General features: G+C 57.1%; 1 protein-coding gene across 1 annotated transcript; it reads left to right on the top strand.

Annotated features, from left to right (window-relative positions):
- The first annotated feature begins 19734 nt into the window (after positions 1-19734).
- On the top strand, positions 19735-35711 carry MAP2K3 (mitogen-activated protein kinase kinase 3). Its single transcript, XM_004599624.2, has 12 exons — positions 19735-20007; positions 29354-29420; positions 29709-29757; positions 30041-30154; positions 30275-30394; positions 30879-30995; positions 31379-31430; positions 31871-31998; positions 32323-32400; positions 34236-34375; positions 35051-35096; positions 35378-35711. Exons 1-12 carry the CDS (start codon positions 19959-19961, stop codon positions 35459-35461), a joined length of 1044 nt encoding a protein of 347 aa, XP_004599681.1. The 5' UTR covers positions 19735-19958; the 3' UTR covers positions 35462-35711.
- Positions 35712-69219: the final 33508 nt, after the last annotated feature.

The following is a 69219-nucleotide window of genomic DNA, read 5'->3' as shown; positions in this document are numbered from 1 at the left end:
GAAGAAGCTTCTGGCTCCTGGCTTCACATTGGCTCAGCTCTGGCCATTGTGTCCACTTGGGAAGTGAACCAGTGGATGGAAGATCTTCCTCTCTGTCTCTTGATTTTCTCTGTAACTCTGCCATTCCAATGAAAATTTAAAAAGTTGTGAAACAAAACAAAATTTGTTTAAAAAAGAAAATTTTGGAGAAGCAGAGGGTGTAAGCCGGGTGTGTGAGGAGGAGGACAGCGTGGGCAGTGAAAATAGCCCCTCAGAGAGGCAGTGTGCCTGGGGTGGAGTCTGGCAGAGGGGAACTTGTTCCAGAGGCCGTGTGATGCCCGCCTTTTGACTCAGAGGGCTTTGGGGGGAGGGGAGGACACCTGCTCCTAGTGTTTTGCTATTAGCTTTCTTTTTAGTTTTTGCGAAAATTCCCACAAGTCTATTAGTAGAAGAGGAACACGAAGCCCCACGTAGCTGTCTCCTGGCTGAGGATTTTAACATTTTCGTTTTAAGACACTGAAGGTAGCAGTGTGCCAGGGCAGGTTGTGGGCCTCAGGGGTCCTGGATAGGCCACATCCTTGGGGCACCACTGAGCTTGGCCAGGGACTTGAGGCCCCACCATGCAGGGAGACCCCACTGATGGTCTTTGGCCAACCAGGTACCTGGGCAGGCCGTAGCTGCTGTGGGCACTGTATTGATCTGGGAAAAACAGAGCAGAGACATGGTAGATTCTGGACAGTCACAGCCACACTAGTCCAGGATGCTAGGGAGGGACCCGCACTGCTGGCCTTGGGCATCCCCACAAAACCTGAGCTTTGGTGTCCCATGCCTCTCAGATGCAACAGGGTCTCATGTCTGAGGAGCCAGAGCCCAGGGTGTGTCCTGACATCAGAACACACAGTGCGTGTTGTGCTACCTCCTGGGCCGGGGAGACGCTCACGCCCAGGTGTCCAGGAAGGGTGAGTCAGCCTGCTCCTGTCCAGGCCGTTGCATACCGTTTCAAAAGGCAGAAACAGGCCAGCGACCTGGAGTGGCGATGGCGAGCAGGGGACACAGCCATTGGCACCCAGTTGGAATTTTGTCAGTTCATGAGATGGGCCCATTAGATGAGCTGGGGAGAGATTTCTGAACCTGGGATCGGGAAGACCTGTGCCCTTAATCATCAGGAAGCAGCTGCAGAAGAAGCAATGAAACTACATCCTCCAGCAGCGCTTAAGGGTCAGGAATCTCTGAGGGAGGAACAAAATGGGGCAGGCAGGTTGCAAGCATAGAGTCCCAAACTGGAAGCCATACCTCACCCATCCCCCCGGCCCCAGCCCCATCCCCATCCCCCATCCTCCCCCATCCCCCATCCTCCCCCATCCCCCATCCTCCCCCATCTCCCATCCTCCCTCATTCTCCCCCATCCCTATGCCTGCCTGTCAGTAGACCTACCTGCCTCCCCCTCCCAGGATACATCCCCTCTCACCCAGGGCACAGGGTGGGAAGAAGCCGGGAAACAGGGAGGGGCGCCCTCCCTCCTCCTCTGGACACAAAACGAAAGTAGCAACATCTCTCTCCATTCTTCAGCCCCGTCTACTCCCTGCAGAGAATATGTCCCACGTGGACCTATTATTTCCTCACCTCTTAAATAAATTTGACACCCTCCACACACACACACTCACACAAAAGGGAAGGAAAGTAGTGTTTACATAGAATAAAAATTCCTCATTTTGGGACAAGGTTGTGGACTAAGCTGTTGCTTATTTTGTTTTTTTATTGGAAAGTCAGATTTTTTTAAAGATTTGTTTTTATTGGAAAGGCAGATGTACAGAGAGGAGGAGAGACAGAGAGGAAGATCTTCTGTCCGATGATTCACTCCCCGAGTGACTGCAACGGCTGGCACTGCACCGATCCGAAGCCAGGAGCCAGGAGCTTCTTCCAGGTCTCCCATGCAGGTTCAGGGTCCCAAGGCTTTGGGCCGTCCTTGACTGCTTTCTCAGGCCACAAGCAGGGAGCTGGATGGGAAGTGGAGATGCTGGGACTCAAATTGGTCCTCATATAGGATGTTGGTGTCCCAGGTGGCAGCTTAACCCACTACAGAGCTGGGCCCTACTCTGTGGTGGCACCCAATCCCATCTTAGAGCCACTGAGGGCTGGTAGGTGGCAGGGTGAGAGTCAGTCCCCCTTCCTGCCCTACCCAAAAGTGGGAGGTCTCTATGGCTCTCAGAGGTCCTCTGTGAATGCTGTGAGCTTCTGTGTGGATCCTGGAGGGGGACGGTGGCACCACCTGCAGGATGGAACCCAAAAAGCATCCCCACCAAGTGGGGATCTGGTTCTCGGGCCAGTGGCTCAGGGTTTGGCCTGGACCTGGTCACCCCACTGCCAGGGAGGTGTACCTGCCACTGTTCAGGAGTTCACCCTAGTTCTGCATCCTCGGGCCTCAGGTTCACCATCTGTGAAAGGGACGTCTGATGTACACATCTCCCTGGATGCTGGGGTGGAGGCCCCAGCAGCGGTGGCTGTGTCCGGCCTCCAGCCAGTCTCAAATGATCGCTGGGTTGTGTCTCCTGGGCTGGACTGGGCCATGGTAGAAGGAGGGTGAAGTTGGAAGCCTGGCTGGCCATCAGCTGAAAACTCACCCCCTGGACCCCACTCCCAGGTCACCCTCCAAAGTGATGCCAGAATTCTGCTCATTCTTGCTCATGACAAGTGTCCACAAAATCAGGACAGAGACGAAGCCAGCACGGCAATGCTTGCAACATCACCAGGGCTCCTGCTCAGGCCTGTGTCCCATGACACTTCCTCCTCCGATAGCTATTCTTATACTCACCCATCTATCCGTCCATTCGCTCATTCATTCATTCTCAATCCTAATCTCACTCACCCATTTCTTCATTTCCTCATTTGCTCACTCATTCATTTCCTCATTTATTTATTACATGCCTCCACCCCGGATGGCACCAGCCCCAGCAAGGAGCTGAAGACTGTCTAGGGAAGGGCCCGGCGGCGTGGCCTAGCGGCTAAAGTCCTCGCCTTGAACGCACCGGGATCCCATATGGGCGCCAGTTCTAATCCCGGCAATTCCACTTCCCTTCCAGCTCCCTGCTTGTGGCCTGGGAAAGCAGTTGAGGACGGCCCAGTGCTTTGGGACCCTGCACCCGCGTGGGAGACCCGCATGAGGAGCTTCCTGGTTCCCGGCTTCGGATCGCTGCAGCACTGGCCGTTGCGGCTCACTTGGGGAGTGAATCATCGGACGGAAGATCTTCCTCTCTGTCTCTCCTCCTCTGTGTATATCTGACTGTAATAAAATAAATTCTCAATAAAAAAAAAAAAAAAAGAAAAAGGTTGTCTAGGGAAGGGAGTTTGGGGATGTGTGGGAGGGAGGGCCGCTGAGGAAGTGTGCCATGACTTCTGGGGGACTCCAAGGGCCAGGTCACTGCACTTGCAGGGGAGGAATGACTTTGGAGGGGGTGAGGGTTTCCACGGACCAGATCACTACACTTGCAGGTGGACGAGGGAACTGGGATGAGAGGTGAAACCAACGAGCATGTCTGGGTTGGACCAAGGCACCTGCCCATGTGACAGAGACTGGGCTGTGCTAGTAGCTTCACCCATCGCATTCTGGCACACGTGAAAGCTAGCTTCCTGGCAGGGCTAGTTGCAGTACCCATCAGCGAGTGCCAGGGCAAGGGGCGGGCTATGCGAGGCCAGGCTGTGGCACCAACTGGCATGCCAAAGAACCCCATCTGGGGCAAGTTCTGTAGGGAACTTGTGGCCTCATCCTTGTGGGACCATAATACCTGCCAGTTTGTGTGAGAGCTGGGATGGGGGAACGGCGGTGACAGGCTAGGCCAGGTACAACTGGCCTGGTACAGCTGCAGACCTCGGCCACACTCATGGGACAGGTGTTAGGAGTAGGCTGTATCAGGCCAAGCTGCAGTATTCACTGGTGCCGCAGAGAACTGGCTCCAGCATTGGGTAGGCGTGGCTGCAGCACCTGTCAGCAGATGCAAAGGTTGGGACAAGGGATGGACTTTGTAGGACAGGGTGCTAGCACTCTTTAGCATGTGTGAGATCTGGGCCTAGGAGCAGGCCCGGTGAAGGAACTTGGGGAAATCATCTACTCCAGAATGTTCTGCTTTCCATCCTCTGATGAAGCAGTCAATGTCTCTTACTAGCCAAAAAAGAACCATCTGCCATGACCCCTGAGTGCATATAGACCTGATGTCCAGCACCAAGGCGTCGGCAGCTCCAAGAATGGATCAGAAGTTCCATATGTTCCTTGTGGCTGGGGTCTGGGTCTGGTGGTCTAGTTGGGGAATCCACTAAGATATCTTGCCTAGGGTGACCTCAGACTTGACTGTGTGTGCACCAGCTAGTGTGGGGTTTAGTTTAGTCTGTTATCAACAGCAGCCTATATACATACTGGTAGATGAACCAACTTGGTCAGTTTTGTCCCCAGTCCCATATCTCACACAAACCAACATGTGCTGTGGCCCAACTACCAGAGCCCTTTCAAAAACCAGGGTGCTGAGAGCCCTTGGCAGTCCCTTACCCCTGGGTGACCATGGACTCCCAGGCACCACCGTCTCAGGGTATGGCCTAGGGTGATTGTGGCCAGCACATGACACCCATGCCCATAGTGGCTCTTCCCCAGTAGGGCAATGCAGACCCCTGTGGTCAGCAGGTCTCTGCCTGTGACTGGGGGCTTGGAGCTTCTGATCACTCAATAGGAACCTGGAGAAATTGCTGCAGCTAGGCTCTGGGGGCACAAAATGGGAGCAAATGCATTCCAAACAAACAATTTAATTAAGCATCAAGAGGTGAAGTCCTGAGGGCTCTTTCGGAGGGTATACAAGGGGGCACAGCCCAGTGGCTCCAGGCTCAGTGCCCAGTCTGATGCCAAGGGAGATGCAGGGAGGGTTACTCAGGGTGAGGGACAGGAGAGGTCGAGGGGAGTCTCCTGCAGCGAGGAGGCCACCCCATGTAGGCAGGGCAGGCTTTCAGCCAGTCTGCGGGGGACACTGTGGGGGATCACTGCTTCTTCAAGGCTCCCACAGACATGAAGCTGCCCTGTACAGCGGCCAGCAAGGAGGCCTCAGCTAGATAGGGCAGACAGGGATGGTCTTCCATCCTAGCATGGGCTCAGGGAGGTAGTAGCCCACCAGTGTCACCATGCTCCAGGAGAGTCCTGTGGAAGACTTGGCAGGAAGCCATCTTCAGCCCTGGGCCAAGGGGCCCCGGATGGCCTGCATGGACCCTGGGTCAAGGGGCTTGAAGGAATGCAGGGAAGGGGCCCGTGGGCCCTCCTAGCTGCCCAGCTCTGGGGCCGGGCCATCTGTGCCATGCACAGGCACCAGGAGATTGGGCAGACTCCACCACCGGAGCAGCCTTCCCCTGTGCCATACACTCCATGGGGCCCTGGCGGGGCTGGACCCACATGGACTCCCACAAGCCTGCACTGGAGGATCTTGCTTGAGGGATTCAAAGCCATCTTTCTCAGTAGTTTTCCTCTTCTGCCCAGTCAGTGTAGATGCCTGGGATCCCATTTGGGCACTAGTTCTAATCCCTGCAGCCGTGCCTCCCATCCAGCTCCCTGCTTGCAACCTGGGAAAGCAGTCGAGGACGGCCCAAAGCCTAGGAACCCTGCACCCAATGGGAGACCCGGAAGAGGCTCTGGGCTCCTGGCTTCAGATTGGCTCAGCTCTGGCCATTGCAGCTGCTTGGGGAGTGAATCATTGGATGGAAGATCTTCCTCTCTGTCTCCTCTCTGTATATCTGCTTTTCCGAGAGAGAAAGAGAGAGAGTATCCAGGGGACAAAGGCTTTTCCCACAGTCTGTATTGTCTAGGAAACCCTAGAGTAGAGAAAACGGAGAAAACCAGGGCACCAGCAAGAGTCTGCTAAGTTTTCCAGCAGTTCATTCATCCATATCTCTGTGCTGAGTGAGAGCTTATGGTGCCTGTCCTTGATCCTGGGACAAAGAATGGGAACCCAACCTGAGGATACACAGATGTGTGAGAGTTGATTGGTGACAGCAGGAATAATGTGTAGGTGCCACCTTCTGGGGGAGACCTTGGGAATGTGCGTGGGGGCAGCAAAACCCCTGAAGAGGAGTGAGAGTTGTCGCTGTCCTGCGGCGATGGACTTGGTGCATGGAGCTGGTAATAACACATGCGGACGCTGATAGTCTAAAGCCAAAGTGCATTAGTGGGATAAGGGAGATAAGGGAGGAGATAGTCAGCTTATCAACAAAACCCATCAACTGTTCCTATACTCTTGTTTGGAACTCCTTTTGTCTAGTATATTTGACCAAGTGTTCTCATACACTTGCTGTCTACTCCACTGTTTTTATACAAATGATATCCAATCAGTTATACAAAAGGTAGCCATTTGGTTGTTCTCATGGGAAGGATATTCAATCAGTCACACAAAAGGCATCCATTCAGTTGTTCTCATGCAAATATTATCCACTCAACTGTAATCCTGTGCTCACTGACCTCCTAGGGTCACAATGTCCTCCTCCAGAGAGTGATGAGAGGGGCCCATAGGTGGAGAAAGCAAGGGAGGTATCCGGGGTGGAACTGGTATCCAGGGACTCAAGTATAAGGACTCCACAGAACACGAGGAAGCGGAAAGGTGGGTATAGCAGGTGCCAAAGAGAAAGAGGCAGGTGGGAGGGTAGGGTTAGATGGAGGAGGGAGTGTGGAGTCCGATGGGGGAGGTTGAAACTCGCATCTCCTGGGTCAGTTTTCTATTCCTTTGGCACTATTTGAAAGGCAGAGAGACAGAGTGAGAAAGAGAGAGATGTTTCATCTTCTGTTTCACTCCCCCAAATGGCTGCAACAACTGGAGCTAGGTTTGTTCAAAGCCAGGAGCCTAGAGCTTACTTCGGGTCTCCCCCCACAGGTACAGGGGTCCAGGCACGTGGGCCTCCCCTGCTGCTTTCCCAAGAGCATTAGCAGGGATGTGGATTGGAAGGGGAGCAGCTGGGACTTGAACCAGCGCTTATATGGGGCACTGATATTGTAGGTGGAAAGTTAACCTGTTATGGCACAATGCCGGTCCCCAGATACCCAGCCGGAGTCTGTTCTCTCTGCTGGAGACAAGTGTGATGGATATTGTCTTAGCACCGTGTGGTGAAACGGTGGAAGGGAGCCGGTCAAGGACCTGCCATTCAGAATTAGAGATCTACCCAGGCTTCCCGACCATGAATACTTATGAACCTTAGAGCAGGGAGAAAGGACTTGACCCAAAGCTTGGCACTCACGGAGTCTGCATCAGAAATGCAGCCTGAGGGAAGCAAGGCGGCTCTTCAGAGTAGATTGAGGCAGGCAAAGAAACAGCTAAGAGGGTAGGGTACAGGAAAAGAGAAGCTCTGAGGCATGGCGGCCTGGGCCGAAGGAGGGAGAGACCCATGGGCAGTTGAAGGGCTGCTTGGAAAGTCGCAGAGGCCCAGGGTGTGGTTGTGAAGCACCTTGCGGCCAGTGCCATCCGAGGGCTACGAAGTTGCCCTGTGAAGGGGCTAAGCAACGTGCATTTGTAAACTAGCTCAAATTTACCACCCTTCCTGCGGATACAGTAAAAACAAAACAAAAGAACCTGAAATATTTGTCCCATACTCCCACCTCTCCACCCCGATCTGAGGGCTCTCAACTATATAAACCATATTAAACAAAAAATAATTTTTAAAAGATTTGTTTATTTTTACTGGAAAGGCAGATATATATACAGAGAGGAGGAGACAGAAATATCTTCCGTTCGATGATTCACTCCCCAAGTGACTGCAATGGCCGATCCGAAGCCAGGAGCCAGGAACCGCCTCCAGGTCTTCCACATGGGTGCAGGGTCCCAAGGTTTTGTGCCGTCCTCAACTGCTTTCCCAGACCGCAAGCAGTGAGCTGGATGGGAGGCAGGGCTGCCGGGATTAGAACTGGCGTCTATATGGGATCCAGGAGCATTCAAAGCAAGGGCTTTGGCCTCTAGGCCATGGCGCCGGGCCCAAAATAGTTTTTTTTTTTTTTTTTTTTTTTTTTTAAGCACAACATTGTGCTTAAGGATATGTTTAGATGTGATCTGATTGGGCAATGTATACGTAACATCTACAGGTGCTAAGCAAAACGCTGCCTCCCACCGTCTGCTCCCACCCTCCGACTCTCATCCCAGCCATGGCGACATTCTTGCTCGGTTCTTGCTATTTCTTCTAGGGTTTCCCACGCACAGACACGAGAAGTATTCTTTCCCCACATACTCTGCCACCTGCAAGCTAGCATGTGACGTCCCAGGGTGCCTCAGGTTGCCCCAGGGCTCTGTCTCCCTTTGCACAGCGAGGTAGGCCCACCCTTTGGCAGGGCCACAGGGCAACTGGTTCTTGGCACCTCCTCTGCCCTCCCCACGTCCTCCTTGTGGGAGCACCAGCCTGGTGCTCCCCACCCCTTCTGCGTTGTGATTCTGAAAAGTGTATCTGTCTTCGCTGAGCTCTCGGAGTACAGCCTGCAGGAGGTGAGTCCCGAGCCTCTACCTGCACGTGGTCAGTGCTGTCACGTGTCCCTTTGCCTCTGTCCTCCCTGAGGTTGCAGAGTCTCAAGCTGTGCCTGGCCCCAGAGCCATCTCGGTCGGTCGGTCGTGACAGCGCTTGCTGTCCAGGCTGGCAGCAGCTCAGCAGAATGGCTCACGGCCACTCTACTCCTTGAAAACTCCTATTCAAACTCCTCCAAACGTCAGGCTCCCCGGAGCATCTCCCTTGTGCAGGTGCAATTTCCTATGCCCTATCACCTGGCAGAGATGATCCTGGACCATTCTCATCCATTTCACAGAATGGGAAATGGAGACCAGCTTGTAGAAGGCGGGGCAAGAGGCTGAAGAGTGACAGCAGCCACAGCCAATCCCTCAGTGAGCTTCCTGTGGGAGTGGGGCATCTGTGTTTGGCTTCCTGGGGCTCCCGGGGCTTCTCCTCAAACAACTGCCTTCCCCCTTTTATTTACTTTTTGAATGTTTACTTTTTTATCTTCATTGAGAAAGATCTTCCACCTGCTGATTCACTTCCCATATGACTGCAACAACCAGAACTATGCTTGTCTGAAGCCAGGAGCTTCTTCCAGGTCTACCACGTTAGTTCAGGGGCCCAAGGACATGGGCTATCCTGTGCTGCTTTCCCAGGTGCATCAGCAGGGAGCTGGATGGGAAGCGGAGCAGCTGGGACTTGAACTGCTGCCTGTATGGGTTAGTGGCATCACAGACAGCGGCTTTAAGGCACCAGCCCCAAGGTCTTGTCATGGAAGCTGGCATTAATGTTTGCATCTGGTGTGTGTGTGTGTGTGTTTTGAGCAGAATGGTTGCATTCCTGGCAGGTGCATGTTGACAGTGGAAGAAACTGTCCAACTGTTTCTGAACTGGGGCACCTGCTTGTGCTCACTCACACAGCTCTTACCTCACTGGTCCTGGAGGCCTCAGCTCTTGCCACCTGGCAGGTGCACATGGAATCTTGCTACGGGTTTACTGTCTGCCCCTGGTGACTCAAGCTGTGGAGCCTTTCCCGTGAGCTGCATGGCCTCGGGAGAGGCGTCTGCTCAGCTGCCTTACACGCTTTTTATTGGGTTATTTATTTTCTTATTGTGCTGTTTCAGAAATTCCTCTTACAGTGTAGGGACAGATCCTTCAGCTGCTGTGTGCTTGCCAGGACTCCTCTCTCAGGCTTGTTGCTGCTGTTTTGAAAGAGTTATTTATTTTTATTTGAAAGGCAGATTTACAGAGAGAGACAGAGAGAGATATCTTTCATCCACTGGTTCACTACCCAAACAGCTACAATGGCCAGGGCCAGGCCATGAGTCAGGAGCCTTCATCCAGGTCTTTCATGTAGGGGCAGGGACCCAAGCACTTGGGCCATCTTTTACTGCTTTCCTGGTGCATTAGCAGGGAGCCAGATAAGAAGTGGAGCAGCCCTGTCTCGAACCGGCACCTGTATGGGATCTCTGCACTGCAGGTAGCAGCTTTACTCGCTACACCACATCAGCCCACAGGATAGTTTCCAGTATCAAGTGATACCACTGGCACTCCCTACGTGGCTGCCCTTGTCTCTTTCGGGGTCACTGGCACACTATCTCATTAGAGTGTCCTAGAGCCAGGGTCAGTCTCACAGCCCAGGGCCACAGAGCCGTACTTCCCCCGGAGCTACCTCATTGCCACAAGCCAGCACCCAGAGGGGCTGGGGCTGCCCTCCTGAGCCAGGCTACATGCTGGCTGGGTTGCCTGTTGTTTACAATGCCCCTTTATCACAAGCTGCCAGCTGGTCTGGTCTACCTAAGGGCAGGGGAGCTCAGGGGAGACTCATGGGGTGGCTGAGCCCCACCCCATTCCACCCTGCCCCAGGATCAGAGCTGTGGCTTGTGGTACCGGTGCACAGCCTCAGCGGGCCTAGTGTCAAGGTTCTGACCCTTCCAGAGCCAATGAGGTTCCAAGATGCCCCACGGCCTCTCCCTGGATCCAAAGCTGTACCCTGTCAGTTACTCTATTCACTGTCACACCCAGAGGCTGCCAGGGCCTGTTGAGCCCAAGGGTGAGCTCACATGGGGAAGTGTTGTTGGGGTTGTTGTTGTCCCATTTTATGGTTAAGGAAACTGAGGCCTCAGGACAACCGCATGACTCACACATTGAATTTCTGGCAGAGCAGGATTCTGATGCCATCATGCTGTCTTGGCTCAGCCTCGGGGACTAATTCCCAGGCGCTATCCCTTCTCTTCTCATCCACAGTTCTGGAGACAGTTGGGAGTGGTGTGTATATGTGTGTGTGAGTGTGTGAGGGAGAGATCTCTACCCTGGTTTCCCTCTATTTCCCCCTTGGAGCTCCTCCTGGTTCTGCCTCTCTGTATCCCACTCCCAGAAACCCCCTGATCCTCTGCTCCACCCTCCAGCAAGCACCCGTCCCCAAAGAAACAGCTGTGGCCCTGGCATGTGGTTCAGCAAGCTGTGTGTCTCCAGCTATACTGCCGCTCCTGTACTGGCTGCCCCAGACAGTCACCCCTGTAAAACTGTCAAGGACCTGGGCTAATCTGAGGCCTGGACATGGGCCCCTGGTTAGGATAGCCCCGGGGCAGTTGGTCCATGGAGCTGCATGGGGCTGTGAGCCAAGCACTTTTGGGACAGGAGAAAGGAAGAAAATCTTGTCCCTCGAAGACTGCCAGGAGTTGCTGGGCTGGCTCAGCCCCAGAGGCCTCCAAGCATCTGCGGGGCCTGGGAAGAAGTTCTTCACTCCATGTCTTATGGCACAAAAGTTTTCCTCTCTTCCCAGACAGGCCCGTGCCCTGAGAAACTGACAGCTATGAGGGTGGAGCCATGGCCTTGTCTTCTTTTCCTCCGCGTCCTCCTTCTTTTTAAAGATGTGTCTGTTTTTATTTGAAAGAGTTACAGAAAGAAAGAGGAGAGAGAAAAGGTCTTCCATCCTCTGGTTCACTGTCCCAGTGGCCGCAATGGCTAGAAGTGGCCTGATCTGAAACTAGTTGCCAATGCTTCATCCTGGGCTCCCACGTGAGTGCAGGGGCAGAAACATCCTTGGCTGCTTTCCCAGGCCATCAGCAAGGAGCTGGATAGGAAGTGGAGTGGCCAGGACTTGAACCAGCGCCCATATGAGATGTGGTTATCACAGGCGCCGCACCGCAGCACCAGCCCCTCTCCCTGACTTTTCAAAGTGAAGGCAATCATATCTTCCATTTTACAGAGGAGTAAACAGCCTCAAGTGGCTACATCCACTCCCTGGGGTCACACACTTGTACTCGCAGGAACTGGAACTCAGTCTCAGAGGTCTAGAGGGAGATCGGCCAAGGAACCCTAGGAAACCCGTCACCTTGCATTGGGCTAGGAGCCCGAAGATGCAACTGGGCCTGGTCCTTGGGCGGTGCGGGAATCCTGATGAGCAGGGTGAGGCCAGCAGGGAGGGCTGCTTGCGGGAGGGAGTGCTGGCACATGGCCTGCGAGGATGAGGTGGCCACCCAAGCTCTCAGCTCACTGCCAAGTCTACAATCTCATCTCCCACACACACAGGGTTGGTTCTGTCGGGTTTTATCGTGGCGGTTGGCGCCTCCCACCCTCCAGCTTCTCTATCAGTGGCCTCCTCCCCGAGCCTGCACCACCCTCTTACCATGGCCTTGGAATCTTTCTCTGTCCTGCTGAACATCCTTCCAACACCCACCTACTGGGGAAAAAACAGCTGCTGCCCATGCTGGCAAGCTGGGAAGTACTGGATCCATGCATGGCCACTCTTGGCAGTCAATTCTAGAAGGGTCTAGTTTCCAAGTGTGGCTGCAAGTTCTCTGCCAGGCTTACACTGAGAGTTAGAGGGTACAGTTCCTCCTGGTCTTGACCCTAGCCACCTGTTTCGGAGTTCCTAACCAGCTCAGGCAGAGCTGGGATTCTGTGACTTCCAGGTCCCTCCATGTCATTCCTTTCTTGTCATGTGAGGTGCTATAGAACACAGGACAAGGCACTGGCTTGGAAATCTGGTCACATTGGAGATACCATTAGCACACACCTGTGCCCTCAAATCACCAAGTCACACTCAGCTGTTTTGTATAAAAGCTTTATTTGTCTGAAGGCAGAGTTGCAGAGAGAGAGAGAGAGATCGATCTTCATCTGCTCCCCAAATAGCCACAATGGTCAGACTGAAGCCAGGAGCTTCATCTGGGTCTCCCACAAGGATGCAGGGTCCCAAGCACTTGAACCATCATCCACTGTTCTCCCAGACCATAAACAGAGAGCTGGATGGGAAATGGAGCAGGTGGGATTTGAACTGGCATTCACATGGGATGCCAGCGCTGTAGACAGCAGTTTAAACTTACTATGCCACAGCACCAGTCTGCACACCCACACCTAGCTCTTGATGCCAGTCTTGATCAGATCACTAGGTGGCGCTGAGCTCCTTCTGGCTCCAACAGAGGAGGCTCTGGGTAATTCAGGAAGGCTTTCTGTAAGGGGCAGGATTCCAACTATCTCTAACAGGCAGAACTGAAACAAAGTATCATTTGGTAAATGGGAAAAGATTACCTTGTTGTTATTGCCATGAATGGATTGCATCCTGGCTAAGCACTTATCTTACCCTGAAAGTAACACACATTGTGTGCAGGAATATTCTACAGAGAAGGCATGGCTGGTGCCTGGACAGCCCAGGGCCAGCCCAGAGACTTCCCTCCCACTGTTTTTCTACTGGGCCCCCTCTCTCAGGACACTTGCAGGTTGAAGCAGCCCTCAGATCCTGGCGTGCCAGGAGCTGCTCTGCCTTGGAGCATTCTGAGAGCCCCCATTCTGGAGTTCTGGGGCACAGAAGAGTAATACGGATCCTCAAAATGGAGCCGACCCTGTGGCATAGCCAGTAAAAAAAAATCACTTACAGCGCTGGCATTCCATATGGGTGCAGGTCTGAGTCCCGGCTGCTGCACTTATGATCCAGCTCCCTGATGATGTACCTGGAAAAGCAGCGGAGGACAGCCCCAAGGCCCATTCACCCTTGGGAGAGACCTGGAGGAAGCTCCAGGCTCCTGGCTTCAGACTGGCTCAGCTCCTGCCACTGTGGCCACTTCGGGGAGTGAACCAGCGGGTGGAAGATCACTTTCTGTGTCTCTCCTTTTCTCTGTGCAACTCTGCCTTTTAAATGACTAACAAATCATTATTCTCAGGACAGTAGAGGAGGCACACCAGGGATGTCTGCCCTCCCTTCCCTTCCATGCTCTCCCCACAGCCAGCCTCCTCCGCGGATACAGTCCTCTGTCCACCCAGTCAGGCCTGTGGACCCGCTTCCCGGGGGTGGGCAGCAGTTACACACCTCAGACCTGCTCCTCCCTGGGAAGGATGGGGTGGGTGAGCTTTGGAACTCAGCCGCAGTTTAGCAGGTGGCAGGCGGGAGCATCCTGGCTGAGCCTCCAGGGCTCTGAGCACAGCGCTGGACCCTTGAACTGACAAATCTGAGAACACAGCCAGCCCGGTTTTCTCTCCGGGGTCCAGGACACGTCTAGCGCGTGACTCGATCTAGTCCCACATGGGAATCCACCGGCCGGCTCAGACGCCCGGCAAGTAAGCCCCCTTCTCCCGCGGTGGACATGGTTCCCACGCTTTCCTCCCTGCAACCGGGCAGGACAGGTGCCTTGGGGCAGGGGAGGACAGATGACCGCAGCAGCCAGTCAGTCGCTGTCTGGGCCAGATGCGAACCCTGTTGGGGTGTGGCCTGCTGTTGGGGTGTCATCTGTTGGTGACAGGTGGGGTGTCTGTGCGGCGGTGTGACTGGAGCACCCACTCACACTTATTTAGGCAGGAGGTATGGCTGCCTGGAGGATGTGTCTGCATGACCCGAGCAGCCGATCAGATGCTTGCCTGGGCCGGGGGGTGGTGGAGGAGTGGGGGGGTGGGGGGGTTGCCTGTCAGGAAGTGGCCTGCGTGAGGTTTGGCTGGTCAGCGGATGTGGAGGCCTTGAGCGGTGCCCTGCGGCCCCGCAGCTAGCAGGAAAGCCTGCGTGTCTCAGATACCTCTGCAAAAATGCATTTCTAGCCCTCCACTACGTTTCGGCTGCACTCCTCCCCACTTCGCCTCCTTCCAACACCTGCCCCCACCCCACCTCCACCTGTTCCCCTGCGGAAGACCTTCCCCTGCCCACCCCCCTCCATCTTCTCCAAGTTTCCATGACTTTTTTCTTACTTTACTTTTCTGAAGGCAGTGCCACACACGGCGCTCCAAGATGGAACACCATAGAGCACGTCAACACGTTACCTGTTGCACACACCTGCTCGCACAGGTGAGCACACAGCAGCATTCCTGTGTGACCTCTTCCCTACTGGGAGCCTGCCTTGCTGATTCCTTCCTTACTTATGTGTTTCTACCTGCTGTTTCTTCTCTTTCCTTCTTTCCAAATGGTGGAAAACAGGACCGAGCCGTTTATGCATACAATCCTTGGAGCTGCAGTATCTGATACTAACAATGGTGAGGTTTATATGGTCTCCGCTGAGCTGTGGGGTGCATCGCTGCTGCCTTTTCTATGTCATGTGCATCATTTTTTCCAGGAGTTCGTGCTTGCCTTGCCTTCTGCTCCCATCTGCCTGTGTGTGCCCCTTTGTTTTGGAGGCCTCTGGCTCTGAGGAGCTGGAAGGCGTGATGGTCCATTGTACCAGCTCGGGGCTCTGTTTGCTTCCACCTTATCTGCCTTTGCACCTACCCTGGTGCTCCTGAGAGGCCGTCACCTCGGGGGGCCCTGCAGAATTATGTCTCAGCAGTCTCCTTGTTCTGCTGGTCTGGTTCTGAGCTGGTTCTGCTGAGCTGGTTCTGAGCTGGTTCTGCTGAGCTGGTTCTGTTGGGCTGGCTCTACTGGGCTGGTTCTGCTGAGCTGGTTCTGCTGGGCTGGTTCTACTGGGCTGGTTCTGAGCTGGTTCTGCCGGGCTGGTTCTGAGCTGGTTCTGCTGAGCTGGTTCTGCTGAGCTGGTTCTGAGCTGGTTCTGCTGGGCTGGTTCTGAGCTGGTTCTCCTGGGCTGGTTCTGCTGGGCTGGTTCTGCTGGGCTGGTTCTGAGCTGGTTCTGCTGGGCTGGTTCTGCTGGGTTGGTTCTGAGATGGTTCTGCTGGGCTGGTTCTAAGCTGGTTCTGTTGGGCTGGTTCTGAGCTGGTTCTGCTGGGTTAGTTCTAAGCTGGTTCTGCTGAGCTGGTTCTGCTGGGCTGGTTCTGAGCTGGTTCTGCTGGGCTGGTTCTGAGCTGGTTCTGCTGAGCTGGCTCTCTTAATTTCTCAGCTTTGAAATTTTCTAAGATTCCTTGTCCCTATCACTGACTGATACTTTGTACTTTCCACATTTGTTTTTATTTTACTATCATGTTTAAAAGAAAGATTTATCTGTTTGAAAGGCAGAGTGATACAGAGAGAGGGAGACATAGAGAGAGAGAAAGCTTCTATCCTTGATTCACTCTCCAAATGGTGGCAAAGGTCAGGGCTGAGCCAGCCCAAAGCTAGCAGCCAGCAGCTTCATCCAGGTCTCCCATGTGAGTGTCGGGTCCCAAGGACTTGGACCATTCTCTGCTGCTTTCCCAGGTCATCAGCAGGGAGCTGGATGGGAAGTGGAGCAACCAGGACTAGAACTGGTGCCCAAATGGGATGCCAACACTGTAGGCAGGAGGGTTAGCCTGTTGAGCTACTGCACTGGCCCGTTTTTCCGCTTTCTTAGGTTCTCCCAGGGGGTTCATCTGTCTGCCTTGCTTTTTGCCTCCCATCATGCCAGGCAGCCAGGTATGGGCTCTGGTTTGAAGGTGTGGTTTGAGCAGAGGTTTTTGGGAAGGAGAAGGAGCTGGGGGAGCTCCATGGTACCCCTGTCATGACGGGGGTTGGGTCATGTCCTGGGCTGGCTGACAGAGTACCACTGGTGACAACAGACAGGGGACCTTGAAGGTTGCATGGCTAGTTCAAGACCATGCAGAGACCTGGCTTTCCCATGGGAAAGCAGTGCCTTGCAGGCAGATGTGCACATCTGTGTCTGTTCTCTCCCCCAGGGCCACCACGTGACCGCTGGCAGGTGGCTCACCACTCTTCACGGGTTCATGTGATCAGAACACTCCCGCAGGCTTATATCCCGGGGAAGGAGGCAAGCTGCTAGTCGTGTAGGGCAAGCTCTGTGCCCAGCAAGCTGGGGTGACAGGACAAGCTGTGCAAAGGCACAAAACACAACAAAACCGGCTTCGTTCCTTCTGGGCAGTGGGACCCAGTGGGAGCTGCTTGAAACCTTGGGCCTCAGTGAGAGAGGAAGCTCTAGGATTACTGCATTCATCAGGGTATCACACCACCAGGGCAATAACTCACCTGTTTCTCGCAGCAGGAAGCACCAAGACTGAGGCTTTTGGGGTGCCTGGAGCTTCTGTGAACCTCTGTGAACCTCACAGCCAGGGGGAGCGGGACAGGCGCCCCTTCCTCCCCCCGCCCCCAAAGCCTCAGAAGCAGAGAGCTGATACTGTTTTGCAGGTGGCAGCAGCAGGTGTTCCAGGACTGTGCCCTCAGCTCACAGGGTGCTAATGGACGGCCTCCCTGCCACTTCTGGCAACGAGCTTGTGTGCGTGCGCTCCAGCACCTGTCTGAACCTCGGCTGCCTTCAACTGTTCCATGGACATGGTGGCTGTGAGATGCACCAGGCTGGGTACTGTGAGCTTCCCCCGCACCCAAGGGGAACCTGTTCTAAGCGCGGTGGCCACGGGGGCGACCTGCATCACAGCGTGTCCACCAGAGGGAGCTGCAGGTTGTGAGTGCTCTCAGAACGGTCCGCGTGTCCTGGGAGGGCCAGGCCAGGCAGGGCAGCAGGGAAGCCGCTCTCCATATTGTGACAGCAACTCGGCCTCCAAGCATCCTGAGGGTGAACTCTGCTTCCCCAGCCTGGCCCGCTACTGGGTGAGGAGGGACGAGTTGTAGCTCAAGGCAGAACCACCATGCGAGGGGCTGGGGACACCACACGGTGTCACAGTGTCGGGAATGGCGTCAGGGAGAGCCCCTCGCACCCCAACCCCTGCTCCTGTCCTGGTTTCAGAACTGGATCTTGAAGGAGGGGTGGGGAAGGTGCGACAGGTGGGGAAGACAAGGGCGTGGGATCAGCCTTTGCAGAAAGACTGGGAATGACTGGACGCGGAGGGGGCTCTGCTGTCCTCAGCGGCTGGGGGACAGGGGCCTGCAGGTTCCCAGCATGCACGTGGAGGCCCTGGTGGTGGTGGTGCTTGGGGGGGGGGCAGGCAGGCAGCACCCAGAGGAAGCGGGTGGTGGGCCCTGCTGTGCAGGTGACATCCCCAGAGAACACCTGTTGCTAGCGACAGGGTGAAGCCCACAGGTGCACAGCAGCTGCAGGAATGCACAGGTACACCTCCTGATGTGATGTGTGTGGCATGTGGACAGCACGTGGGGAATTGAGATGGTCCCCGAGGTGCAGTTACGGGTCACTCAGCTGGCAGGTGCTGCCCTGGCCATGCTGGTCTCCTGGGAGTCTTACCACAGACTTCCCTCACCCCCTACACTGCTTGACACCTGCCGCCCCGTATGCTGGGTTGCCTCTGTCCACCTCCCCACCAGGTCACCTTCATGGATAGGGGCTGGATTTGGGATGGTTCCCTTTAGATGACAGCCTTCTGGGGCCTGCCAGGGCTGACTCAGGTCTTAGGCGTGTTTGCCTTGTATGCCTCTCTTAGCACAGGAGCACGTGCGGCCCCAGTGCAGGCATGCTTGGAAGTACTTGGTGACTCTCCCAGGAATGAAGGCACCAACGTACCCTGGGTTCCTCCTCCGCCCTCCGTCCAGGCCTCTGTCACCCCACAGCGCTCTGGCCTCGCCCTGCCCACCCGAACCTCAGTTTCCCCTGCTTGGGACTCTCCTCTGTCGTGGACTCGGTGATTTCTTTCCAGGGACCTTCTCCCCTTGTCTCTCTGCCTGGCAAGCCCATGACCTGTGTAGTGTCCAAGTCGCCTCCTGCAAGAAGCCTTCCTGGACTCCACCCCAGTGTTGGGGGACCTGCACCTTCCTGGGGACTCCTGCATCTATTTACAGCGCCCCACGTGGAGTCTGTGTGATTCCCGGACTGTTGGTCAGGCCCTCTGACTCATCAGCCAACACCTCCAACTCCTGGCAGGTGAGGGCCTGGTTGACTCACCTGGGACCTGGGAGGCACCTCCGCCTCCTTCCCCCACCATCCGTGCCATTGGGCCTGGTTCTCTTTGGGCCTGGATGTGCCGCCTGCTCTGGGCGGTGTGCTGGGAAGAGAACAGGGAATAGGCCGAGCAGTGGGGAGCTAAGGACAGGCGGGTGCTACAGGGAGCACCAGGCACCCTAGGCTGCATGGTGTAGGAGGAGGGTGGTAGGCAGGCAGGACAGGGCCCTCAGGGAGCAGAGCGCTGGGGGTGGGTGTATAGGGGGAGGAGAGGAAGTTGGGGCAGAAAACTCGCTGAGGGAGGTTATTGCATTCAGATCAGCCTGGGTTCTGGGGCGCTCCAGAGCAGGTGCAAACTTCTCGCCTGCCCTGCGAGAGTTGGGGAGCAAGAGGTGGGAAGGATGCCACCGGTCCTCCCCTGGTCGCGCACCTGTGTGGACGGGGCCCTTGTAGACTGCCCGCCCCGCCCCCCGTCCCATGCCACGCAGGAGGCGGTGGCATCTGAGGCCCTTAGGTGAGGTACTCGACAGAGCCACCCTATGACCAACCCTGTGACCCCTCCCGGGAATGAATGCAGCCGGAGTCACCTGACCGCTGGTGCTGGATGGGTCAGAGGGGCTGGCCTCGGCAAGCCCGCGGGGCTCCACGTGGGAGGAATCGGGCCACTGCCCATCGCGCGCGGGGGAGCAACCTGAGGCCCGCAAGCAAGCCCAGGACCCGGAAGGGGCCCCTTCCTCGTCCCGTGCACGCCCAGGGCAGCAGCGTGGGCGCTGCGGTAGCGCATCCCCGGGGCCCCGGCGCTCCCGGCCTCGGGATCCCGGGTTTTTCCGATGACGCACCCGGGACCCGCCTTCCTCGGGGCAGGCGGGCTGGGGGCGCGGAGCCGCGCTGGACGCCCGGGAGGCGGGCACCCCAACCCTCTGCGAGGTGGGCGGGGCTCGCGCCTTGACAGGCAGCGGAGAGGGCGGAGCCTCATGGGGATTGGGTTTCCCTGGAGTGGGGAGTGGACAGGGCCGGATCTGCGGGCCCCAAGACCGGCGGGGCGGGGCCGGCGTTTGATGGGCAGGTGGAAGCTGGCGATGATAGGCAGGGGCCGGGCCCTGGAGACGGACTGGCCAATCTGGGCGCAGGGACCTGGGGCCCCCTGCGCGCGGCATTGCCCAGCCTGGGCCCTGGCACCGCCCGGCGCAGTCGGGTTCTCCTTGGGCGCCTGGATCCTCGCCTCTGCTCCTCCGCCGCGCCCCGGACGGGCTGGTCGTCCGCAGCCATGGAGGCTCTCGGGCCGGTGGAAGCCCGCAGTCCGCTCGATTAGCGCCCCCGGCCCCCGTCGCCGTCGCCCCCGTCGCCGCCCGGGACGCGCGCCTGCAGCATGGAGTCGCCCGCCTCCAGCCAGCCCGCAGGCATACCCCAGGCCAAAGGTAGGCGCGCCGCCGGGCCGGGGGCCGGGGTGAGGGGCGCCAACGCCGGCCCCTGCTGGGTTTCACTCTGATCGCAGCAGCCCCCAGGCTGGTCCCCAAACTGCTCCGCGTCCGGCTCAGTTAGCTCAGCCCGCTCCAGATCCCGAGCCTCGCGAAATGATCTCGTTTAAGTCTGAGGGGGGCTTCTGGCAGGGCTACCCGCTCATTCCCCAATTCAGCCCTCACTCCTTCCGCCACCTTGGGGACCCAGCCCTGACCCCCACTTGGGTCCTGGCGCTGCGGTTCCGGGCTCCTCCATGCGTGGATCCCAGTGCTGCTGCCGGGGACCCCACTGCGTTCCCAGGGCTGGTGCACCGGATACGTCCCCATCCTCCCCCCCAGGACCCTCGCACCTTTGCAACTTAACCCTGAGCCTGGAGGTCCTCCCTCGCCAGGACCTTGTCCTGCACTCCTTTGGCCCCGGGACCTCCCTCTCTAGCTCAACCCCAGTCTGCCAAACTCTTCCTTGTCTGGCGTTTGCAAGCTTCCCTCCGCTGCCTGGGACCCCTGCCCTGGTCCCATGAGGGTCTTGTCCTGGCAGCTGGCCTTCCTGGAAATTTCGGTGAGGTGGCTGCGGTCGCATCTGTCATGCAGAGGGCGGGTGCAGAGCCTTGCAGGGTAAAAGGGGATTTTTTTCTTTTTTTTCAGGAAGACGAAAGGATGTTTTTTGGGCCTGTCCAGTCTCAGTGGGCTGGGTGGTGGGAGGAGTTTTCTAAGCCGCCCCTGGCTGTAATGAATGGGCTCTTGATCTCTGGTGAACCTGCTGCCTGTCGCTTTGCCCTGGCTAGCCTCCACCCCCGCCTCTCCCCTTCCTCCTTCCTGACATGGGTCTGGGCCTCAGTTTGCTTATCTGTAAAATGGAGGTGAGCACTCATGCCTCCGGAGGCACAGGCACGGGAGTGTGACTGGAGCCAGTGAATAAGCAGGGGTGGGTGAGCTGCTGCACGCAGTAGGGTGCCTGTTTTCAAGTGTTACTGTTGCCCTTCTGGTTCCTTCTTCCTGCTAGAGGCCATGTGGTCTCAGGGCCTGGCCTCTGAGACTGTAGAGGGAGATCCCCTTTGGGGAGCAGGAGGCTGGCTCCCCTCCGATCCTGCAGGGGCCCAGACAGGCGAGTCTGAGGGGTCCCAAGGGAGGGTGCGGCTGCAGCTACAGCAGTAACAGCAGCAGCGGAGGTGGCGGCTGGGCTGTGGGCTGAAGCCGGGTGGGCAGGGTAATTACGTCTTACGTAAGTGGGAGGCCGGATCCCTGACCATTGCCCAACCCCTGTGAGTAACTCAGCAGGCACTCGCTGCCGGGGAGGTGGCTGTGTGGAGGGAGGGCTTTGCTGTGCTTCGACCTCCCTCGTGGAGCTTGGGAACCAGGAAATCGAGAGAGAGAGAGAGAGAGAGAGAGAGAGAGAGAGAGAGAGAGAGAGAGAGAGAGAGGCTCGGGAAGGGGTGGGAAGCAGTGTTTGGAGGCCATGGTCCAGGCAGACCATGTCTGGTCAGAGAGAAAGCTGAAATTGCAGGGAAGAGAGAAAAGCCTGGCTTGGGGACGCAGGGAATAGATTGGGAGGGCGTCAGGTGGCTTGGATGGAGAAACAGGGACCTCTTAGGACCTGGGAGCTTTCTGGGGGATTTGGGGTCCTGGGACACAGGGCTGAGGGCATCTGCATGCCTCTCGCTCTAGATCCCAAGCCTTCAAAGTCACAGGTGCAAGTCCTTGCCAGGGGCTGCACAGCTGTGACAGCTGCAGTTGATGCTGTACCTGGCGCTGCTTTGTGCCAATGCTGGTCTCCCCCATGGGCACAGAGTCCCTGGTTGACTTGGTGCATGCCCCCTGTCCCTATCCCCAGTGCCATGCATGGCTCCTAAGTCTGGGGGGTGGACCGAGAGAGGTGGGAGCAGTGCCTGTTACCAGTGCAATGCCTTGTGCAGTGGGCGTGTGTTGCATTCTTGCTACAGTCTGGTCCACACATAGATGCAAAACTGAGGTGATGTAGAGGCAGCAGCTACATGGATTCCACAGGTGAGGAAAGGCCTCTCTCTGTGCCCACCCTACTCCTAAGCTCTGGGACTCCCCTCTTCCCTCTCCCAGCTTGGAGCATCTCTCCATTTGCTCTTGGACAGAGCCCAGAGAGAGGTTGGTGGATGACCTGAGAGCTCCCTGCCAGGCGTGAGGTATCCTCCCTGCAGGGCCTGCTACCCTCTCCTGGCCCTCTTGTCCACGTGCTGTCTCTGGCTGGGGTCAGAGATCAAGGCCAGCTACTGCTGGGACCAGGGAGCAGGGCCACATGTGGCCAGCGTGGCCACATTTGTCCTTGGAGGGCACCACGTGTCCCTGTCCCTGTTCACATTCTAGCTGTGCTGCTTGGGAAACCTATCAGACAGGCACCCCGAGGCTGCAGGGAACAAGCATCAACTCTGGGGCCATCCCCCCAACCCCCTGAATCCCGGCTGTCGGAAAGACTGGAAGGTGGCACCTTGGGGACTTCCCCCACCCCTGCCGTGACGCACAGGAAACTCTCTATCAGCCAGCATGTGGCTCTCGGCCCGAGAGGAGCAAAGTTCTCAGGCGGCCTGTGTGGCGAGAGGGCTGGGGCAGTGGAGACTTCCGGTGAGTCAGCGGGCACTGGGCGCTGACTCACCCACCGGGCATGCCAGCCAGCTGCTTGCAGCTTAAAGGGGCATTGCCCACCATCCTGGTGGCTGGGAGGGGGCTGCCTGCTTGGGCCTAGCATGCTATGCCTGACACTGAACTGGGACACCCAAGGGGACCCTGTCCTGGACCATGGGCTGGGCTAAGACCCCTCTGTACTCCCTCTTCCCTGCCCTGGACGTGCCCTCCTGGTCCTTGGCCTCTCACCCAGGCACTTCCTCCATGAGGCAAGGGGCCCTGCTTCCTCTTGCTCATGGAGCAGAAGCAGGTGGCGGCTGCTGGCGGCTGCTGGCGGCTGTTTTCCGCCCTTGGCCCAGGGGACTGGTCCAGCTCAGCCAAGCAGCTGGGGGCTCAGGCAGTGTGAAGAGCAGATGGCTCCTCATGCAGGGTCAGCCACTTTGGCCCCGGGAGGTGCATCGATGGGGCAGGGGCATGAAGGGGTGTGTGGGTTGTTGGCAAAGGGTTCAGCTGCCTGGGGTCAGGTTCAAGTTCAGCCCCCTTTGCACCTGCATCCTGCCCTGCACCCTGAATAATTTCAGGACCCAGCATTCAGGGAGCACAGGCCTCAGTCTTTCCACCTGAGAATGGGCATGGGACACAGCCAGCCTGGTGTCCGTGGAGGTAGAACCCCGGGCCATGCTCAGGAGGACCTGGGCTCGCATCCTCGCCTGGACAAAGCCAGGTGCCTACAGTGACATAGTGACCCACTAGCTGGCCCTTTGCAAAGTGGCATGCTGGAGACACGAGGTGGTGCCCGTCCAGTGTAGCTCCAGCTGCGATGTTTATTGTGGGTGTGGCTGGTAGGTCGTGAGCACATGAGACCAGGCTTCTGGAAATGGATGGACGGGCGGATGGAGCAACACAGGGACTCTCCGGCCGTAGCTCGAATTTGCTAGGCACTGGGACCTCCTGCCCTGCCGGTCCCCATGCTGGAGGCTGGGGTTGCCTCCAGCACTTTCTGGAACTCACAGATCTGCCTCTGGCCTGACTTTGGCATTCAGAGGCAGACTAAGGGGAATTTCTGGGGGGATGTGAGCCAGGACACAGCCTGCTGGACCAGCCCCTTGGTGTGGGGCACCCAGGGAAGGGACATGCCCTGGATTCCTGCTGGGAATGTTGGTGGTGGTCCCTGGACTTAGCTGGGCAAGCAGCTTGAGTGCAGGCCTGGTGGGGTGCACAATCTTGGGTCTCTGCAGGGCGGGGGAGGGGGTAACCCCAAGGAGGAATGTAGTGGGTAATAACTGCAGGGTGCCCCTGATAGAGGGTGCTGGTCCTAAAGCTAGGTGGGCAGAGAGGCAGGTGTCTCTCCCATAGGTCATGCCCTGGTGTTGCCCAGTTAAGTCTGGCTGCCTTGCCTGGCCACTTTTACAGGTGCCTGCTTGCAAAATTTCCTGGCACCAGGGCCAGCCAGGCCTGGGCACCTCTCTGGGGAGGGTCATCTGGCTTGTCCCTGTCCTGAAGGGAACAGATGCTGCCAGCCTGGAAGGTTTATGCTGGGTGGGGAGGGTTTGTGAGCCAGCCTGGATTGACAGGCGTGCTTCCGGGACGGAGGTGGAAGAAGGTGGGCAGGGGTGGGGAAGCGTGGCTGGCATCCAGCAGGGCATGCTGGGTCAATCAGTGCTGCTGAGGCCTGCCCAGGACAGGTGGGTGAGGGACTGACTGGTGGACGCCTGCTTTCCCTGAATGTCCTCTGTGCCTTGGCTTGGTCTTTTGTCCCATTTTGGTGACCTCCTTGGTCCCCGTGTCTCCCCAGCCATGTCGTCTGCTGCAGGTGCTGGTCAATGCTGAACTTGAACTGACCCTGCTGACCCCCAAGGTTCTGGGAAGGACCCCAAAGGGTTCCTGAAGCCCCATGCCACGTGGTTTTATCACACACTTTATGTGCACGCTGTCATCAGCCTTTCTGGGCACCCAGTAGCTGGGCAGGGTGCGGTCATTCACCCTAATTTAGGAGTGAGTAAGCCATGGCCTGGAGTTGGGGAGTGGCTGACCAAGGTCACAGAGGTCGAGCCTGGAACATGACCTCATCTTGACCCCCTGACCCTTGCTTGTCCTTTCCTAGAAGTCACTGCACCAGTGTGGATGACATCAGGATGGAAGGGACCGAGGCTGTGGGCAATGCAGGGGCTCCACGGGCTGGCTGGCACCCCTCACTGTCAGCTGGGTCCACCCAGGTGCTGCCCTGGTGCGTTCCCTGAGCAGCTTTGCGGGGCTTTTCCCATGGTGTCTTATGCCAGGCAGGAAGAAGACCTCTTCATTTTAATGATCTGTTTATTTATTTGAAAGAATGATAGACAAAGAGTCATCTTCCAGCTGCTGATTCACTGCCCAGACGGTCGCAACAGCCAGAGCTGAGTTGATGCAAAGCCAGGAACCAGAGGCTCCATCCAGGTCTCCCATGTGGATACACGGGGCCGTGCTCTGCTGCTTTCCCAGGCACCTCATCAGGAGTTAGATGGGAAGTGGAGCAGCCAGGACTCGAACCTGTGCCCATACAGTATGCTTGGCCCCTCTGCACGTGCTGTCCCCATGTCTTCACCACTCTGGGTCCTGGATCTTCTGCCTACATTGACCTCAGCATGAAGTCCCTGCTCTCTAAGGAGGCCGTGTCCCTCTGCTCCCTTCCCGGGCTTCAGTGTGCTGGTGAGGCTCTTGAGCTGTTTGCATTCCCCCCCCCCTTTTTTTTTAAAAAAGGATTCATTTCTTTGAAAGGCAGAGTTTAAAAGTGAGCGAGCAAGTGAGTGAGAGAGATCTTCCATCTGCTGCTTCATTCCCAAAATGGCCACAATGGCCAGAGCTGGGCCAGTCCATAGCCAGAAGCTTCTCCTGGGTCTCCCACATGGGTGTAGGGGCCTAAGGACTTGGGTCATCTTCCGCTGCCTTCCCAGGTCACTACAGGGAGCTGGATCAGAAGCAGAGGTGCCAGGACTCGCACCTGCACCCACATGGGATGCCAGTGCTGCAAGCAGAGGCTTCACCTACTATACCATGGCACCAGCTCCAGAAATGGAGTTCTTAAGGGAGCAGGTACCTGTGATGGGCAGGGCAGCCCTCTGTGCCAGGCCGGCTGTGTCTGTCGGGATGCCCACTGCCCACAGAGCCTCACCACTGCTGCCGAGTGGCGGCATGTGTCCTGAGCTGCCTCCGCTGCAGCGTCCTCACACGATGAGATCCTCGGAACTTCCAGATGACCCATGCACGTGGTGTTCCATGCCAAGCATGCTGCTGAGTCGCTCTCGGCACTGGCAGCCCTGGCAGGTCAGGTCCTCTAATCTCCACTTCATCATGGAGGCCCTGCTGCCCAGGGCTGCAAGTGGACACAGGTATGGGGTCCTGGGGCCAGGCCCTGCCTTTCTGAGCAGACAGGTATGTGCCAAGCAGCTCCTATGGCAAGCTCCTTAGCTTTGCAGTTGAGGAGCATTTTGACAGCAGGGGTGGGGCCACCGGGACGGGCATCTCTGGGCAGTGGGAGGCATGGTATGTGCAAAGTCCCTGAGATAGGAAAGCTAACGGCCCATTTAGGGAATTGTGTCAGAATCTGGGGTCCCTTCCTTTTTTTTTTTTTTTTAATAAATAAAGATTTATTTTATATATTTGAAAGGCAGAGTTACAGAGAGGGAGAAATGGAAGAAACCTTCCATCTTTTGGTTCATTCTCCAAATGGCTGCAATGGCTGAATTGGGCCAAACCAAATCTGGGAGCCGGGAGCTTCTTCCAGGTGTCCCACGTGGGTGCAGGGTCCCAACGACTAGGGCTTTCCTTTACTGCTTTCCCAGGTGCATTAGCGGGGAGCTGGAGCAGAACTGGAGCAGCTGGGACTCGAACAGCAACTCTATAGGATGCTGGTGCTGCAGGTGGAGGCTTAACCAGGGTCCTGTCTTTACCCCTGGGGTGGCCTCAGGTCGGAGGCTGAGCTAGTGTCTGCCCTGGTTTTCCCAGCCCTTATCTGACCAAGCAGGACCCAAGGACACACACACCTGGCACTGACTTGTCTGGCCCGGGGCCTTGCCTGCCGGACTGGCAGCTCGTGAGGCCTTGCCTGTTTGTTGTGGTGACTGTCTCCACACCTGGGCCGACAGGGACGGCGACTGGCAGCCCGTAGGCTGTTGCCGGGCCGTCCCCATGACAGCTGGTGTGGCTGGCCCACGGGCTCAGGTCTCTCCTGACGCAAGCAATGTGCCCTGTCGGGCAGGTGGTGAGGTGACCAGGCCAGGACTTCCCCAGGCCTCAGCCATCCATCCGAGCCACGGGCAGGGACAAGCCACAGGCTGGGGGTGGCCACATCTTGTAAATGTCGCCGGCTCTCAGGGCTTGGGATGGGTGGGAGGATACAGAGAAAGGTGCAGCTCCAAGCCACCTTCCCAGAGAGAGAGAGAGAGAGCGAGAGAGAGAGAGAGAGAATGAGCTACCCTGTCCACTGCTGGCGTTGAGCCTCAGAAACTGTACCTGGGTCTCTGATGAGGGCATCAGGCACTCCAGGTCTTGTGCCTTTGGCTGCTGCTTCCCAGGGTGTGCACTGGCAGGAAGCTAGGACCTGGAGCTGACATGGAGGGCAGACTGCCTAACCGCTGGCCTAAGCGCCCCGCCCCTGGTTTCAATTTTTAGCACAAAGCATGCCCTGTCTGTAGCCTAAGGGCTCCGTACAGGTTACCAGTGGCCTTAGGTCAATAATGAAAGCTGTGTCTACTCCTCACTGTTCAGGATGAAACTGTCCACCAGGGAGATGAGCCTTGGGGATGGGTGAGGGGGCGGCGCCCAGCCTCACAGACAGGAGCTCACGTGGTGTTACCTGATGCCACAGTAGCCCCAGTCCCTGGAGCATTCCCACTGTATTTGGCCACGCAGACGTAGAACCTGGGGTGGCACCTGGTGTGGGGGTCTTAGGGCCCAGAACCCTTGCCTGGTTCCCTAGAGCAGTAAGGTAGAGGCAGGGCTGATGTGGCCTCAGGATCCCACCCCATGCCTGACACACTGCGACTTTTATTTTCTCATCCCAAAGGAAGTGTGGGATCCAGGGAAGCCCAGGCAGGCCTCCAGACTGGGTCACCCACCTCAGGCCCCAAGGCTTTACCTTACCACAAGGCAAGCTCTTAAGCTGGGGAACCTGCACTGGGGCTGGCTGAACCCCCTGACTTTCTGTGTGGCCTGGTGCCTTCCATCCGCCCACAGGAAGCTGGGCCACGAGTGCTTTGTTCCTAGGGCTGTAGGACACCTGGAATGACAGTGAGGGCTCCCTGCTGACCTCTGCTGACCTCTGCTGACCCCTGCTGGCTGCATGGTACCTCCACTCTCGGAGTACCATGACCAGTCTCTGAGTTGGGCTTAGAGATGTCTGCGCATGGCTCTCTGGCCAAGCTGCTGGCCTCTGGTGCGTGGATGGAGACACCATTGACCTTGACCCCTGGGGGCCCTGGCGTGGCTTCCAAGGGGTTCAGCTGCCCCTATCTGCTCACTTCACCCACCTGCTCCAGCATGGTCACAGAGGACCCCAGCCCTCCCTGGACAGGGTGCTAGGCTGTGAGGCTGCACTGTGCTATGGCTGAGGCCGGATCCCAGCCTGGCTCAGGGCCTGGGGTCTGCTTGGCAGGTGATGGCATGGCCTAGGGGGTTCCCAGGCCCCATGGAAGGCCAGCGGCAGGCAGTACAGGTGGCAGGGTCATGCCAGGACAGCAGGAGGGGATTGCTGAGTGGCAGGCCCTGGCTGCATCCCTGTTTGGCCAGGCACTGGGAGCTGGGTGCCCTGGGAGAGTCCCTTATCTCCTCTGCAGAATGCTTGTCTGGACTCGGGGCCTGCACTTGGCCCTGCTTGAGCCCTGGAGTAGGGCAGCTGAGCTGGGCAGTGGGCCTGGGTGGCAGAGCTGGTTCCCACCTCTGGAGGGCATCAAGTTGGGAGTCCTGGCCATGCTCCCAACTCTCAGTGTCCTTCTTGGGACCTGGGCTTCTCCCTGCTGTATGTGAGATGGGGCCTGGTCTGAGCTGGGAGCCCTGGGCCGGCTCAGGCTGCAGGGCCTTGCTCCCACCTTCCCCACTGGGCCCCTTCTTAGCCCACACTCCCTGCAAGTGAGAAAGGCAGGGTAGGGGTGGGGAGTTGATGTGCTTTGCAGATGGGGAAGCCATAGCCCAGGGGCCACTGAGGTCATGCCAAGGCCCTCAGACCTAGACCTGTCCCTGGCATGTCCCCAGCCACTCAGCAGCATCAGGCACACCATGGTTATGCAGTGGGGTACCCTCAGTCAGAGGCTGTAGTGAGGGTTGAGCAGGTCACCCTTAATGCCAGGGCTGGGTGGCCTGGATAGGCCGCAAGCCTTCTCCTTTTGCGTCTCTCTGTGGCAGGTGCATCAGCCTAGTGCATAGTGGGCTATGTTGGGTTGCAGCCCTGCAGGGCAGGGCGGGGGCTTCGACCCTTCATGTGTGAGTTGTGTCTCCAAGCCAGGCCCCAGGTGTGGCGGCTCCTGCCTCTCGCTCCTTCCATGCCTTGTCAAGAGGGCGGGTGCCCATCTGTAGGCCCCTGTGTGTCTGAGAACTGGGGCCCCTTGAGGGGGTGAGGCTGAGGTGTCTAAGTCAGCTCTGTGCCCAGCCTTGTCCTGTGTGGCAGTGACGGGACTGCCAGCTTAGGACGTAGTGAGGGCCCCAGGGTTGACCAGATGGCTTCCTTTTGTCTGTTTTTTAGCAAAACCCAAGAGGAAGAAAGACTTACGGATCTCCTGTGTGTCCAAGCCACCTGCACCCAACCCCACGTGAGTCGGCCTCTGCTTCCTCCCTAGCTCAGCCTGGACATGCTTATGGCCGGGAATGTGGGTGCGGGTGGGATAGGAAGACTCCCGAGTGGGTCAGGCAGAAGGGGGGATGCTGAGGGGATGGCTCACAGTATCCTGGCACCTTGGCTCTGTGCCCCCATGCTCAGCTTTTGCAGTCTTGGCCCAAGGGGCAGTCAGTGGACCCATGGGAGCTAGAGAGCTCCCCTCACTTGTATCCTGGGGAGGGGGTGTGGCCCCTCCAAGGCTCAGCGCCTGCTTTTCCTGCAGACCCCCTCGGAACCTGGACTCTCGGACTTTCATCACCATTGGAGATCGGGTAAGAGCTGGCGGCTGCGGGCCTGGCCAGGGCCTCCCTGTCCTTCTGACTTGTCAGGGGCCACTGGGAGGTGGTGGGTGACCCCACCCTTCTCTCTGACGCCTGTCCGTAGGAGGAGAGTGCTGTGGGCATGACTTGGGCCAGCGCTGCCTCAGCCTGTGTCATGCGCACTTGTACTTCGTAGTGCCTGACCAGGGACTGACAACACCTCCTACCAGGGTCTGCTTCTTTCTCCCCGGGTTCAGTGCCCACCAATGCCTCCCTGTCTCTTCTGTCCCTCCAGAACTTTGAGGTGGAGGCCGATGACCTGGTGACCATCTCGGAGCTGGGCCGCGGTGCCTATGGGGTGGTGGAGAAGGTGCGGCATGCCCAGAGCGGCACCATCATGGCTGTGAAGGTACTACGGTGGCAGCGGTGGCTGGGAGGGCTGCTGCCTGACAGACTGGTGCCTCAGATGAGGAATGCCCGCCCCTGCTGGGACGGCCCCTCCACTGCACCCCTTTCCCCTGCCCCCCAGCGGATCCGGGCCACTGTGAACTCCCAGGAGCAGAAGCGGCTGCTCATGGACTTGGACATCAACATGCGCACTGTGGACTGTTTCTACACTGTCACGTTCTACGGGGCGCTCTTCAGAGAGGTGAGCAGCAGCCTGGCCGCCAGCCCCTCCTGGCGCCGGGGTTGGATGTGGGGGAAGGAGGGGCCAGGGAGGCAAGGAAGAGTCCTCCCTGCCCACCGGAGGCCGCACAGCCCAGGCTTCCTGCTCCCTAGCTGGCACCACCTCGCCCTTTGCCCTCTGTTTCTCCTGGAGGTGAAGCCATGTGGCTGGCGCTGCACCAGCAGGTGCCGGGTGGGCGGGAATGAGCCACACAGCTTGCATGCAGGACATTCTAGGTCTGCAGATGTGGAGAGAAGGAGCTGAGGGCAGAGCCCAGAGTGAAGCAGGTGTAGCCGAGAAGACAAGCTGCCTCTGCTGACATGGGGGGCTGGGAGGAGCCTGCTGCTCTGGGAACCTGAGTTTGGGGTTCAAAGCCGTCCCTGTCCGGGGTCTGGGCAAGCGTGTGGAGACAGGGGGGTCAGGGGCCTTGGGTGGGCGCCGCGTCTAAGCCCAGAGCTGCCCACAGGGAGATGTGTGGATCTGCATGGAGCTCATGGACACATCGCTGGACAAGTTCTACCGCAAGGTGCTGGAGAAGAACATGACGATTCCAGAAGATATCCTGGGGGAGATTGCTGTGTCTGTAAGTGGCTGTGGGTCCTGGGAGCAGAGCCAGGGGCCCCAGCAATGCCCAGCAGGGCACCCAGCTCTCCTGCACATAGCTGGCTTGCTGGGGAGATGCCAGTACCAGGCTTCACACCAAAGACGCTTAAGGTGCTTCACAGGGATACAGACTAAGGCGGGGGAGAGGGTCAGCACTCTAGGCGTCCGGATCTCGAAGGTCCCAGGGTAGACGATGAACATGAGGCCTGAGCATCCCAGCAGCCAAGGGGAGAAAGGAAATGGGAGAAGTTTGCGGGGGATAGGTGTTGGTGACAGGGCTGGAGGGGCCCTGGGAGTAGATGAGAGGGAGGTGAGAGGGGCCTGGCTGTGCCATCCTCACCCTCTGCCCCCTCTTCACTCCAGGTGGTACGGGCCCTGGAGCACCTACACAGCAAGCTGTCAGTAATCCACAGAGGTCAGTACTGGAGGAGGGGCGGGGCCTCAGGGGTGGGGAGGGACCTCAAGGGTGGGGCAGGGCCTCCGGGATAGGGCGGGGCGGGGCCTCTGGGATGAAGGCACAGGCTGCTTCTGGCCCTTGCCTCGCCACTGCCCCTTGGGCAGAGTCTCAGTCCCCAGCAGGACTAGCTGACCATTGTCTGCGTGGACAGTGTGCAGAAGTGACAGGGGCCCTATCTGGCCCCCATTCATGTCTTCACACCCTCCTGCCAACGTGACTGGGGCTGGGGGCGTGTGGTGCTCCCCCTGCCCGGTCCCGGGGAGCCCCTGCATCAGGCTCCCCTTTGTTGTGTGCTGCCTCTGGCTTCACGGGGGGGGGGGGGGCCCTGCGGAGGCCGTGGAGTGGGGGACACAGGGGAGGAAGGCTGGGGCTGAGTACAGTGCATCTGCTCTCTGCAGACGTGAAGCCGTCCAACGTTCTTATCAACAAGGAGGGCCACGTGAAGATGTGTGACTTCGGCATCAGTGGCTATCTGGTGGACTCGGTGGCCAAGACGATGGATGCCGGCTGCAAGCCCTACATGGCTGTGAGTGCCCTCGGGGGGACCAGGCCCTGGGCTGAGCCACCTGCTGCCCCTCTGCCCTGCCCTGGCCCATTCTTCTGTCCATCGGGGCAGAGTCTTCCCCACTGCGGGGTGGCCTGGACTTGCCCAGAGCAGCCCTACTCTGCGCTGGGAGCATCACCTGGGCGCTTCTGGTCTGGGCAGATCCAGCCTCTCAGGCTCTCCCCGGGTAGGCCTGGCTGCTGTGTGTGTTGTGGGGGGCCTCAGTTTCCTCCTTTGTGCCATGGACAAGTGGGAAGGGATGAGCAGGGGTCAGGGGGCACTCAAGCCTGGCTGGTCTTCCCACAGCCTGAGAGGATCAACCCTGAGTTGAACCAGAAGGGCTACAATGTCAAATCAGACGTCTGGAGTCTTGGCATCACCATGGTATGCAGGCGAGTGTGTGTGTGGGGGGGTGGGTCTGGGGTCCCAGGATGTCCTCCTGGGCTGAGGATGGGGGCACCACGCTGAACTGAGGCCCAGGTATCGGGGTGAGCTCTGCCCCTCACCTGTCAGTGTTTGGAACAGGAAGAGCTTGTATTCCAGTTTCCATCATGGAGAGGGACTGGGTGGAAGAGGGGGGTTCAAGAGGCAGCCCCCCTGCCCTGTGGTCAGACAGATGGTGGGAGGGAGACCCAGGGGTCCTGAGGGTGACCCCACAGGCTCCAGACTTGGTCCCGCGACACTGCCTCCAACCACCTGCTTCCTGGCGGGCTAGAAGCTGGGCTGCACCCAGCAGCCCGCTACATGCTGGCAGGGTGGTGGCTGGCCTGGACTGCGCTCTCCGGTGTGGCACAGCTTCTACCCAGGGACTCAGAAAAGCATACGAAACGGGGCAGCCCCGAGTGGTGGCGAGGGGAAAGCTGTGGTTGTCTCCACCTAAGACATCGCCTCTTCCACCGCAGTCCTTGTTGTCAATTCCTCCTCTGTCCAAATAAACCCATTTTCTTTATGATTAGTAGAGATTTACTTCCTTGCCAGGCAGAGTTACAGAAAGGCGGAGTGGTAAATCTTCCATCCACTGGCTCAAGCTGCAGCAGCCAGGGCTCAGTCAGCCCAAAGCCAGGAGCCAGGAGCCTCTTCCAGGTCTCCCACATGGTGCCAGGGTCCAAGGACTTGGGCCATCGTCTGCTTTGCCCAGGTGAATCAGCAGAGAGCTGGATTGGAAATGCAGCAGCAGCCAGGGTTCAGGCTGGCACTCTTATGGGTAGCCCTAACAAACAGATATTGGGGGCTGTGTTACTTCTGTTTTTCTGAATGGCTATAAACCCTACAGTCTCATTACCAAAGGCCCCCTGCCTCCAGTGCCCAGTCATCTGACCTGCCAGGGGAGCACGTGGGGGGCTTGATGGGACAGGGTTATGGTGGGCTAGGTCTCCCAGGGGCCTCAGCCTAGGCCCTCCATCCAGCCCACTGTCCCACCCCGCTGCAGGTGTCGCCGCACACCAGCCAGAGATGGGATGACTGGATCAAGTGTTTGGACTAATTTCTGACTTATTAATTATAAGTCTGGCAATCAAGGAGAGCCAGGAAGTCTAGGAGTGCTCCTGTAGGCCACGCCCGTGCCCATCCTATAGGTCTGCTTGTGTCTGGGCTCCGCCCCATGGGTGTGTCCATATCAGTAGCCTGTGGTGGCCCTGCCTCCATAGGCGTGACTGGGCCGCGGAGCCTCATGTACCTCGGCCTGGGTCCCTGGCTGTTTTTTTGCACCTGCTGGCTGGAGCCCCACATTCCACCCATGGAATAGGGCACCGTTCCACACAAGAGCTTGGGCTGGCCCGCCCCATCTGGTTCTCATCCCAGAGACCTAAGCTGAAATCCAGGGTTCCCTGTAAGGCAACCCAGGCACTTCCACAAAACTCCTACCAGCTGGGGCTGGTACCCAAGGACCAGATCAGCCAATTAGTGGCCTGCAGGTTCAGGAGGAGGAGCCAAGGAGGGAGGACTCCCTGTCCCGTGGGGAACAGGCATGTGCGAGATCTACCTGCTCTCCTGTAGCTTGTGCCCCTACGGAAGGCCGCCAGGGACCTGCCAGCCATCGCCTTACGTGCACCTGACCCAAAGCTGCGGTCCCTCCAGGACTCTGGTACGGGTGCCCTGGCTCGCGGTGTCAGGGCTGCCCTTCAGCCTGGCTCCCGGGGCTGGGCCAGAATGGGCAGGGTCCATGGTTTCCGGTGCGGAGTGTGGGTACACACTGCTGACCTGCCGTCCCGTGCCTGCAGATCGAGATGGCCATTCTACGCTTCCCCTATGAGTCCTGGGGGACCCCGTTCCAGCAGCTGAAGCAAGTGGTAGAGGAGCCTTCTCCCCAGCTGCCGGCTGACCGCTTCTCCCCCGAGTTTGTGGACTTCACGGCACAGTGGTAAGTCTGGGGGAACTCCTCAGCACCCCCTTTCTCTGGCCCCCCTCAGCACACAAGCACCCACACTGCATGGCATCACGACACATGAGTGGGAGCAGTGTGAAGGAAGTCTGACGGTCCCAACGAGGGGGTGTGTGTGTGGAAGGGGGATGGATCTGATCAGAGGCCTTCCATAAACAGATGGAGAGGAAGGTAAAAAAAAGGCAGAGGAAAAAAAAAAAAAAAACGCTCCAAACCCACACAGAGCATCTGAACACACAAGTCTGCTCAGGCTGTTTATATAAATATGTATATCGGAGTGGATGGTGCCTGTGCCTGTGTGATGCAGGCAAAGCCACACTCAGAGGGCCATGCATAGTCCAAGTAAGGACCATGGACAATCCATAGGCCCGGCTCTATAGCCAGTGGCCGGCCTCACCCCTCTGGGGTGCCTTCCTGGTCAGGACACACGGCACCTGACCAACCTGTGGCCCAGACCCTACACAGGGCAGATCTCTCATTTGATGCCCAGGGATTTTAGTCCACCCAGGAAACTTCCCCTCGCCCCCTAACCCCCTGCTGCCTGGCCCAACGCAGGCCTAGCCCAGTTTGGCTGGCCTGTAGGGCCCAACCCGAACCAGCTTAGCTGGCCTGAAGGCCCTGGCCTGCTCCCAGCTGCTCTCTTCTCTCTCCTAGCCTGAGGAAGAACCCTGCAGAGCGCATGAGCTACCTGGAGCTGATGGTGAGTACATGAGGACGGTGCCTGCCCTGGGGAGGTGGGCAGTGGCGCGTCTCTGGGGATTGCACCCCTATGTACAGATGGGCAGCTCTGCTGGCTGATCCTGGTGGTCCCAGATCCCCTCCAGCACGCCAGTGCTAGTGGAGGGAGACTGAGGGGTCAGTGGCTGGCTGGCAGCTGGGAGGACGTGAGTGCAGAGGAGCAGTCAGGGAGGGCTCCCTGGGGGCGGCTGTCCTTGAAGAGCAGGAACCCGGGCAGTGACTGTGCCCCCTGTCACTCCCCAGGAGCACCCCTTCTTCACCTTGCACAAAACTAAGAAGACGGAAATCGCTGCCTTTGTGAAGGAGATCCTGGGAGAGGACTCATAGGGGCTGGGCCAGGATCCTGCTGGGATGCTGGGTGCCCGCAGCCCCCTGTGCCGGGGCAGTGCCCACCCACAGCCGAAAGCTGCTGCCATCCAGCCCTCGGGAGAAATCCGGGGGCTGCTCCTACCTGGCTGTGCAAGGCCAACCGTTGGGCACTCACGCCAAAGAACCAAGGCCTCTGGCCGCTGCCACCAAGCCCGTCTTGGCCCCATCAGCGCCTCCAGTCCAGACCCTGGATGTGGAGGTGTCAGAGAGAGAGCCAGTCCTGTGCGGGCCCCGCTCTGGATGCTGCCCAAGCTGTATATATTTTTTTAATCTCAACTGAATGGACTTGGCACACTTTAGGTCTGGGGTGACTGTGCCTTGGGCCTGGCCTGGATGTGAGGCACACACAGGGACAAGGGGGTGAGCCCTGCATAAGCCTGCCCCCCAACTCCTCAAGGCCTTGCTGTCACAACCCTGGCATCCATGACCTCTGCCCTGCCTGCAGCGTCTAGGGCTGTCGCTTCACTTTTTCGGGAGTTTATTTTTTAATTTATCCTCTGTTGATTTTTTTTTTTCTTTTTGCTTAGTGGGTTTGGCTGGTTTTCCTTGCATGGATTGGAACTGATGGCTTCTTTTGCCCTGGGGTGGCAGCAGGTGCGTTCCTGCCCGCCCCACCCCCTGACCTGGGCTCAGGCTGTGTGTGTGTGTGTGTGTGTGTGTGTGTGTGTGTGTGTGTGTGTGGCTAGGAGGTGGAGCTCTGGTCAGTTTCTTCTCAGAGAAGTGCCAGGGGAGATGTACTGGGCTAGGGGCTGACGGGGAGGCCTGCTTGATCAAGGGCTATGAATTTGCTTTGGTGGTGTTTGAGGAGAAAAAAAAAAAAAGGAAAATATATTTTTATGAAGAAAGGATTGAACTTCTGAGTTGTTTTCCTGGAGGGTAGTGGGGTAACAGGTCGTGTGACAGGAGTGAGGTCCCTGGGGTCTCCTGGCTCCCAGAACAGAGGGAGCAGGGGGCTCCAAGGTCCTGGCCTGGACTACCTCTGGCATGCATGCCTCCTGGAGGGCTCGGGCAAGGCAGGTGTCCTATCTCCACCCGTGCTGGACTCTGGATGCTGGGCACAGTAACGGGGACTGGGGCTGGGTCCCTGCTGGGCGTGTGACGTGAGAGGGTGGACAGCCAGTGTGGCCGGCCCGAACACATCATGGAGAAAGCAGGGAAGCTGTGTCCTGGGGACCCACAGTCTCCCCTCAGAGGGAAGGGAGCTGGAGGGGTCCCCTTGCCCAGACCCACCCAGGGCTGGCCGGTGGCTCCCTGCTGACCACCAAGGGCCAGGCTCGTTCCGAAGGGCTTGGGGACCAGAAGTCAGGGCCCACCAGCCTCGGGAGCCACGTAAAAAACACGGGTGACCACCCCGCGTCCGCCTTTTCCGGTCTCCCACCTTCAGTCCTCCCCTGCCCCTCCCATGTCCAGGAACTCGTCCCCACCCCTGCCCCATGGAGGACTGCCCTCCTCTCTGGCTCCGCCCGTCACCTCGGCAGCGCCAATGAGCGCGGCGAGTGCGGAAGAGTGACAGCGGCGGGGGAGGGCTCCCGGCCCCGCCCCGTGCGCGTGCGCCTGCCGGCCTCGCGAGCCGCAGCGCGCGGCCCCGCTGGGCTCCTCCCGCGGCCGCCAGGGGGCGACAGAGCCCGGGGCCAGCCCAGCCACCGCCCCCTCCCCGGAGCCGCGCCCTGGGCAGAGGCCGAGAGGCTGGAGCCCCCTCTGCCGCTGCCCACCCACTGCCCGCCCTGCTGGCACGGGCCGGCAGGTGCCCCCGACTCCGGGGTGTGCAGCAAGTCGCCTCCCGGCCAGTCCAGGCTTGGGTGTGGCTGCAGACACGGGGCAGAGGCTGCAGGCCTGAGCGATGCCAGCTTGCCTTCCCCTTTCCTCAGAGACCTTGCAGCTGCCTCCCTCTGCTTGCATACCTGCCCACACAGGGAGCTCACTGCCACACACACAGAGGAACTTCCCTGTTTGAATTCCCGAGGCGTGCAAAGCACGGGCTCCCTTCTACCATGTGTGAACCCTGGCCCCCTCAGAACGCTGCCAGGTTGCTGTGGGTCCCCTGGGAGGCCAGGTACAGGGGACTGTAGAGAAGCCAGTGCCCTGACCATCATGCCAGCTCCCTGGGAGGACAGAGTGGCTCTGCCTGGCTCCTATCCCCAATGCCTGGGGTTCTCAGATATTCTGCACCCCACCCTGCACCTGCCCAGCCTGGCTTGGCCACAGCCTCACAGAAGCCCGGGGGCTGCTCTGTCTCTGTTGTGGGCCCTACTCAGGGGGCTTGGGCTGGCAGGAGGCCCGTGGCCATTCCTGGCAACCTGGGAGAGTTCCTCCCTTTGCCGGCTCCCAAGCCCTCCACTGCTCCCTGTTGCCCCTGATAGCCAGAGCAACGGAGGCCCAGCATGTGCCTTGAGAAGCCCTACTGTGTGCCAGGTGGCCTGGGGGAACCAGGACTGAGGCTGGAGCAGGGCCGAGATAGATCCGGGGCCAGGCCGGCCCTTTTTGGCTGGCGAGCTGAGTAGGTGGGGGATGGGGGTGGGGTGGTGGAGATACGCAGAGTTTATCACCTGTCCCTGATCCCCAAATTAAATGAGCAGTAATTAAGTGGGCCATTTAAAATAATGAAGCTTCATTACCAAGAAGTGGTTTGGTCTGATTGGTTCTTTCAATTATTCACATTGGGATTTCAAAGCTCCCAGGCAGGAGGGGCCTTGGTGGGTGCAGGGGTAGAGAAGGGACCAGGAGGGCAGCTGGCAGAACAGCTGGACGCCTTGGGGTGGACACCAGTCGCAGGGGGCTTGAGCTGGTGGAGGGAGAACACAGGGGTCACCTCTCTGCCTCAGAGCCTCTCCGGGGTCCCCGGGCCCTGGGCTCATGCAGCTCTGAACTTTGATGGGACCATGGTGCTCTGTGACTGAGTTTCCCTGGCTGCACCCTGGAGTCTCCGCTGCTGGGCAAGGGGTCTGGCACACAGCCGGTGCTCAGTTCCTGAGCTCTATGCCCTCTGGGCTTGTGCCCAGCACCTGGCTCTCCCCCAGGGGTCCTCCAAGGCCACACGTCCAGGAGGCACTGGATGGGGGGAGGGCAGGACCCCTCCTGCAGGAGTTCCCATCAGACACGGAGTGGTGAGCGGCAGACACTCGGCATGTGCTGTGTGTGGCTGTGACAGCGTGACAGGGTGCGGGAATGGAAATGTTTATATATAAGTGTGTGTGCCTGTGTGAATATATCTGTTGTGTATATGTACAAGTGGGTGTGTATTTATTTATGTGCGAGTGTGTGTGTGTGTGTGTGAGTGTATATCTGTGTATGGGAGTGTGAGATTTATCAGTCTCAGGGTCTGTAGAGTGCCCGGGAGGCACCTCAACAGGCCTGGGCTCGGCAGGACAGGGCAGAGGGTGTGGGTGCCAGGCAGGGTGCTGCCAGCTCCCCGACTCACTGCAGCCAACTTCCACTGAGCCCTGCCCACCGGCTCCGCCTTCCAGAGGCTGTTCTGCTCCTCCTACAGCAGTGCTGTGGCACCTGCTTGCCCTGAGGTGGCAGCTGTCCTGAACCTCTGCCCAGGAGTTTCCCCCAGGGCCATGCTATTCTCTGAGGCTCCACATATTCCACCAAGAGAAGGCAGAGTAGGGCTTGTTGAGGGAGCTACGGTCATCTCAGGGCAGCTAATCACACATCCACGTTCATAATGGAAGAGCGACGGGGGGGGGAGCGATCCTCCATCTGTGGGTTCACTCCCCAGGTGACTGTAACAGCCGGGACTTTCTCCAGGTCTCCTCTATGGGTGCAGGGGCCCACACACCTGGGCCACCCTCTGCTGCTCTCCCAGGTGCTGCAGCAGAAGTGGAGCCACTGGAACACTAGCCGGTGCCCATGCAGGATGCTGGTACTGCAGGTAGTGGCCTAACCCTCAGAACCTATCTGGTCTCCCTTTTTTATGTATCGATTTTTATTGTATGAAAATTTAAAGACACGCAAGTCTTTCTTGAGGATACTTCAAAAATTTTTGAGGAAACGAGTTAAAAGATTGGTTTCTTAGGCCTGGCGGCGTGGGCTGGCGGCTAAAGTCCTCACCTTGAACGCCCCTGGATCCATATGGGCGCCGGTTCTAATCCTAGCAGCTCCACTTCCCATCCAGCTCCCTGCTTGTGGCCTGGGAAAGCAATCCAGAAAAGCCCAATGCTTTGGGACCAAGCACCCGCGTAGGAGACCCGGAAGAGGTTCCTGATTCTTGGCTTCGGATCGGCGCGCATTGGCCGTTGTGCTCACTTGGGGAGTGAATCATCGGAAGGAAGATCTTTCTCTCTGTCTCTCCTCCTCTCTGTATATCTCACTTTGTAATAAAATAAATGAATCTTTTTTTTTTTTAAAAGATAGGTTTATTTTGGTGCACAGGCATTTTTAAACATTTGTTTGTTTTGGAAAGGTAAATTTACAGAAAGGTCTTCCATCCACTGGTTAACTCCCCAAGTGGTTGCAACGGCTGGAACTGAGCCAGGAGCCAGGAGCTTCTTCTGGGTCTCCCACACAGGTGCAGGGTCCCAAGGCTTTGGGCTGTCCTCGACTGCTTTCCCAGGCCACAGGCAGAGAGCTGGATGGGAAGGGGGGCAGCCAGGGTCTTCACCTCTGGACTGACTGCCCACTTTGAAATCCATGCATGTGAGGGTCTTCCACAGGAGCATGGAAAACACCTAAGTTTGGACACCAGACAAATCTTTCCCTTTAGCTCTGTGTTTCCACAAACTGTTGGCGTGTCCTCGTGAGGGAAGCCTCAAACATTTTTAAACTCTGCAAGTCGTGCACGGAAAGGCCAGGAGCTGGCCCCAGCTATCATGGTGAGGGATGTCCACAGTCCATCTCCCCCTGCCAAATTGATGTGGACATTGATTTCATTGCACCCAGATATTGAGTAAACTCATCCACCAATACTCCAATAAATGGTAAGTTAGCACTTAGAAACAGTGACAATATCATCTTATAAAAAAAGACTTATTCATTTACTTATTTGAAAAGCAGAATATCACACATACACACAGAGAATCTTCAGTCTGCTGGTTCACTCCCCAAATGGCTGCAGCAGCCAGGGCTGGGCCAGGCCAAAGCTCCGAAGCAGTAACTCAGACTGGGTCTTCTCTGTCTCCCTCGCCCTCTCTCCTTCCCGCCACCTCCCCGCACGTCCCTCTCCTCCTCCTTATTCCCGCCTTCCATCCCACAGAGAGATTTTTGCCGCCACCTCACATCTTGAACATCTGACCCACTCAGGTGCGCGTTTCCGGTTCAGAAACACCAAGGACACTCTGGTTGGATTGGCGCTTCCCAGCCAGCAGGGTTTGCTGAATTGCAGCGGCTGCCCTGGGAGCAGCAGCCCCTCCCTCTCCGTCAGACCCCGCCCTCGGCCCCTCCCCTCACTCCACCCCCACGGCCCTTCCCCCTGTTCTGGAACGCTTGGCCTGTGGCGGCCCAGTGTCTGCAGCCTCGGTCGCCAAGCATCTGGCTTTGGAGGGCTCATCACCGAATTGAAAAACTGGTGCCCGTTGTTGGGAAGCGGGCGCGTGAACGCATACGGCTCACACAGGCGCATCAGCACGCTTGCCCCAAAACACACTCCAGGAGAGGAAATCGTGTGAGCTGAGCCGAAGCCAGGAGCCTCTTCTGGGTTTCTCACGTGGGTTTCTCATTTGGGCCACCTGCCACTGCTTTCCCAGGGCGCAGGCAAGGAGCTGGATGGGAAGTGGAGCATCCAGGACACAAACCGGCACCCATAGGGGATGCTGGCACCACAGGGTGGAGAATTAGGAGGCTATACCACCACACTGGTCCCCATAAAACAAATCTTTAAAAAAAGAGAGACTGCTCCTTTCACTTCTCCCTTTTTAAAAAATTCCCATCTGGGCCCAGCGACGTGGCCTAGTGGTTAAACTCCTCGCCTTGAACACACCAGGATCCCATATGGGTGCCAGTTCTAATCCCAGCAGCTCCACTTCCCTTCCAGCTCCCTGCTTGTGGCCTGGGAAAGCAGTTGAGGATGGCCCAATGCATTGGGACACTGCACCTATGTGGGAGACCCGGAAGAGGTTCCTGATTCCTGGCTTCGGATCGGCGCAGCACCTGCCATTGCGGCTGCTTGGGGAGTGAATCATCGGATGCAAGATCTTCCTCTCTGTCTCTCCTCCCCTCTGTATATCTGATTTTGTAATAAAAATAAATAAATCTTTTTAAAAAAATTCCCATCTGAAAGGCGCGAATGTGAACACACACAGAGACATTCCATCTGTTGGTTCACTTCCCAAAGACCCACAGTGGCTGGGTCTGGGCCACGTGGAAGCCAGGAGCCCAGAACTCTATCTGGGTGTCCCACACGGATAGAAGCCTCCACCGCTGGAGCCATCGCTGCTGTACCCCAGGGGTGTATTGTAGCAGGGTGCTGGATCGGAGGCAGGATGGGGTTCAAGGCCAGGAGCTGCCATGTGGGGTCAGACGACCCTGGTGGCGTCTTGACCTCTGTGCCTCTCCTCTGATCTTCGGAAGTGCGCCCTGAGGCCAGCCTTCCTGACTGGTTTGGAGCAGTGTGCATTTGTGGTGGACAGCTGAGCTTCCCTCTGTCTCCCCCCCCGCCCCCCAGTCCCTTGGGAACTCTGTAATCATAGAAGTTTCTAGACCCGTGTCATCCGACACAGTAGCTGCTTGAAATGAGGCTCATGAACTGAGTTTTTATTAAAGGCCATTTTTATTCATGTGAGACCAAACAGCTCCACGTGGCTCAGGCTGACCATGATAGCCAGCATGGCTCCCCACGTGGGGCACATGGCTCCAGCTGAGTGGGGTTTGTGGTTGGCGAGTCCCCGTGGCTCTGGTTTCTGCTTCTCACCCCCATACCACTGATGGCAACCTGAACCCACCCTCAGGTCTCCGCCCCGCCCCTGGTCCCACCCTCAGCCTGCCTGGGTCCCTGTGCGCATCAGGGGTGATGCTCACGAGCACCTTCGCTGGGTGTGACAGATGTGAGCCCATTTCCCAGGTGAGAAGGGTGAGACTGTGTCTCTGGTGGGAGAGCCTGGGCTCCCCTGGACATAACATGGGAGGCGGGCTGCAGGCCATCTCGATGACTCAGGCCAGGTCAATGGAAACCTTGTTTGCCTGTATTTTTAACCTGGCTGGCTGAGGGGACTGTGCTGGTGTCTGCGGGGCCTGCGGGGTCTGAGCCCTGGGCACTATCTCTGACTGAGGACCTGAGGGAGTTGGAGGGAGATTGAGGAGGGAGTGCAATTTGCACTGGAGGCTGGGGTACACCTCCTGCCCAGTTCTTGTGTCCGAGGTGAGAGAGAGTTCCAGGATGAGCGGTGAATGTCAGCAAGGAGCAGGCTTTCTCTGTGTGTGGAGTGGAAGCACACACTGGAGAGGGACTGGGGGCGTGGCACGTAGGTCAAGCTGCCGCTTGGTGTGCCTGCGTCCTATATTGGAGAACCAGTTCAAGTTCTGGCTGCTCTGCTTCTAATCCAGCTCCATGCTGCTGCACCTGGGAGGCAACAGGTGGTAGCCCAAGCACTCAGATCCCCGAACCCATGTGGCAGAACCAGATAGAGTTCCTGACTGAAGTACACACTGGAACTGGCTGCTGCAGATCAAAGAATTCTCTCTCTTGCCCTCTCTCTCTCCCTCACTCTTTTTTTTTTTTTTAAAGATTTATTTATTTTTTTATTACAGTCAGATATACAGAGAGGAGGAGAGACAGAGAGGAAGATCTTCCGTCTGATGATTCACGCCCCAAGTGAGTCGCAACGGCCAATGTGCGCCGATCCGAAGCCAGGAACCAGGAACCTCTTCCAGGTCTCCCATGCGGGTGCAGGGTCCCAAAGCATCGGGCTGTCCTCAACTGCTTTCTCAGGCCACAAGCAGGGAGCTGGATGGGAAGTGAAGCTGCCGGGATTAGAACCGGCGCCCATATGGGATCCCGGGGCATTCAAGGCAAGGACTTTAGCCGCCGGGCCCTCTCCCTCACTCTTGTTCTTGCTGTCTCTCGGTCTGAGTCTCCTTGTTTTGTCACTCTGCCTTTCAAATAAACCTTTAAAAACAAAACAGGGCCGGGCCCGGCGGCGTGGCCTAGCGGCTAAAGTCCTCGCCTTGAAAGCCCCGGGATCCCATATGGGCACCGGTTCTAATCCCGGAAGCTCCACTTCCCATCCAGCTCCCTGCTTGTGGCCTGGGAAAGCAGTTGAGGACGGCCCAATGCATTGGGACACTGCACCCGTGTGGGAAACCCGGAAGAGGTTCCAGGTTCCCGGCTTCGGATCGGCGCGCATCGGCCCGTTGCGGCTCACTTGGGGAGTGAATCATCGGACGGAAGATCTTCCTCTCTGTCTCTCCTCTGTATATATCTGGCTGTAATAAAATGAATAAATCTTTAAAAAAAAAAAAACAAAAAACAAAAAAACAAAAAACAAAACAAAACAGGGCCTGATGCAATAGCTTAATTTTCTAATTCTCTGCTTGCAAGCATTGGGATCCAATACGGGTGCTGGTTTGTGTCTCGGCTACTCCACTTCCCAACCAGCTCTCTGCTTGTGGCCTGGGTAAGCAGCAGAGGATGGCCCCAGTGCCTGGGACCCTACACCCATGTGGGGGATCTGGAAGAACCTCATGACTTTAGATTGGCTCAGCTCTGGCCATTGCACCATTTCAGGAGTGAACCAGCAGACAGAAGATCATTCTCTCTGTCTCTCTCTGTAAATCTCTTTCTAAAAGATGTATTTATTTTTATTGGAAAGTCAGATATACAGAGAGGAGGAGAGACAGAGAGGAAGATCTTCCATCTGATGATTCACTCCCCAAGTGGCTGCAGTGGCCAGAGCTGAGCCACCGATCCAAACCCAGGAGCCAGGAACCTCTTCCAGGTCTCCAATGTGGATGCAGGGTCCCAAGGCTCTGGGCCGTCCTCCACTGCTTTCCCAGGCCACAGGCAGGGAGCTGGATGGGAAGCAGGGATGTCAGGTTTAGAACCAGTACCCATATGGGATCCCGGCACATGCAAGGCAAGGACTTTAGCTGCTAGGCTACCGTACCGAGTGCAGCCATGGCTATTTTAGTGTCCTGACCTTATCATGCACTGAAGGTCATCATGGATGCTGCCAACAATGGCATTGATCATTTTCGGACAGTGCAAGTTCAGGAAGGTGCCGCTTTCTGTAGCTGAGGAAAGGGTGGGGTCTGGGTGGTGCAGGTGAGGCTGCGGTGGGGGGCAGGCGGTGGGAGGAGCCTCCTCTGCCCCTCGTGCTTGTCTGCATCACACATTGTCCATGACTTAAGATGGCTCAACCCACCATTTTTTAGTGTAACCCATGGTGTGGGGTATAACTGCCAACACATGACATGAAATGTTCAACACTGGGGGCATCAAACGGGCTTCGTGGAGGCAGATTCCAGCATCCCAAGCCCGGTTGCAGAGGGCTGGCTGAGCCGTGCTGTCCAGCGCTACGTCAAGGAGCAGCCAGCTTGGGCCCAACGCACATTCTATGCCCGGCCAGTGGGAGTCTCCTGATTCTCGCACAGGTCGCTGTGACCATGGCCTTCAGCTGTCCAAGGGGAGCTTGGACTCGACCCATGTCTCCTGTGTGGGTGGCAGGGGCCCAACGATGTGAAGCCATCCCTGCGGCCTGCCTTAGGAGGGAGCTGCGCAGGAGCTGAAAACAGGTATTGAGCTCCGAATGCCTTCACCTGGCACACAGACGCCCACATCTTCGGTTTCACTGCAGAAACCTGATGGGGGGAGTACGTGAGGCTGGACCCGCTGACCTAAGCGGAGGCCAGGTCTGAGAAGCCTGGCTTTTCAGGCTCCAGTCTCCAGGGGCGACCCTGCCTCCCGCGGCTGCAGGAACAGGCCCATGCAGTGCTAGGAGACCATCGTGCTGTGCTCAGCCGCTTTCTAATACCAATCCCAAAGCTAAGCCTACCTTAAACTCACAAGAAACATAACTAAACACTAACCACTAAACCTACCTGCTAGTCCTGAGACTAACCCTGCATACTAACGCCAGAACCAATCTCAAAGCCAATTCTACGTTAATCACACAATCAACCTAATTCAATACTAACACGAGTCCGAACACAGCCCTAATCCTAACCTAACCCTAATCCTACCCCTAACTGTAACCCTCACTTAATCCTAATTCTAACCCTAAACCAACCCAACCCAACCTTAACCCTAACCTTAACCCTAACCCTAACTCTAACGTAGCCCTAAGCCAGCTCAGGCATGGCTGGGTTCCTCTGCTGGGCTGGTCACAGTGTCCACCCAGCTCGGCTGTGAGCATATGGTGCTGTGGCTGCTCTGGAACAGACAGCGAGGGATGTAGTGATGGCAAGGCCAGGTAAAGAGGGGCTTACAGAGGACAGTGGGGAAGGGGCCTCCTGTCCTGGTTAGAGCCTCGGAAACCCCTCCCCGGAACTGCATTCTGCCTCTCGAACCTGGTGCCTGGCAATGAACTTGGCCAGCCATGAGGGACAGGCAAGGAGAGAGGAGTGTAGACAGTAGGCGTTAGGATGGCCCTGGGCAGTGCCGGGAGCCAGGAGATTCTACAAAGCTGATTCTTTTTTTTTTTTTTTTTTTTTAAGATTTTGTTTATTTTTAGTGGAAATTCACATATACAGACAGGAAAATCTCCCACCCACAGGTTCACTCCCCAAGTGGCTGCAATGGCCAGAGCTGAGCCTATCCGAAGCTGGGAGCCAGGAGCTTCTTTCTGGGTCTCTCACGCGGGTGCAGGTTCCCATGGCTTTGGGTCATCCTCCACTGCTTTCCCAGGCCACAGGCAGGGAGCTGGATGGGAAATGAAGCAGCTGGAATACAAACTGGCGCCCATATGGGATCGTGGCATGTGCAAGGCCAGGACTTTAAGTACTAGGCTACCATAACGGGCCCTACAAAGCTGATTCTTACTAGCTCTATGCTTTTAGCTGAGGCCCAGGACCACCAAGATCGTGTAGTCTGAGGCCAGTCTGGGACTGAGACCCAATTTGGTCAGGCTTTTCCACTTGCCCCTAGCCAGCTGGCCCTGACCCCTGTGCCTCAGTGGCCTCTCAGGCAGCCAGGACCTCTCAGGCAGGATCTGTCAGGAAATCAGGCAGCTCATGGAGGCGTGGCAGGGTGGAGGTTGGGCCAGGCAGTAAGAGGGCCTCAAGGCTCATGCTGGGTGCCACATTGGCCTCTAGCTTCCTCTCCCTCCTGGCCTTATGCCTGTCCCCTCGTCACCCAGACGGCGTGGCCACAAGGGCTGGTATCTCGGTGACAGTGATGGCAGTGATGGGGAACAGCAGTGCTGGCTAAACCCTCCCTTGGCCTCCCCTTCTGGAGGTGGGGGACCTGAGGCACACAGCAGTTCTGTTATTTCCTCACCAACCCCCTGGGAGTCACAAGGTGACCCGAGGCAGAGGGAGCGTCCGGCCCTGCAACGTCCAGGATCGGCACGGGATGCTGGCCCAGCTGGTGCAGCTGCCTTACAGGTGTCACAGATCTTGGGTGTGGGGGGAAGGGGCACACAGAGAGGCAGAGGTCACGTGGCTGTTGGGGGACTGAACCTCAGGCTGCAGGCCAGGGGCTGGTATAGCTCTCTGCCCTCTGACCTGGGTCAACGGCTAGCCGAGTGCAGTGCCTCCCAGGCCTCGGGGACCCTGACTGTTGGAAGCCCCTCCTCCAGTCTGGAGCATTGGGAACCGCCCCCGCCCCACCCTGCCCTGCCCTTGCCTGTTCTATCGCTCCCCCAGGCACACGTTAGACTCAGTGTGTGAGACCCTGGGGCCTTAGTGAGTTTGTCTAAGAAATAGCCTGGGAACCCCATCTCAGGATCACCTGCCCCTTGCGTACTCTGGGGCTGCCCTGGGTCCCCCTTTGCCAGCCACAGAAGCGGGGCTGGCCACACAAGCTGTGGGTGGGAGGTCCCGAATGCGCCTGCCAGCTCCGCCCTCCGACACTTTGGCTCAGTCCTCGTGGCTGCCCAACCCTAGTAGGGATTCGGGCTGCGTCTGGTCCGGCCCCCGCCTGTCTCAGGCGTGGCTCCTGCCTTTGAAAACTGTCAGGCCGCTGAGGGAAGCTATTCATAGCCCCGAGCATGCGACATTGATAAAGGGAGGTTGATGGGGCCGGCTCACCCCCAGAATAAAGCTTGTCCTCCGCGGGAGTCGGGCTGTGAGTGTGTGAATGTGTGTGTGTGTGTGTGTGTGTGTGTGTGTGACTGTGTGAGAGTGTGTGCTATTGTATGTGAGTGTACATACGTGTGTGAGTGCATGAGTGTGGGTGTGTGACTGTGTGAGTGCGACCATGTAAGTAAGTGAGGCTGAGTGAATATATGATGTAATGAACGTGTTAAGTGAGTGTGTGAGTGAGTGTGAGTGGGGGTGAGGAGTGAGGCCGCTTGACTGCTGTGTCCCTGATGAATTTTCTTTTTCTTAAAAGCATTTATGTAGTTTTTAATTTATGTGGACAGTAGTGTGAAAAGGAGGAACGGAGAAACAGAGGAATATTCCACCTGCAGGCTCACTCCCCAAGGGCAGTTACGGCCGCAGCAGACCAAGGCCAGCAGCCAGGAGCACCATCCTTGCCACCACTGTGGGTGGCAGAGGGCTTCCCAGGTGCATCAGCAGGGAGCTGGATAGGAAGTGGAGCACCTGGGACTCGAACTGGTGCTCTGCGGGATTTGCAAGTGGTGGCTTAACTCACACGCCCACTGCCGGGGTTTCCCTTGTCCTTTATATATATATAAAGATTTATTTATTTTTATTGGAAAGTCAGATATACAGAGAGGAGAGACAGAGAGGAAGGAAAATCATCTGTCAGCTGGTTCACTCCCCAACTGGCTGCAACAGCTGGAGCTGAGCCAACTCGAAGCCAGGAACCAGGAGCTTCTTCAGGGTCTCCCACGCAAGTGCAGGTTCTCAAGGTATTGGGCCATCCTAGACTGCTTTCCCAGGCCACAAGCAGGGGGATGGATGGAAGTGAGGCCACCGAGATTAGAACTGGAGCCCATATGGGATCCCAGAGAGTGCAAGATGAGGACTTTAGCCACTAGGTTCTCCCACCAGGTCCTTTTTTTCTTAACAAATTAAATCTATTTTAAACATTTATTTAATTTTAACTCCTCTGTCAGGATGCAGTCCCTGCAGGTGAACACAAGAACTGAGGCTGGGAGCAGTCTAGACCAAGCCAGGTTACGGTGCCCGCCAGCATGCATGTGGGTCAAGTCTAGGGGCGGGCCAGGTTGGACCAGTTCATAACACCCACTGGCAGATGTGAGAACCAGGATGGCGTTTGGGACAGGCTGGGTTGGGCCACATTACCAACCAGTTCACATTAGAGCTGGACCTAGGGGCTGTCCAGGCCAGGCTAGGCTGTTGCATCTGTCAGCATGAGCTGGAACTGGGGGCAGACCAAGCTGAGCCATGTTACAGCACCGGCCAGCGAATGCTGGGGTAAGGTGAGTCCTGCCAGACTGGGCTGCAGCACCCAGCAGTACAGGTAAGATTGCAGAGCAGGGGGCCCGGTGGCGTGGCCTAGCGGCTAAAGTCCTCGCCTTAGACGCCCCAGGATCCCATGGGGCGCCGGTTCTGGTCCCGGCAGCTCCACTTCCTGTCCAGCTCCCTGCTTGTGGCCTGGGAAGGCAGTTGAGGAGGCCCAATGCTTTGGGACACTGCACCTACGTGGGAGACCTGGAGGAGGTTCCTGGTTCCTGGCATCAGATCGGCGCGTACCGGACCGTTGTGGCTCACTTGGGGAGTGAATCATCGGACGGAGAATCTTTCTCTCTGTCTCTCCTCCTCTCTCTGTATATCTGACTTTGTAATAAAAATAAATCTTTAAAAAAAAAAAGAAAAAAAGATTGCAGAGCAGGGACAGTGAGCCTGGTAGAGTCACTACTCCCACTGGTGAGTGTGAGAGTTGGGACATCTTAAAAAAAGATTTATTTTTATTGCAAAGCCAGATATACAGAGAGGAGGAGAGACAGAGAGGAAGATCCTCCATCTAATGATTCACTCCCCAAGCAGCCGCAACAACCGGAGTTGCACCAATTCAGAGCCAGGATCCAGGAGTCAACTGTGGGTCTCCATTGTGGGCACAGGGTCCCAAGGCCTTGGGCAGTCCTCGACTGCTTTCCCAGGCCACAAGCAGGGAGCTGGGTGGAAAGCAGGTGTACTGGGATACAAACTGGCGCCCATATGGGATCCTGGCATGTGCAAGACGAGGACTAGGCTACTGTGCAGTGGACCAGATTGGAATGGCTACAACTGTTGGCCCGTATGTGAATTGAGTTAGGAGGAGAGCCAGGTGGGGCTAAGTGACCGTATCCACTGGTGTGTGCATGAGCCAGAATAAGTGCAGGCTGGTTGGATTTTGCTGCAGCATCAGCTGGCAAGTGCTGAAACGGGGTGTCAGAGGATGGGTGGGAGCAAATTCTGTCAGGCTAGACTGCAGTACCGCCTGGAAAGTACAAGATCTGGGCCTGAGAGTGGGCCTAGTAGGGAAACTGTGGCTACCCCTTTGATGGGCTACAGCTCTCACTGGTGAACATGAGAACCAGAGCTGGGGGTGGGCCTGGCTGGACAGGTGGTAGGACCCATCGGCATGAAGGCAGGCTGGATGGTAGGGTTGGTTGGGCTGAACTAGGCTACAGCACCCATTGATGTGTAACAAGAGTCAAGTGGGATGTGGGACTGACTGGACCAGTCTGCTACAATACCGACATGCACAAAACCGCGGCTGGGAGCCAACCTGGTGAGAGTTTTGGGGGTCACCCAGACTAGGCTGAAGTTCCTGCTGGCGTATGTAAGGGCGAAATGTGTGGTGGGCAGGGTTGGGCTGGGCTACAGCATCCATTGGATTGTGTATGAGATGGGGCTATAGACAGAACTGCCCAGGCAGTTGCAACCACTGTCACGTGTAGAGTAAAGTGGGTGACAGACTGAGCCGGACCCTGTGGCACACACGGGAGTCAGGTGTGGGGTCATCTCTTGCAACATTTCTTTGGGGACCCCACCCCAGCTGGACCAATGGTCCCAAAACTCCAACCACAGGGAAAACCACTGGATCTGAGTTCTGACTGTGGAGTGCCAAGTGTCAGAACTGGGCCTGCTTGGTTGCTGAGGCCTGTGCAGTGGACGGCATGCCCAGATACATATGGAGGACATGACAGCTTATTGAGGCCTGCAGAGGGCACCTAGTACCATGGAGGGCAGAACAAATTGGACAGCTCTCCTGGCCAAGGGTTGACACCAAGTATCTGAACAAGTGGAGACTCTCAGGTGGACTGTGTCACCCAATGGACCTTGGATGGATTTTCTCAACCTTGGAACAACAAAATCAACAACATCTCAGAACGATCGAAACCACTTGGAAAGTACGCTTGGAACATGCTCCACGCTGGGGATTGTAGGACGACACTGAGTGGTTGTCCCACATCCCCAGGTACTGCTGTGGTTAGGCTGCTGAGAGCAGCCCTGCCATTCTTCCTCCCTTCCTCCAGACACAGGAAGAGAAAAAAAAAATGGAAGACATGGTTTCATCCACTTCCCCATTCCTCAACCCTTCCCACCTGATCAGTGGTCCACATGGATATACATCCTACTCAACTAAGTAAACATCGTCAAAAATAAAGAAGAAAAACATTTAATTTTATTTCAGTGGCAGATTTACATAGAGAAGAGAGACAGATTTTCTATCTATTTACACCTCAAATGGCCACAATGGCCAGAGCAGTGCTGATCCGCACCAAGGGGCCAGGAACTTCGAGTGTCCTACGTGAGTGCAGGGTCCCAAGGACCCTGCTTTTCCAGACCATAAACAGCAAACTGGATTGGAAGTGGAACAGCCAGGACTTGAACTGGTGCCCGTATGGGATGCAGACGCTGCAGGAAGAGAATCAGCCTGATAAGCCACCACGCCAGCCATTTCAGGTGGAATCCACGTTAAGTGCACAGTCAATGGCATTTAGTGCAGTCTCAGGGTCCTGAAAACATTACCTGAATGAGCCGAGGCTCCTGTCCCTCCCTGCGGGAGTTCCCACAGTGCCCCCTGCAAGGGGTGGTGGTGGCAGATGGCCTTTGGGTCTGAGCATCATGTCATTCACTGAGTATGATGTTTTCAAGGTGTGTCCCTGCCTGAGGATACATCAGGGCTTTGTTTATTTAAAAAAAAAATGAGTACCATGTTTGTTTTTTAAAGTTTTGTTTTTTATGTATTTATTTATTTTTAATTTGAATGGCAGTGTTACAGAGAGAGAGAGCAATCTTTTATCCTCTGGTTCACTCCCCAAATGGCCACAATGGCATACCTGGATGGGCTGAAGGCAAGGGCCAAGAGCTTCTTCTGGGTCTCCCACATGGATGCAGGGTCCCAAGCACTTGGGCCATCCTCCGCTGCCTTCCCAGGTCCCAAGCACAAAGTTGGATGGGATGTAGAGCAGCCGGGACTTGAACCTGCACCTGTGTGAGAGGCTGGCTTCATACGAGGCGGCTTGACCTGCTGTGTCACAGTGCCGGCCCAGTCTTCAATGATTTGTATTTTAACGGACAAGGAAAAATGTTGCGCATCTCTGGGCTATGGCATGTTCTGGAACATGCATGTGGCAGAGGCGGCCACATCTCGCTGATCAGCATGTGCATTGCGAGGCAGGCGGATCTCCTTTTGTGTAGGGAGGACTCTGAGTCTCTAAGACCAGTGGCCGATCGGCAGCTGGAAGAACTCAAGTGTTGTTTGTTCCTTCGTTCACTGCTGGATGCTGGCTGGCCTGGGCTTCTGGCTCCTGCAGGCAGTGCTGCCATCAATATTCATGGGCACCTTTTGTCAGGACACCTGTTTCAGTGCTTCCGGCTGCGTGTCCAGAGAGTGCAGCTGCTGGGTCACAGCCCCTGGTGTCTCAGGACTGGTGCTCCTGCTGGCTGAGGTCTGCATGAGCAGCCCTTGTGGGCCTGGCCCTCATCCACTGACCCTGACGCTGACTGCTTCAGTCCCTCTGGGCGCCATCCTGCTCATGGCCCTGCCCGCCCCACCAGGCTGTACCTGGATGCTTCTCATGTGCTCTTACCCAACACAACTGCTGGGCCTCAGTCAGGACAGTGGTGTTGAGGACAGTGGTGTTGGTGGGGACAGTGGTGTTGGTGGGACAGTGGTGTTGGGGCAGTGGTGTTGGTGGGGACAGTGGTGTTGGTGGGACAGTGGTGTTGGGGCAGTGGTGTTGGTGGGGACAGTGGTGTTGGTGGGACAGTGGTGTTGGGGCAGTGGTGTTGGTGGGATAGTGGTGTTGATGGGGACAGTGGTGTTGGGGGCAGTGGTGTTGGTGGGACAGTGGTGTTGGGGACAGTGGTGTTGGTGGGACAGTGGTGTTGGTGGGACAGTGGTGTTGGTGACAGTGGTCTTTGTGAACAGTGGTGTTTGTGGGACAATGGGTTTAGTGGGGACAGTGGTGTTGCTGGGAGAGTGGTGTTGGGGACAGTGGTGTTGGGGACAGTGGTGTTTGTGGGGACAGTGGTTTTGGGGACAGTAGTGTTTGTGGGACAGTGGGTTTAGTGGGGACAGTGGTGTTGGTGGGAGTTATGACATTTTCTTCCCTTTTCCCGGGACCTGAGTGTGTTTAAGGAGGAGGACTCAACAAGGGGAAAGGCCAGGAAGAGAGCAGGGAGGGCTTCCCTGAGGAGGGGCATTATAGTAGATGCCCGAAGTCATTGTGTACTTGTCCATATCCCAGAAGTGGTGAGGTGGGGCCTTCAGCTGCAGCCACCTGGCCTTTATCTCACATGCATTGTTCATCCATGTGCTGCACCTGTTGTATTGGCAGGCACCTGCTGGGATGAATCGCACTGGAAGCACAGCTGTGGCTGCCCACCCCCAATCTTGTGTACCAGCCTTCATTACCCAGCACCCTCTGTGTCTGCAGCCAGGGGATGAGGCACCTGCTCACCTTTGGCAGTGCTTAGGGTCATGCCTTGGGCAGCAGCCTGAATGGTGCCCTGGGCCTTGGATCTGCGACCCCATCACTTTCCCCTCTGCCCTCTTGCCTGGGGAAGCTACGGCTTCCTGGATTCTAGTCCAGGTCCCATGTTGTTCTGAACCCATGTCCCCATGTGACTCTTTGCCAGGGGCCAGGCCCCTGTCCGACAGGCCTGGGTGCTGGCTCCCGGCTCCCTCATGCTTGGCACTACCTAGCCCAGGAAGTCCCCTGCTCAAATAATGATTTCCACAAGACAGCAACAGCCCTGGTCAGGGACAAGGCCTCTGTTAATGTCATACCTGGCCAGGTGACTTTGCATTCCTTAGACGGGCACAGTCGGGGCCAGCCTAGCAGTGCAGGGCGTCACAGCGGCCCTGGTCCTGCCCGGTGCCCTGAGTCTGACTCAGTGGGGGCTTCCTGCCCAGGAAGACCAAGTTCCCTGGAGGTCCTTAGCCTCAACAGATGCCCCAGGATGGGAGAGGGTCCACTGAGTGACAAGGAGACGAGGCAGGCTGGCCTGTCGCAGGGTCTCTTCCTGTCGCCCCCTGGGAGCCAGTGGGGAGGGCTCAGGCCACAGAGTAAAACTCATGTTGGTCTTGCTGCCATGAGGGCCTGGCTCAATCCCTGAATCCCATGCCTTGGTTAGGCCAGTGTCAGGGTGATATGGGGCCTTGGAGGGTCTGTCTGCAACCTTGACTCTGGGTTATGGGGTCTGTGAGTGAGCATCACCAACCCCAGGAATCCTACCCTGGCCCAGTCTCTGAGCTCCCACCATTTACTGCGCATGGCAGTAAACGCAGCCCAGAGAGGTTTAGCCTCATGCCTAAAGTCACAAAGCACCTGCTCCTGACCCCCAGGTCCTGGCCCTATTGCTTCATCCTCTCTTCCCAGAAGCTTAGGATGCAGGGGTTCAATGTGCCCATTCTGAGAGACAAGGTCAGTGTCCCTGGGACCCCAAGGGGCTGAACCCTCAGGGATAGTGTAGGCATTAGTCCTATAGGAGTAGCTGCCTGGAGCAGGGGCTAGGGGTGCGGCCATTGCTTTTGTCTTTCCCCACCTGCCTCTCTGGATGGGCTTAAGTCAGGGGACTGGACTGGTCTAGGAGTCCAAGTTGGCTTATTTAGGAGCTCATGAGGACAGCGGCTGTGAGACATGGCCTTGCCCTGGGGAGCGGCAGAGAGGGCCCCCAGGGACACAGAGATACACACTGGTGCCGGAAACCCCTATGGGAGCCAGAGTCCCAGGGTGCTCAGGGCTCATACAGGATCAGCACAGGAATGGTTTTTAGCCCTGCCGTTCACACGGTAGTCACTGGGACATGTGTCCCACATGGGAGTGGACCTGTGTTTCCACACTGGCTCCCACACCTGACTCCAGTTCCAGCCAGGGCACACCCTGGGAGGCATACCCTGGGCTCTTGCTTGCCACCCATGAGGGAGATGCGGATGGAGCGCCTGGCTCCCAGTATCAGCCTGACCCAACCCTGGCTGCTGTGGCCATCTGAAGAGTGAACACATGGTGTCACTCTCCTTTTTGTCTGTCTCTCAGAGAAGTAATCATGGTGCAGGATTTGCATATAGCTGATGTATGCATAAGCGCTTTAAAAAATATTTACTAATTAGAAGATCATAGTAAAACACACACACACACACACACACACACACACACACACACACACACACACACAGGTCTTCCATCCACTGGCTCACTCCCCAAATGGCTAGAGCTAGGCTGGTCCAAAGCTAGGAGTTTCCTCTGGCTCTCCCACGTGGGTGCAGGAGTCCAAGCACTTGGGCCATCCTCTGCTGCTTTCCCAGCTACACTAGCAGGGAGCTGGATCAGAAATGGAGCAGCCAGGACCTGAATCGCTACCCACATGGGAAGCCACACCATAGGCAGTGGATTCAACCGCTAAACCATGATGCCAGCCCCAACTTTTTTTTTTTTGTAGGATTTATTTATTATTTGAAAAGCAGAGTCAGAGAAGGGTAGAGGGGAGAGAGAGAGGGTGTGAGGTCAAGCCAAGGAGACAGCGGCCAACCTCAATCCCCTTTCTTTCCAGAAGAGACACCTACACACCCAGCTTTGCTGTAAAACCCTTAGAGCCTCCAATTCAGAAAGGGCCACCCATGGGAGACTGGGAGTGTGGTAGTATGTGTCACCTTGTGCCTTGACTTGTGGGGCAAGTGTTAGTCTGGGGTCGTGTTCCACGGGGAGGGATGGAGCCGTGGCATGGCCCACAGGGCTGCCGCCACCATTTCCACAGCAGGCCCCATGGGCACGCTGCTTGTGGTCAGCATCCTGGTTCAAGGGGACCCTGGTGGCCCAGACACGGCGCTGTCCCTTCACCACCCCTCGCCTCTTCTGAGAGGTGGACAGAGTTTGGTTTGCACTTTGCAGATCTGAGCGGGAGCAGGTCGGGGTAGAGGGAAGGACAGTCAGGCTTCTGGAAAGATCTATGTCACCGTACCTTGGCTTTGGGTGTGGGATGGCTCCTGGCTGGGGGCGGGGGAGGGAAGGAGCGGCAAGGGCTTTCCAAGTGGGTGTAACAGTGTGGCAGGTGGAAGCGTGGAGCAAAGCGAGGCAGAGGGCAGTGCTGGCTTGGCAGGAAGCCGCAAGGCTGGGCCTGTCGGGGAAGGCAGCGGGGTTGTCTCTGGGCCAGGGAGAGGAGCAGGGGCGACCCTCACAGGCTAGGTCTGGCCCCTCTCACATGAAGAACCCAGAGTGGAGAACAGTCCATGTTTTATTCATGGCCGACGCACAGCGATCAATTACCGGCTCCTGCCACCCAGCCTGGCACTGCCTCTATCATCCTGCCATGTCGCGCTATTTTGGGCTTGAGTTGGCCTCACGTCCCCCTCCTGACCCTCATCCAGGCCCTCTCTCCCCACCCCCACCCGGGGCTGGGGGACGCTCCTCAGGGGCTTGAGGAGGGGGGTGGAAAGATCTAGCAGCCACAGGGTAAACAAGCTCACAGAGAACAGGGCCACCAGGGGTCTTGCCCCTGGCCAGGTGCAGCCCCTGAGGCAGGTTCTTCCTTAACAAGGTCACGTCCAGCAGCTTCTGCAGCGCTGATGAGAGGAAGGGGAAGAGGCTAGGGCTCAGACGGCTGTCCCAGCTGGGGCTCCCCAGCTTGTCTCCAAGGTGACACCCCCACCTGGCTCCTCAGCCAGCTTTGCGCAGACAACTAGCACAGGATGGTCTTGTGGTCCACAAGGCTGGCCTGGCTGCAGCTTCGTTGGCCAAGCTACCAGGTGTGTCCGGCACACTTTGCTCCAGGGTGACCCCTGGGTGTGGCCCTGGTCCCCAGCCATGCAGCCTGATGCAGTCAGCCAGCCACCAGCCACGGGGGTCACTGGAGAGGGGGAGAGGGAGAAGTTGACCACATTCCTTCACCATCAAATCTGTTCCTTGCCTTGTGCTGAATTCCTGAGCACCTGCTAAGCACCAGGCACTCCTAGCCACACTGTGCTCCTCGCCTGCCATCCAGCCCCCAGGGCGGTGCCCAGCAGGGAGCCTGGACTTCCTGCTGAATGAGGCCAGTTCTTTCCTCACTGGTGCCAGCTCAGTCTGTACCCCAGGATCTGGCCTCTGGGCCCTCTACTCTAAGGGACCAAGCCAGGGAAGTACCAAGCCAGGGAAGGACCAAGTATCCCCAGCCCGCCACACCTGCCACTCAGCTGGCTAAACTGCCGGTCCTCCTCCTATATTCAGCGTCTTCAGAGGCTTCATCCACACCTCCGCTTACACATCCCTCATCCCAGGGGCCTGGGCTGACCTGCCTGGCCCACACAGCCTCTCCTGACGTCCCTGGCAGCGCCACCTCCCGCCCAGCCCATTCATCTCGGCTTTTCTTCTCTGTCTCCTGTTGTTCAGAACACACCCAGCAGCACAGGGCCGGGGAGCTGTGTCTTTTTGGGGGGCCCTGATCAGAGCCTGGCACTCGACAAAGGCAGGGATGAATGAAGCCACGTCACCTTCATACGAGCCACTCATGGCCTCCCACGCATGCTCTTCCTATAGTGAGCCTGGACCCTCGGGCACAGCGTCTGTGTCCCTTGCTCTGGGGCAGAGCCTGCAGACTGGACTCTGGCTGGCCCAGGCCTCAGCTCTCACGCCTCTCAGCACCCTCCTCACTCCCACGCTTGACCTGGCAGGTGCCCTTCCCTGGCCCAGGGCCGCAGCCCAGACGGGCCTTGGTGAGTTCTGCACCAGCTCCTCCCATGGCTGGACACTACACTGGGATTCCAGGCTGGCAGGGGCTGGGGGACAGGGTGCATGGTGATGATGCTTTTGAGAGCGTCCACAGTGCTGGTTGTCCTTCTACTCCTTGTCGACCTTTCCTTTCAAATGAGGAAACTGAGGCTGAAGTAAAGGAACTTCTCGGATGTCACACAGTGGGGGAGGCACAGAGTGGCTGTGGCTGGTGAAGCTGCTAATGCTTGTCCCCTCCCCCCACCTGCTCATGCTCCATCCCCATTCCTCCATCCCTTCAACTCTCTGCACTCCCCGTGCCCATCCCCACCCCTCTATCTGTCCATCCATCCACCACTGACCCATCTGCCCATTCCTGTTCCTCACCCTCCGTCTCCCATCCCCATCTACCCATCTATTCCTTCCTCCCCTACCCTGCCATTCCTCATTCCCCCATTCTTCCATCCCTCCATCTCTTTTATGTTTAAAGATTTATGTTTTTTTACTTGAAAAAGTTACAGAGAGGAAGAGACAGATTTTTCACCCACTGAGTCACTCCCTAAAAGGCCACAATGGCCAGAGCTGGGCCAGTCTGAAGCTGGTATCTTCTGGGTTTCCCAAGTGGATGCAGAGGCCCAAGGTTTTGGACCATCCTCTGCTGCCTTCCCAAGCCATTAACAGACAACTGGCTCAGAAATGGAGTAGGAAGGACTAGAATCAGCACCAATACGGGATGCTGGCACCGGCGATGGGAGGATTTGCATGCTGTGCCACCATAGTAGGCTCCATCTCACCATCTCTTTTTAACCTAGCATGTAAAGTCCTTACCTTAAACACATTGGAATTCCATATGGGCGCCAGTTTGTATCCCAGACATTCCACTTCCCATCCAGCTCCCTGCTTGTGGCCTAGCAAAGCAGTCGAAGACAGCCCAAAGCCTTGGGACCCTGCATCCATGTGGGAGACCCAGGAGAAGCTCCTGGCCTCTGGCTTTGGATTGTCTCAGCTTCCACCATTGCAGCCACTTGGGGAGTGAACCAGTGGACGGAAGATCTTTCTGTCTGTCCGTCTCTCTGTAAATCTTTCCAGCAAAAATCAAAGAAATCTTTTAAAAGATCGTTTTAAGATGTATTTATTTGTTAGAAAGACGAATGACAAAGATGGAAAAGACAGAGGCAGAGAGAAGGTGGGGGAACAGAGGAAGAGAGGGAGTGAGAGAGAGAGAAAGAGAGACCTTCCGGCAACTGGTTTATTCCCCAGATGGCTGCAGTGCCAAACCCAGGATCCAGGAGCTCCCTCCTGGTCTCCCACGTGGGTGCAGAGGCCCAGTCTCTAGGGCAGTCCTCCGCTGCTTTCCCAGGTGCATCAGCAGGGAGCCGGATGGGAAGGGGAGCAGCCTGGCCTTGAGTAAGAAGTACCCATGTGGGACACTGAGTTAAGCTGATGTGCCACAATCTTAGCCTCCATCCAGTGCCTCACGGTCTCCCACACACTCCCTCTCTGCCCATGCACCCGTGTTCGCTGTCCTTCTTCATGTTCACAGTATCCTGTCCTGCCTTTATCTCCTGTCTCGAGTCCCCCTTCCCCCTGGCACTCCGGTCTGCCCAGATGTCACACTCAGTGGGTCCCTGCCATGTGACCTTCTTTCTCCCCAGCCATCCTCCTGCTGAGAGCCTGGGGGCCAGTGCCTGCTGTGCCCTTGGGAGCAGTTGCCCCAGCCTTCCCCACCCTGGCTGTCTTGGCACCCCAGAGAAGAGGGGGGCGGTCTATGTCCCTGACAGCAGCAGGGAGGAGCACATGGGACCAGCCTCTTGCCTGGGCCTCAGTCTGGCTGGGAAAGCCAGGAAGCAGTGACAAAGTCTGTTGTCATGTCCTGATGCCTTGGCGGTGAGTGCTAGGCTCTCCCTTGCTCTGTTCTAGTTCCTCACCCACTTAGAGGAGGGGGACAGCCTGCTTTGGTAGGGCGGCTCCCATTAGCACTGCTACCAGCCTCCGGAGAGCCAGGGGTCACCAGACTGAGCCGCCAGGCCATTAGCAGCCCATTAGCCCCATCCCCCTCCTTCCTAGAGGCCCATCTGGGCCCCAGGCCTGCTCCCTTCACTTCCTGGAAGAGCTTCTGCTCCACTCGCAGGAGTCCCCAGGCCCCGAAGGAGGAGAGGAGGGGTCCCAGCATGGTCAAGGCCAGGGCATCCAAGGGAGGGGAGGACAGAAGAGGAGACCAGCAAGTGCGAGCTGGTGTCTGAGGTCGGAGGGTGTGACTGGGGTGTGGGGAGATGTGGCCCCTGGAGAAGTTGTTGGTCCTTACCACCGGGAGGCTGTGGCTGGGGTCGGGGAAGATGTGGGGGTCCTGGAACAGTGGTTACCACAGTCTCTGCTGCCTTTGCGAAGAACAGATGTCTCTCCCTGGAGGAACTGTGTGTGACACCCATCAATCAAGTCCTGGGCGGAGTTGAAACAGACTCGGGTGGGTGGGACAGGTGTTAGGCCCTCCTACTTACAGAACTCCCCACTCACCAGCAACAGCTCAAGGCTCCACCTTGTGCCAGACCATGGAAGGCAGACATGGTGGGCCACCTTGCAGACAGAGGGCACAGAGGAGCAATTGCCAGGAGCAAAGGGGCCACATAAGCCAGGGCAGGGGTAGCCCCTCTGGGTTGGGAGGAGTCGGCTTTGTGCAGAGCTGAGCAGTGAGTATAGATGTGCGAAGATTGGGGAGGAAGCCAGTGAGGTGAGGGGGGTGGGGGGGAAGGAGGCAGAAGAGAACATCAGGGCCCTAGGGTGTTTGCTTGTTTTAAGCTGCATTTATTTATTTGAAAGGCAGAACTAGAGAGAGAGAGATCTTCATCTGTTGGTTCCCAAATGGTTACAACAGCTGGGACTGCACCATGAGAAGCCAGGAGCTTCTTCCAGGTGTTGCACCAAGCACTTGGACCATGCTCTGTTGCTTTCCCACGCACATCAGCAGGGAGCTAGATAGGAAGTGGAGCAGCTGCAACTCAAATGGGTGCTCCTATGGGATGCTGCAGCTGCGGATGGCAGCCCAAGGCAGTACATTATACAATACCAGCCCCAGGGGTCTTGGTTCTTACTGGAGGATTCAGAGCCTGGGCAGAGGAGGTCCCACTGAGGCCACACGGGCCCACACAGCGGCTACTGTCCCATCCCTGGCCACAAAGCTGGAGACTCCAACCAAATAGGACTCACATAGAGAAGGCAGCAGCCGGGGAGCTGCTGGGGGGTTGAGCCAGCAGGAATGAAAGCCCTTGGGAATCTTACAGTCAGGCTGTTGTCAGTTGGCTTGGTCCTGTGTATAGAATCCTGGCAGTGGAGGCTGGCAGGTGGCACAGGGGGCAGAGGTTTGGTCCATCTCTCAGCCTCTGCCCAGTTCCACCTGTGACCATCTGGGCAGAGCTATCTTCATATCCAGCCTGCCCTGACATGCCTGCTGCCACCTGAAGCGACCCATGCGACAAACCCCTCAGGCTGCCCTCCGCTCATCCTGAGCCCCTCTTGCCCAGCGGGCCTTGTGTCCTGTCCCAGTTGTTGGCCGTACTATTCTGGTTTGCCGGAATCAACACTGCCACCTGCAGACTTGGGTCTCTAACCTTTGGGTCTGTAACCCAGCAGCTCCCTCTCCCCACTGCTGCTCTGCCTAGCTGCCTGCTGGCAGACGAGAAATCCCCAGCCCCTGGCTACGCACATACTATAAACTGCAGCAAAGTCACGCTGTTTCTCGCATTCTTGCTTCCACATTCTAGCTAAGCAGTTGACACCTCAAGCCAGTTTTAAAAAGCATGATTTTTGCTTTTGTCGTATCTGAGAATTGCATGGAGGGGCTCTGGAACCAGCCCCAGGGGGTTCTGGCAATGTGTATGGGGGCAGTGAATCTGCGGTGGGGGGGGGGAGGGAAGCAGGGCTGAGGCAGGAACCTGAGGGACAGCTTGGGGTTATGTAGGGCCCCAGGATCCTGATTGGGATCATCATTCCATCTTACAGAGAAGAGAAGTAGTGGGGTCCCAATCTTGGTCACATTCACTCACTCAGCCATTCATTTACTCTGAGACTCATCACTCATTCTCTGTCCTCACTCACCCACGTATTCACCCACTCACACTCACTCTCTCATCTACCCTGAGTTCTTGCCCCTTCATGCCCCCTTCTGCCTCCTGAGCAAACTTGACTCCTGCACAGGGTCCAGGCCGGGAGACTCCACACCTTGGGGACCCTAGAGGCCTCTGCTGCCTCTCTGCAGAACCTCAACCAGCCTGGGCCACCCTCCATGCCAAGGCACAGCCTCCCACCCCATTCCCCCACTCTCCCCTGCCCAGTCATCCTGCCTTCTCCCAAAACTCTTCCCGACCCCTGGAGGAAAATCCCACCTCAGGGTTTTGCATGTGCTGTTTCTGAGACCCGGTGTGTTCATCCCTGAGCCCCAACCCCGCCACTGGCTTCTCCATTACCCCTTGTTGGTCTTTCTGAACTGGACCTTTGGTGACCCAGCCAGAAACTGCCACACTTTTCCCTGCCCTGCCTTCTCCTTCCGTACCCAGTTCTTGTGTCTGTCCCCTGTACTGCAGGGCAGGGATTCTGTGTGGCTCAATGCTACTCCAGGGGATGCCTGCAATGCCCTTCTGTCCTGCTCTTGAGTCCAGAGGTGTCTGCTGAAGAAGGTGCAGACCCTGCTACGTCGCAAGGTTGGGTTTGGCTCTTGCTACAATGAGAGGCAGATGGGGGGGATTTACTCTGGGAAGGCTGGAGCAGCTTCTAGACAAGTCTCTGGAAGAGACAGATAAGTGAGCGCGCTACAGCTGTAGATGACGACAAAAGGAAAGAGTTGGATAGGTGTGTGAGTGGATGAGTGAAGAGTATAGATGAATGCATGGAGGGATGAACCAGTGACCGATGGGTGGGTGAATAGGTGAAATGGGTGAGTAGATGGGAAGATGGGTGGGTGTATGTGTAGATGGATAGTGGGTGCAGGGCTGGGTGGATGGGTGGATGGATGGATGGACAAATGGATGGGTGATTGATGGTTCAGTCATTGCGGATGGGTGGGTAGAGGTGAGACACGATAATGGTGACCCCGATAACTGTAAATCCATCACGAAGTGCTCTCGCTGTGTCCTGCCTGCACTCTGCATAACAGCATCATTTCACATTCCTGGTGCAGCCCTCTGAGGAGCCATTTCCATCTCCATTACACAGATGGAAACATGGAGCCACAGGGGCCTGAGGCCACTTGCCACACTCTCACACCTGGGGTGTGGCGGGGGCCGATCTGTGCTGAGCAAGCTGAGCCCTCAGCCATCTCCTCTTTAGGAGCATGGAACCGGGCCCCCTTATCCCCTGGGACGGGCTCCCATTCGGGGTCTCTGAAGTGCATCTGTGGGAGTTAATCCCCATGAAGCTATGTGGGCTGATACTGGCAGTTGACCCTGAGGTCACATGGCACCATGTGGGGGTGCAGGCAGGAAAGCAGCTGGCATGACCCCTGCCCCTGCCCTAGTCTCCAGCTCACCCACAGGGCACTCGTGCCACAAGGAGGAGCAGCAGTGGTGTTGCCATGACGGGAGGGACAGCACCGGCCACACTGCTGGAGCTCAGCGTCTGATGCTGTGGCCCTCCCAGCCGGGCCACGTCCTTGCAGGACAAAGCTTTTTCCTGTGAGGACCCTGGAGTCTGCCTGTGGCCCCGACCAGGGCTGCACAATTTGAGCCTACAGGCAGCTGCTTCTCTGCTCTATGGAGGACACGGTCCTCAGTGCAACAGATGTCCATTCCTGCTTTGGGGGAGCAGACAGTGAGCACAGTTCACCACTTAGTACACACACTGTCCCCAGGGAATGAATGAGAATGAGAAGCGGAGACTGGCTTGGAAGTGGGGCTGGGATGAGAGGGGAGCTGGGGAGAGGAGGAGGGGTGGATGGGGAAGGCGGGCTGGGAGGGAAGTCGGGCTGGGGAGGGGGCCCCGGGAAAGGGAGCTAGGTGGGGGGAGGGTGACTGGGGTGGGAGGGGAGCTCAGCTGGGGAGGCGTGTGGGGAGGGGAGAGGTGCCCCTTGAAATTAGGCATCTGCCGGAGAGCCGTCTGAGACCTGGGCCTGCTGAATAAGTGAGCCAAGCAAGCTGCTGAAGGAATCGCACTCAGGAGGTACCAAGGCCTGGGGTAGGCGAGGCCTGTTGAGGTCAGGACGAGAGGCTGAGAGCAAGAGGATATCATTACATCAGAGGCTGCAGCTCGCAGGAGGGCCCAGAGGCTCCAGGAGGAAGCCAGACCATGTGGGGAAGGGGCTGGTCTGATCCCGGTCCCTCTGGCGGGCACTTTGGGCTCAGCCCTGCCTCCCTGCTTCCTTCCACAGACCACCGGCTTCCTCTGACTGCCCCAGGCAAGAACTGGCATGGGGGAGGGAGTCCTGCTGGAAGACAGTCCCTCCCTCCATTAGCCCCTGGCCTGGGAGCTAACCCCTGAAACTGGATTGCTGGCCCTGAAGTGCAATAAGTGGCCTGTGTGTTGGGCCTTGGCTGGCCCGGTCTGCGTCACTGTTGCTGGGCGGCCATCGGGAGCTACGGGACTTTTCCTTGTGAATCGCTTGTGGGTGGCTCCAGCTTTCCCTGTGCAGGACTCACAACCGGGCATAACAGGAAACGGCTTCCAAGGCCAGAGTGGGTGCCTCTCTCCTCACCCTGGCATTGCCAGCCCCAATAGCTGCCCCGGGGTGGGAGGTGGGGGGTGTGGGAGAGCTGCAGGCAGGCAGGCCCCCAGGGAGGCATGTGCTGACATGGCGCCCCAAATACCGCATCTCGCTCTTCTCACTGCACCCATTCAGTGTCTAAGCCCTGGTTCTGCCCAAGCCCTGGGGGGATCCCAGGACAATTGGTGCCCAGCCCTGGACACTGACCCGTGCCTGGGCCTGCTGCTCCCCACACCCCCACCCTGGGGCCTGGGACAAGCCGACCCAGGAGGCCAGTGGCTCAGGCACAGCATGTCCTGGCTGTTTGCATACCTCTTGGCGACACGGCACTCACCACCTCCCAGGGTGGCTTTGAGCAGCTGCGATCACAGGAAAGCTGCTCTTTATTCTGCGCTTGTGACGGCCACAGGCCGAGCTGTGACTCCACCAGCCATGGCCCTGGCCCTCCATCCTCTCTGCCCATCTCCCTCTCTGGCTGGAGGAGGGAAATAAACCTATGCCTTTGACCCCTTTGGGACTTAAAGTCGCCATGCCTTGGTTTTCCTCATCTGGGAAACAGCAAATGTTTGTGTATAGGAGGGTAAGATCTGGCTTCTCGCAACCCCGAGCTGAGAGCTTGGTGCACGGGTATCGGCATGGGCTGAGACGCTCAGAGGTGTTCAGGGACCCCCTGAGAGCCAAGGTCTGTGGCGCTGCCCTATCTGGGGGCTCAGGGCGGGGCTGCTGACTGGACTTCCTGCTGCCCCTCTGTCTGCTATGCTGGGCACCAGCTTCAGGGTTGCAGATGGTGGCACTGGGCAGCTGTTGGGTCTCTGCAAAGCGGCAGGTTGCTGGAGGCCCACCCTGTGTGTGTCTGGTGCTCCGGAGCTCCCGTCTGGAGTCACCCAGAGCTGGCGTTTGTGCGGGGAGATGGTTGAAACCTGGGGAGGCCAGGCTGGAGTCAGGCAGGAGGGACCCCTGGCTGAGAACTCTGGTTCTTTGTTCCCCTTATTTATTACTTATAAAATTTTTATTTTAAAGTCAGATTTAGAGAGAGAGAGAGAGAGTTTCTATCTGCTGGCTTACTTAGCAAATGGCCTGTAATGGCTGGAGCTGGACCAGTCTGAAGCCAGCAGCCAGGAGTTTCTTCCAGGTGTCCCACTTGGGTGGCAGGTGTCCAAGCATTTGGAGCACTCCACGACTCTCCCAGGCTCATTAGCAGGGAGCCAGATAGGAAGTGAAACAGTGGATACTTGAACTGGTGCCACAGTCAGAGAGGCTTAGCCTACAATGCCACAGCACCAGCCTGGGAATCTCTGTCTTATTGCATCAGGTGGCACCCATGGAGTTGCAGCCAGGCCTTGGTCATGGATGTGCATGGGTGTCGGACAGGTCTGTGACACACTGGCAAGGGCTGGGGAGGAACAGGGATGATGTCTTGCTGTCCTCACCGCCAGCCCTCACACTCGGACCCAGGCAGAGCCCAGCTCTGACACGCCCTGTGCCAGAGCCTCCCACCAGGAAAGTGGCAGAGGTGGCGGCAGATGGCTCCACCATGGGAATGTGCTCTGTGCTGGGGTTCCCTGCATCATACCCAGAGAAGTGAGCAGTGGGGCAGACCCCATCTGTAGAGGAAGCAACTGAAAGACTCAGTGACCTGCTGGGATCACACAGCTTATGCAGTGTGTGTGTGTGTGTGTGTTGAACGTTGAATTATTTGAAAGGAAAACTTCTAGGCAGAAATACACATCTGCTGATTTACTACCCAGCTGGCTGCAATGGGTGGAGCTGGGCTGGCCTGAAGCCAGGAGCCAGGAGCTTATTCTGAGTCTCCCACATGGGTACAGGAACCCAAGGACTTGGGCCATCCTTCACTGCCTTCCCAGGCTGTAAACAGGGAGCTTTGATGAAAAAGTGGAGCAGCTGGGATTCGAACCAGCGTCCACAGGGGATGCCAGTGCCACGAGTCCTGCTTTTTGTTTTCAATTTGCAAGACAGAGACACAGACAGACACCAAGACTATCACCCTCCAGCTAGAGCTGAGTGAGGGCTGAAGATGGGGATCCAGGAACTGCCCCCAGGTCTCCCATGTGGAGGGGCAGGGGCCCTGAAGTCAGCCGCAGGGAGCCGAAGCAACAGGTTTTGAAGCCCAGCCCGTTCAGAGGCAGAGCCTGAGTCTGACTCTGGGGGTGAATGCTGGAAATGCAATGGGGTCTACTAGCTGCTTAAAGGGTTGCTGCTGAATCCTATGTGCCCCGGGCGGTAAGGCTGTGTTCACAATGGGTTCTATATTTGTCATGTCTGGGTGGGGCAAGTTAATGGATTTTAAATGGAGTCAATATTAACAGCCCCTGCTGTAGATGGCCTTGCCCCCCCAGCAGTTTTCCTCCGGCTTTACAACCAAATTCCTCTGTATGCTCCTTCCCTGAGCTCTGGCCAAGACTCGCATGGGGGGGTTTTGGTGGAGGGAAGTGCCCTGGCAAAGGCGGAAGACGTGGTGGTGATGAGCCAGCAAGTATTCCCGGTGCAGGGGCCATGGCCGAGGCTGCCCCCGGGAGAGCATGTCAGGACGTGTCCCTCTGCGAGCTTCCAAGATCCAGGCCAGCTCTGAGAGTGTATTAATCACCCCGGACAGGATGGGGTCGTAGATGGTAGCTGTGCAGGCAGTCAGGGCTAGGAGCGGGTGGAGGGAGTGGCGAGGGGGCTGTGGCGTCCAGTCTAGGGAGCGGGGCTGGGGGGCAGGGGCAGACGCTGAAGCAGTCCCTCTTGGGCGCCCCATGGATCTCCCTGCCCCTGCCCTTTGGGCTGAGTGATAGTCTCATTAAGTTGGGCGATTGCAGAGTCATTGCCAAAGTAGGAAGATCTAGCAGACTGCCCTGGGGAACAGCCTCCTGGTCCATCAGAAGGTTCTGGCCCCTCTTTCCAGAATCTGCTGCCCAGCACACCCATGTGTGGCTCGGCAGACATGCCCTGCTTTGTAAAGTGTCTCAGCGATGGCTCTTGTCCATACCCTCTCTTCTGCTCTGTGCTTAGGTACTATGTCTTAAATAATTTTTCCCATGAAGCTTGACCCAGCATATACAAGAGCCATTCACAAGTGTGCACTTGGAATTATAACATCAATTTATTTTGTTGCACACACAGAAAAGTGTATGTATGTGGGGGGTGTGTGGGTTGGCACTCTGTGCACAAGTGGGTAAAGCTACTGCCTGCAGGTGCTCGCTCATATCCCATGTGGGTGCTGGTTTGAGTCCTGGCTACTTTGCTTCCGATGTGGCTCCTGCTAACAGTGTTTCTGGGAAAGCAGAACATGGCTCAAGTGCTTGGGCCCCTGCACCCACGTGGGAGAGCCCCAGGAAGCTCCTGGCTTCAGACTATCCCATCTGTGGCTGTTGCAGTCATTTGGAGAATGAACCAGCAGGTGGGAGAGTCTCTCTTTCTCTCTTTCTCTTTCCTTCTTTCTATAACTCTGCCTTTCAAATAAATAACTATTTTTAAAAATGTTGGAATCTATGCAAAGTTTTTTTTTAATAATATGAAGTATATTTTGCATGAGGTTTTGGGAAACCTCAAAGGAATGGATTTTTTTTATTTTTAAAGATTTATTTATTTTAATTGGAAAAGAAGATCAGATTTGCAGAGAGAAGGAGATACAGGGAGAAAGAACTTGCGTCTGCTGGTTCACTCCCCTGGTGGGCACAACGGCTGGAGCTGAGCCAATCTGAAACCAGGAGCCAGGAGGTTCTTCCGGGTCTCCCATGCGGGTGCAGGGTCCCAAGGCTTTGGGCCGTCCTCGACTGCTCTCCCAGGCCACAAGCAGGGAGCTGGATGGAAAGTGGAACAGCTGGGATACCAACCAACGCCCATATGGGATCTTGGTGCGTGCAAGACGAAGACTTTAGCCACTAGGCTACTGCAGTGGGTCCTGGATTTTATCTTTTAACAATCTAAAAGTTTATTTTCATTTTATTTGAAAGGTAGAGATAAATTGAGATCCTTGCCTGCTCGAAGGTGCATAATGGCTAGAGCTGGGTCCGACTCAAGCTTCCTCCAGGCTCCTGGAACTCCGGCTGGGTCCCTCACAGAGGCTTACAGGGACCCACATATTTGAGCCTTTGCCTTCTGCCTCCCAGGTGTGGTACGGACTGTGGGCTACCTCAAATGGCACCTAACCGCCCTGCCAAACGCCTGCCAGGGCATTGGGGACACTGATCATTGAAGTCCACTTCCTGCAACCTTTGTAACACCCCGGGTGTTTATGAAGCATGTATCAAACATCGGGTGTTACTTTCACATGGCACCTGTCACCGCTCAGGGACCAGCTTCTGCAGAGTTGGGCGCAAGGGCAAAGGTGGCATCCATTTCCAGACATGGAATCCCCTGGCAAAGGGTGTGTGTCTTCCTAACGGGCCCTGTGGGCATCAGACTTTGTCTGAAATGTTGGGGTGCGTGTTGTGGCCACGGAGGTGCCCCTGCTGGTGAGCCAGGTGACCAGAGGGGAGGTGACAGAAAGGAAGGTGCAGGGGCTGGTCTGGCTGAGAATGGGGGTGGGACCCATGGGCGCTCCACACTGGAAAACTCCATGGGGCTGGGGGTGTCACGGTCATGTTGCTGCACAGCAAACGGAGGCGTGAGGCAGGAGGATACAAGTTTCCTCCTGTCTCTGAGAACCGCCCGCCTGGCACTGGGTGCTCCCATGAAGAGGACCTTCTGGCTTTTCCAGCGGTCATAAGGTCAGACAGTGGAGCGCTGTGCTGTCCCCAGAGCCCAGGTCTGCACCAGCCTGCTTCCTTCCAGCCTGCCCTGGGACCATGAGCGCTTGGGAAGTGGGCACAGGTTTGGCTCTGGCCAAGCAGCCACCCCCTGCAACAGGGTTCCTGCCACCTATCCCACAAGACGGTCCCATA

The sequence above is a fragment of the Ochotona princeps genome, chromosome 17 (assembly GCF_030435755.1).
Source record: "Ochotona princeps isolate mOchPri1 chromosome 17, mOchPri1.hap1, whole genome shotgun sequence".
Classification (NCBI taxonomy): domain Eukaryota; kingdom Metazoa; phylum Chordata; class Mammalia; order Lagomorpha; family Ochotonidae; genus Ochotona; species Ochotona princeps.
This window is presented reverse-complemented; position numbering and strand designations above follow the sequence as displayed.

What these genes read in the sequence shown, in the direction of transcription:
- MAP2K3 (XM_004599624.2), top strand. Translation starts at nt 19,959, where the DNA reads ATGGAGTCGCCCGCCTCCAGCCAGCCCGCAGGCATACCCCAGGCCAAA. An exon ending in GCACCATCATGGCTGTGAAG is followed by an intron (nt 30,155 to 30,274) that starts GTACTACGGTGG and finishes CCTGCCCCCCAG; the next exon opens with CGGATCCGGGCCACTGTGAA. An exon ending in TGGGGGAGATTGCTGTGTCT is followed by an intron (nt 30,996 to 31,378) that starts GTAAGTGGCTGT and finishes TCTTCACTCCAG; the next exon opens with GTGGTACGGGCCCTGGAGCA.